Here is a 71,632-nt window from a genome sequence, read left to right as displayed (position 1 = left end):
TGTTGTTTCGACGCTGTATGCAAAGCTGGAGTGTCCTCTCCAGAGCACGAAGCCTGGGTAAAATAATATGGAGGATAGGCTGTTACCCAAGCAGCAAATCCCCCCTCTCCACGTCGCTGAAATGGTCCAGTGGAGAGGCAAGAGCCAATACAACTGGTTCCAGCAACATCGCAGGAGTTGGCAGAGTGACACAAAGTGCCTCCGGGACTCCGGCTCCGGATTTTGCCTCGAGGTTATCTCCTGTATGTCACTTGTTTTGGGGAAGATGAGCGTTCTAGTCCAACCCACCGAGAGGGTGCTAGGTTGAGGGAGGCTGTTCTACATGGGTCCAGGAATGGAGGAAAAAGCTGCAGGCAGAGCCATCTCCTGCTTGACCCTCTGCTTTTTTAAAATGGAGATGTCATGCTTAGCAATGTTGCACCTGTTCCACGCAAAGCATCTGCTCGCCCCCCCCCATTATCCTCAGACTTCTTTTGGAGAGCAAAGCCCCCACGCAACCAGTGTTCCCATTACCCACACACCTGCAAATCCAGCCTTGCTTCCCGCCTTAATTCAATTAAGCATCCATCCCAGCAATAAATAATAATGATTTTTAAAAAATCCTTTTGCCTGTAGCTGAAGGCAAATGACGCCTCTGCAACTCCCAGCAGATGTATTCCGTAATTGTCACTTCCTAGACCCTAACTGCATTATTTCTGATCTGCACGTGTAAATAAATACGCTTCCTCAGGATGATCACATTTCACACCAATTTATTTGAATGACACTAATGAGCTCCTGCCACCTCATCGCAGAGGACCCCGTGGTTGGATTCCTTGCCAGAATTCAATCAGAGGGAAAGAAAGGGGGGGGGGAGAGAAAGAAAGAAAGAAAGAAAGAAAGAAAGAAAGAAAGAAAGAAAGAAAGAAAGAAAGAAAGAAAGAAAGAAAGAAAGAAAGAAAGAAGGAAGGAAGGAAGGAAGGAAGGAAGGAAGGAAGGAAGGAAGGAAGGAAGGAAGGAAGGAAGGAAGGAAGAAAGAAAGAAAGAAAGAAAGAAAGAAAGAAAGAAAGAAAGAAAGAAAGAAAGAAAGAAAGAAAGAAAGAAAGAAAGAAAGAAGGGAGAATTAGAAATGTTGCCTGGAGAAGATACTGAAAAGAAGCAAAGATTTCAGGTATGAAGAAGGCTGTCCTAGAGAATGAAATGCTTTCATCAGGTTTCGGGGAGGGGAGAAACCCAACTTAAATCCAAACAGAACAGAGACAAAGTCCTAAAGTTGGGAAAGCTAAAAAGCAGAATAAACAGAAGAAGAAGAAAAAGAAGAATCCCAGGACCATGGAGCTGGAAGGGGCTCATAAGGTCATCAAGTCCACCCTCCTGCTCAGTGCAGGAATACAAATCAAAGAATATCTAACAGGTGGTTGTCCAATTTTTCTCTTGAATACCTCCAGCATTGGAGTGCTTGCTACCTCCCAAGGTCATGGGTTCGGTTGTCGCACTGCTCTAACAGTTAGGAAGTTTTTCTGGATATTCAACCGAAATGTGGCTTCTTTTAACTTGGGCCCATTGTTGCCTGTCCTGCACTCTGGGATGATCGAGAACAGATCCAGCCCCTCCTCTGTAGGACAGCCTTTCGAGTCTTTGAAAAGGGCTATCATATTATCTCCCCTCCATCTTCTTTTCTCAAAGCTAAACATGCCCAGTTCTTTGAGTCTGTCCTCCCAAGGCTTGGTTTCCAGGCCCCTGATCCTCCTTGTTGCCCTCCCTCTGAACTTGTTCCAGTTTGTAAGTAATCTTCTTGAAGTGGGGTGTCCAGAACTCGACACAAGACTCAAGATAAGGCTGAAGAAGAAGAAGAAGAAGAAGAAGGTGATGATGATGATGATGAAGGAGGAGGAGGAGGAGGGCAGTATCAGCAACAACAACAGAGTTTTGTTGTGTCTCTTTTGATCCACTTTGACACAATTTGAGGTGCTGTCTTTATAACATGTTAACGCTCTCCATTTATTTGAGCTCACAAGAACCTCGTGGTGCAGAGGTTAAACTGCAGTATTGCATCCAAGACTCTGCTCATGACCTGCATTCAATCCTCACAGGTCAGGTCGCCGGTTCAAGGTTGACTCAGCGTTCCATTCTCCTGAGGTTGGCCAAATGAGTACCCAGCTCATGGGAGGGGGCTGGAATACGTAGCCTTCCTAATTAAAAATTGTAAACTGCCCAGAGAGTGTTTTAAGTACTATGGGGTGGTATGTAAGCAGCACACTCTGCTTTTTTGCTTTTTACAGATCACCCGGGCTGCTAGAAAGACGAGCAAGTGGATCTCAGATCAAATCAAGTCTGAACTATCTCTGGAATAAAAATTTTGGAAATCCCCCTTTCAGTTTAGCTTTAGAGACTGGTCTACTCTCCTGGGGAACAACATGAATGGATGGTGGTCATTAGACCACACCTGGTGGGGGATTTCAGCACCATTAAATTCTAGAAGGCTGTAGGTGACCCTCTGCCTTTTACTCGAGGGGAATGGCTGATGGGATGGGTAGAGACGTGCACAAACCAATTTGCCCCAGTTTGCGCAGATGAGGCTGCTCCCCTCCCCTGCCTCCTCAGCTGATCCAGCCACTCCCCAGGACCCGCTTGCTGGCTTGCCTTTCTCCACCTCCTCAGCTGATCTCCCGGTCGTGAGCAAGAGCACAGGCTTCTTGGCCCCGCCCTTTTTGTCTGAGTGACAGATCAACCGAGAGGGTGGGGCCGAGAAGCCTGAGCTCTTGCTCCGGACCGGCAGATCCATTGAAGATTACGGAGGCTGGGTCTGGTGAGGGGCTGATGGAGTCCACACGAGGCAGGGGCCCCTGTGCTTGATGAACTGGGACCAACCAGTTTGTGCCATCTCTACTGATGAGCCTTACAAATGAGACAAGTCAAGGAAGCTTTTCGCTCCCTGCAAATCACCTCTTTTGTTAATGGTGTAAATAGGTAAAGGTTCCCCTTGACATTTAGTCCAGTCATGCCTTTTGGATGGTATAGCTAAATCATGAGATGTTAGCATGGGATCCTTGAGAAAAGAAGACGAGGGGGTGATAGAATAAAAAAAAGGCAAAGGTTCTCCTTGACATTGAGTCCAATCGTGTCCGACTTTAGGGCATGGTGCTCATCCCCGTTTCCAAGCCGCAGAGCCAACGTTTGTCCAAAGACCATTTCCGTGGACACGTGGCCAGCGCGGCTATACACAGAATGCTGTGACCTTCCCACCAAGGAGGTATCTATTTACCGACTTGCATTTTTACATGCTTTTGAACTGCTAGGTTGCCAGGAGCTGGGACAAGCGATAGGAGCTCCCTCCCTCATGTGGATTCGATCTAACGACAGCGGGTCTTCCGACCTTGCAGCACAGAAGCTTCTGCGGTTTAACCCGCAGCGCTACCACGTCCCTTCTAATGGTGTAAATAGCGATATGCAAAACAGCCAGGTGGGGTGATCTCAAAAAAGAGGACAGCAGCCTCAAAGGAAAAGGAGAAAGCGCTGCAATCCAATGTTCATTTCTTCTTTGGAGAGAGCAACCCATGGGGTTGGGGGGGAAGTACAGTACCAGGGAGTTGGAGAAGAGCAACGTGGCCCTGTCGGCAGGGACGAGAGGTCAGTTTAGGGCTCTTGCATATTTCATGCGTTGCCAGAAGGGACGTCAAGGCCTGGTTGGGCTCCTATAAAAGATTGATGCTCCCTTCACAAGCGGACTGTTTCTCCCGTGTACCTCCACGCCAGAAGGTCCCTGCCTTCGTTGCCATCCCAGAACTTCAGCAGCTGCCAGCAGCCGAAGGCTTGGTTCCGGGAACAGCAAACTTGAAGTGACCTTGCTGGTTTTGGGGGTGATTCCCCTCCTCGTGGCGACGTTCGAGAGGCAGCTCACAAGCAATAGCCCCCCCCCCGGGGAAAGATACCTTTTTGGAACCACAGAACCCAGAAAACCTCAACCAGCATGGCCTGTGTGCATTCTGGGAGTTGTAGTCTCCCAAACCAATGATGCCAAACTGTGGGTTAACCTTGGATAGCTCCGTAGGATCTGGCTTGTTTGACTGAAAAGATTTCATTGGGTTTTATTTGGGTTCCCTTCCTGCCCTTCTTTCTCCCCGCACTGGCACTTGAGGAGATGACGACGTGATTAAAAACAAGTAGGAATGCTATATTCCATATTTCTTTATACCATTCTTCAATTTGTAATTCAGTCTTTAATTTCCACTGTCTAGCAATAATCAATCTAGCTGCTGTTATTAAATTAGTTATCAATTCTTTAATCATTTTGTCATATTCCACATTCTCATATATTGATAACAAAGCAATCTCAGCCTTACATTCTATATCTTTTCCACAGATACAACTTAATTCTTTAAAAATTTGTCTCCAGAAACTTTGTACCTTTTCACATTCCCACCACATATGAAAGTATGTACCAACTTCTTTCTCACATTTCCAGCAGACATTCGGATGACTGGTGTTGATTTTGTTTAATTTTACTGGTGTTAAATACCATCTTAAACTAAGTTTAAAAAATTTTTCCTTTATTCTTACTGACATCAATCTTAAAATCCTCATTTTCCATATCCTCCTCCATTCTTCTTCATTTATTCTTTTCCCAATATCTTGTTCCCACACCAATTTCAATCCTTCTTTCTCACTTTCTTCTTCCTCTAAATTAAGCATTAAATATAGCATTAAATGATAAATTAACTTGTAATTTAAAGATGAAGAAAGGAGAGTTGAAAAAGAATAATTTTTATGTAATATGGGGCAAATTTTTGGAATATGTGTTAATAAGGGGAAAAGGGAGAGCTCCAAATCAAGAATCTATGCAGTTCTGGAGAGGAGGACAATAGAAGAAGAAGAATGAGAAGAAGAAGAAAAAGAAGAATATGGCAAGAGGTCCCGTATATGGTGGTGGGGAACACTGTTATTGTGTTGTAAGTGTATATGTTTTATGTATATGATTTTTTTTGTTATAGTTATAAATAAAAAAAAATAAAATGGAAAAAAAACAAGTAGGAAAAAAACCACACAAAATACTGTACCTTCTAATGCTAAAAGTAAACAAGTAAAGATCTTAAAACACAGTTGAGTAGAAACAATGACAGATAGGCGGGGTATTAAATAAATAAATAAATAAATAAATAAATAAATAAATAAATAAATAAATAAATAAATAAATAAATAAATAAATAAAAAAAATAATAAATAAATAAAATAATAAATTTTTTAAAATAATTGTTAAATAACTTGGGGGGTTAGTCCTTGGGCTGCGGAGCCCTGAGGTTGGGAGTTCGAATCCACACACACCCGGGCCTCCTTGACAGGGACGGGACTTGATAATCCAAAGGGTTCCTCCAGCTTTGCCGTTGCAAGATGATGATGATGATGAAATATAGCAATAATGTGTATTGGTAACACAGGATTTATACAACACACAACCTGCTTCTATTTCCATTCCTATGGGCCTCTGTGAAAGCTAGACAGTGAAGAAAGAAGCAGGGGGGAAATTGATCCATTTGAAATGTGGGGCTGGAGGCAAGCTTTGAGGATACTGTGGACTAGTAGACCAGCCCACTGCATGCCTAGGAATGGACCCTAGACAAAGTACCTGAACTGTCTCTAGAGGCAAAAATGTTGAAGCCGAGGTTGTCCTCCTACTTTGGGCCCTTCACGAGAAAGGCAGGGTTCTCTGGAAAAGACGATAATGCTGGGAAAAGTCGAAGGCAGCAGGAAAAGAGGAAGACAGGATACGAGATGGACTGATTCCCTAAAGGAAGCCACAGGCTGAGTCTAGAAGAGCTGAGCAGGGCAACTGAGGACAGGATCTTTTGGAGAGGGCTCATTCATGGGTTGCCACAAGTCAGGGGGACTTGACACTATGTCACAACAACAACAACAGGGAGGGGAGAACCAAGAGGAATTGTTGTGGCAGCTTAAAGACTGCTACCTGTTACATAACAGCACTGATGTTACCTGTCTGTCATGGGTTTGGAGGGAAAGTTCCATCCTATGGGGAGTGGAAGGCGGGACATCAGGAGGAGGGGCTGTACTGTATAAATATGTGATGCCTGTGTGGTGAAGGTAGATGCTGAGACAGACTGTGAGACACTGGGTTGGGACGAAGCAGCAGCTGGGGAAGAAGAAGCTGTTGTGGGAGTCTGTGTGTCTGACAGGGTACTACTGTGGGTCAGAGTACCACCCTGATAGGTTCAGGGGTCTGTTGGTTAGCCAGAACTGATGGGTTCAGGGTCTGTGCTTTAAGTTAAAGGTTCTAGGTGAACCAAACTGTATGCTTGTGTGTGTGAGAATAAGCCACGTTACTTTATTTTATTCACCTGATTGTTTTATTTACCCTGTTTGTATTTAAAATAAACCTTATTCTTTTATTGTTTAAAAATCCATCCCTGGTCTGTGTGACTTATTATAGGGAATGGTTGGTGGCAGCTTAGTAACTGTGTGATAGATCCCAGTAGGTCTGGGTTTGTCACATTGATTGGTGTCCAGCGTGTGGGATACGACTGGTCCAGTTGTCCAGCGGTCCAGCAAAGCCTTGGCAAGTGTGCCCAGAGCAAGGGGGATCTAGTCAGGGACAGTCTGAGGCGCGTAGGTAATCTTCTAGGTGTACCTCACGGGGAGGTGCGCTAGTAGAAGAACGTGCCAACTGGGGAGACTTAGATTAAGGTGCTCTGAGGCAGCCTAGTTTTGGCGGGAAAACGCTGAGGCAAAACTGCGTAGCAACAGCGAGCTAGCTTGCCAGCTGAGAGGCCCAGCAGAGGGGGGTAGGCTCTGACTCGATACTGTTGCAAGTAGTGCTGAAGAACAGCAGCAATCTCTATAGGATAGCTGGTTCTGAGGCAAGCAGGGAAAAAAGTGGTCGTTTTATTTTGAGGCTTGACTTTTTAAAGCAGCCTGTTCTGAGGGGGGGGGTTATGCCCTTGACTCGAAGCCAAGTAGCAGACATGAGTGAAGTGAAAGACCCCCAGATTGACCAAGGTTCTGAGGATGAATTTGGCTCAGTGCAGGGTGACAGCACAGGAGAGCAGGACCCAGAACTCAGGAAAATACTCCTAGCCCAACAGCATGAACTGAGGGTGAGGGAAATGGAGGAAAGGTTAGAGAGAGCGAGAATGGAGAGGGAAGAAAGAATGGAGAGAGAGAGAATGGCGTTTGAATTAAGAAAACTGGAACTGATGAACCAGAACAATAATAATAATAGGGATTCTGAGGGAGGCCAACTGTCTAAGGCTGACCTGAAGAAATTCCCTGTGTACCACAAGGGAGATTGTCCTGAGGTGTTCTTTTCCTTAGTGGAAAGAGCGTTTGTGGACTTCTCAGTGAGGGAAACTGAGAAGATGACCATCATGCGATCTTTAATCAGTGGTAGCCTGGCTGAGGTTTATGCCGAGATGCCTGAGGAATTGATGAAAGATTTTGCAGAGTTTAAAAAACTGGTGTTTGCAAGACATGGGATAAATGCAGAGCAGCTGAGACAAAGGTTCAGGTCCCTCACTAAAAAACCAGAACAGACTTTTACCCAAGTGGGGGCCCAATTGGTGAGGCTGCTTGAGAAATGGCTATCGCAGGAGGGAATAGAGACCTATGAGCAGCTTAAAGACTTGATAGCCCTGGAACAGTTCTATTCAGTCCTGCAGGGGGAATTGAAATTCCAGGTGAGGGAAAGGAAACCGAAATCTGTGGCAGCAGCCGCAGAGATCGCAGATTTTATCTCCCAAATAAGAAAGCCCTTGGGTGAGGGGAAATCTGTAGGTAAACCCAAAGAAACCTACAGCAAGTACTCTCAGGGACCAGGGAAAAGCCAGCAAGGGGGAGGGGCCCATGGTGAAGGGAAGCCCTCAGACATGAAACCAAGACCTCAGATTTTGGAGGGAAAACCAAAACAAGATGAGAGAGAATCAAAATATACCAGAAAATGCTATTTCTGTCAGGGAAAGGGTCATCTAATCTCAGAGTGTGAAAAATTAAAGCAGCTAAAAGGAATGGTGCCTCAGAATTCTAGTGGGACCAAGCCAAAAGCTGTGTTCTGTGTCCAGAAAGAGCAAGGCTCAGTGTCACAGAGGGAGCCTGTTGCCATGGCTACTCAGTCTGGGACAGCTGCCTCTGCTGATCAGGCTGAGGAAAATGGTCCTCTTCTGGAGGTAAAGCGCTGCTTGCTGATAAAAACAGATTCTCAGTTGTTTGAGACAGCAGGGGTGGACGTAGGAATACTTGACCGTCAGTATAGGGGGCTGCGGGACACTTGTTCCCAAGTAACCCTATGCCATCCAGATATCATCCCTAGGGAGTTTATAATCCCAAATGAGAGCATGAAGGTGGCAGGGATTGAGGGGCAGATAATCTCTCTGCCAGTAGCAGAGGTACCTGTCAACTTTCAAGGCTGGAGGGGAGATTGGCGGATAGCGATTTCATCGACTCTGCCAGCAGCCGTGCTCGTGGGAAATGACCTGGCTGAACATGTGAAACGGGTGCTAGTGATTACACGCTCACAAGCCACCACAGGGACAGTTCAGGGGGGTAATGATGAGCCAGAGACGGAAGCAGGTGGGGGGAGTTCAGAAGCTGTGGTGGAAACCCTAACCACAGACAGCAGATTTGGACAGGAGCAGAAGGCAGACGCCACTCTCCAAAAGTGTTTTGAACAGGTGACTGACGCCCAGCTAACACCTGAAACCCCAGTGAGATTTCTAGAGAAAAAGGGGATTTTATATAGAGAAACCCTGAGGAATATCTCAAAAGGGGGAGATGGGATCAGAAGTCAGCTGGTGGTACCTGAAAAGTATCGCCCCATGATCTTACAAAGGGGTCACTCTGACATGTTTGCTGCACACTTAGGGGTGAAAGAGCCCCTTGATTTGATCAAACAAAAGTGGGAGCAGATCACCCAGGATGACCCACAAGACGTTGTGACTTACATAGACACCTTGATGAATGACCTAAAGCGAAATCTAGAGCTGGCAGCAGAAAACCTGCAAGCGCAGAAGGTCAAACAGAAAACATGGTATGACCGCAAAGCTAGAGAGAGGCACTTTGACCCAGGGGAGGAAGTGCTTTGGCTTAGGCCCTGCAGAGAGAATAAACTGCAGCTCAAATGGGCAGGACCATATAGGGTCATTTCCAAGATGTCAGACCTGAACTACCTAATAGAGCAGGAGGAGAACCAAGCAAGGAGGGTGGTTAATGTGAATGCCCTAAAACCCTACTACAGAGGGGAACAAAGGGTTTTATTCGCGATAAAATCAGCTGAGAGTGAGGAAGCGGAATTACCCTTCTGGGAGGGTAGAGGGGAAGTAAAATACAACCCAGAGGAGGTAAAGATCAGTCCTGCACTCACCCAAGACCAGCAGCAAGAACTAAAAACGCTGCTTAGGAAATATCAACAGGTGTTTTCCAACCAGCCGGGGATAGTGAAGGGAGTGATGCATCGGATCCACACAGGGGATGCACCCCCGCAGGCAGTATCCCCATACCGAGTAACGGGACCCTATAGGGACAAGGTGCGGAAGGAGCTGGACGAAATGCTGAGGGAGAACATAATCGTCCCCTCTTCTAGTCCTTGGTCCTCTCCGATAGTCCTTGTGGACAAGCCTGATGGGAGCATTAGGTTTTGTGTTGATTACAGGAAATTAAACCGTGTAACCACTCCTGATGCCTACCCAATGCCCAGGCTAGACAACCTGATTGAAACCATAGGGGGTTGTCGGTTCATCTCATCATTGGACCTGGTAAAGGGATATTGGCAATTAAGAATTGATCCCAGGGATCAAGAAAAGACTGCCTTTTGCAGCCCTTTTGGTCTCTATGAATTTCGAGTCCTGAGCTTTGGTCTCAGAAATGCACCAGCCACATTCCAAAGGCTGATGGACCAGACCTTGGCAGGGCTCAGTGACTTTACAGTGGCCTACATTGATGACATAGGGATCTTCAGTAATACCTGGGAAGATCACCTGATACACCTGGAGTTAGTGCTGCAGAGGTTAAGTGCAGCAGGGCTAACAGTAAAGGCCAGCAAGTGTCAGCTGGGTAGCCCAGAAATAAAATACTTAGGTCACATGGTAGGGGGAGGAATGATAAAACCCCTGGAGGCCAAAATAGAAGCTGTTCGAGATTGGCCTAGACCCACCACCAAGAGAAAAGTCAAATCATTTCTTGGGTTGGTGGGCTACTACAGAAAGTTCATCCCGAGGTTTAGCGAGATTGCGGCTCCGCTGACCGATCTGACGAGGAAGAAGACTGATGACCGCATCCCGTGGACCAGCGACTGTGAGGCGGCGTTCCAGAGGTTGAAGGAGGCGTTAATCAACTATCCTGTCCTGCGTGCTCCAGACTTCGACCGGGAGTTTATCATCTACACCGATGCGTCTAACAGCGGGGTAGGAGCAGTTCTGTGCCAAGAGGATGAGAATGGTGACCAGCATCCAGTGTCCTACCTGAGTAGGAAACTTCAAAAAGGTGAGAGACATTTGGCAACCGTGGAGAAGGAGTGTTTGGCCATAGTCTACGCGATCCAGAAGGCCAAGCCTTACATCTGGGGAAGACATTTTATTCTGTGTACTGACCATTCACCATTGCAATGGTTAAAGACAATGAAAACCCACAATAGCAAACTTATGAGGTGGGCTTTAAACCTACAGGACTATGACTTTGAAGTGAAGGTGGTCAGAGGGTCAGTGAACTGTGTTGCTGACGCCTTATCAAGAAGACCTGAAGACTGAAGACGGCGAAAGAACATGGACTATATGTATATAATGAAAACAAAAGGTTAAAATGTACCTGGTTTTAAATTGGTTTGTATTAATAAAGGTAAATGGATGTAATGTATATGGTAAATGTTTAAATGCCTATTTGAAATGTTTAACTTAGAATGTAAGTAAGTATAATATGGTAGGTATAATTGGTGTTGTGTGTTTTATACAGGTTGTTTTTTGGGAAAAAGCACCTTAGCTTTCCCCCTACAAAACAACTTATAAAGAGGGGAGGTGTTACATAACAGCACTGATGTTACCTGTCTGTCATGGGTTTGGAGGGAAAGTTCCATCCTATGGGGAGTGGAAGGCGGGACATCAGGAGGAGGGGCTGTACTGTATAAATATGTGATGCCTGTGTGGTGAAGGTAGATGCTGAGACAGACTGTGAGACACTGGGTTGGGACGAAGCAGCAGCTGGGGAAGAAGAAGCTGTTGTGGGAGTCTGTGTGTCTGACAGGGTACTACTGTGGGTCAGAGTACCACCCTGATAGGTTCAGGGGTCTGTTGGTTAGCCAGAACTGATGGGTTCAGGGTCTGTGCTTTAAGTTAAAGGTTCTAGGTGAACCAAACTGTATGCTTGTGTGTGTGAGAATAAGCCACGTTACTTTATTTTATTCACCTGATTGTTTTATTTACCCTGTTTGTATTTAAAATAAACCTTATTCTTTTATTGTTTAAAAATCCATCCCTGGTCTGTGTGACTTATTATAGGGAATGGTTGGTGGCAGCTTAGTAACTGTGTGATAGATCCCAGTAGGTCTGGGTTTGTCATCCAAAGGGTTCCTCCAGCTTTGCCGTTGCAAGATGATGATGATGATGAAATATAGCAATAATGTGTATTGGTAACACAGGATTTATACAACACACAACCTGCTTCTATTTCCATTCCTATGGGCCTCTGTGAAAGCTAGACAGTGAAGAAAGAAGCAGGGGGGAAATTGATCCATTTGAAATGTGGGGCTGGAGGCAAGCTTTGAGGATACTGTGGACTAGTAGACCAGCCCACTGCATGCCTAGGAATGGACCCTAGACAAAGTACCTGAACTGTCTCTAGAGGCAAAAATGTTGAAGCCGAGGTTGTCCTCCTACTTTGGGCCCTTCACGAGAAAGGCAGGGTTCTCTGGAAAAGACGATAATGCTGGGAAAAGTCGAAGGCAGCAGGAAAAGAGGAAGACAGGATACGAGATGGACTGATTCCCTAAAGGAAGCCACAGGCTGAGTCTAGAAGAGCTGAGCAGGGCAACTGAGGACAGGATCTTTTGGAGAGGGCTCATTCATGGGTTGCCACAAGTCAGGGGGACTTGACACTATGTCACAACAACAACAACAGGGAGGGGAGAACCAAGAGGAATTGTTGTGGCAGCTTAAAGACTCCGCTCGTGATCTGCCTTTGAACCCAGTGGATTCAGGCAGCCGGTTGGAGATGGACACAGCCTTCCATCCTTCCAAGTTGATAAATGGCGTACTCTTCTTGCTGGGGGAGGTGACAGCAAAGTGTAATTAAATTGTAAATTCACATTGTAAATCATCCAGAGAGTGCTTTAAGCACTCTGAGGCAATATATAAGCAGCACACTTTGCTATTCCCAACATGGCGTCTAAAAGGTTAATATATGCTGTTTCAGTCGAGAAACTGAAGGCCACCTTATGCGCTGGGAGATATTGATTAAGACAGAACAAAGTCTGGAAGACGTTACGTTAACTTTTCAAAACAGATTTATTAATAAGAATGCACAGGAGATAGCAGTCAACCCAACAGAGAAAACACACTGGCATAAATCGAGCGGCTAGCCTGAACCCGAGCAAGCCCATGGAATCAAGGGCTACATGCTGTGTAAATCCCATTGATTCCCTGGATTTCCTCAAACGGGGATGCACGTCTTTTGCAAGCTGTAGAGGATCTGGTCACGGGATCAAGGCTGATCAAGAAGGCCGTATCCTCCGGGTGAAGAACGTGTGTGGACTCCGGCACCGAGAGGACTTCCAGCTGAAGACGAAACCCTAAACTAGGGAAACCGGGGTGGCTGCAGATCCGTTGTCACCCAAGGGCCGACGGGAGGCGGAGAGCAAGGCAGCTGTGAAACGGGCAGAGCCCCCGTTGTAGCTCCTTAAGCTTGGTGAAATCAACGTATCTGATGGACTCTGTCCAGCAAGGAGGAAGGCGGGAAAGAGGACTGGCAGCTGGATGTCACAAAAATTCACACCACCATATTTAATGCTGGGGGAAGAAAAGAAGAAGAAAAAAAACACCAGGTGAGCAACTTCCAGCCTCCGTGGTCACGTGGCCAGCACGACTAGACACGGAATGCTGTTTACCTTCCCACTGAGGTGGTGCCTATTTATCTACTCGCATTTTTGCATTTTTGCATGCTTTCGAACCTCTAGGTTGGCAGGAGCTGGGAGAAGCGACGGGAGCTCACTCCGTCGCGTGGATTCGATCTTACGACTGCAAGTCTTCCGACCATGCAGCACAGAGGCTTCTACGTTTTAACCTGCAGCGCCACCACATTCCAGTTTTTGCCTACATGGACCACTACGTGGTTTAGAGCCTGAGGTTGGGAGTTTGATTCCCCAACGGTGCCTTCTGTGAAGCCTTCATATAAGTCCTACCCCAAAAATAAGCCCCAGTGAAATGAAACCCCATCTTCCACCCTTGTGCAGCAACCAGAAGAAGAGGACATGACTGTCTTTGAATAAATGTAGATGGTTGTACATGAAAATAAAATAAAACATCCCCTGAAAATAAACCCCAATGCATTTTTGGAACAAAAATTAATATAAGACCGCATCTTATTTTTGGGGAAAGACGGTATTATAATTGTTATTGGGGTTTTCAAGGTAGGTGAAATATTTAAGGAGTGGCTGTACTAATTTCGCTCTCCCCCCCCCCATGAGTTTCCATGGCAGAGACGGGGTATTGAACCCACTTCTCCCGAGTCCATCACTGGATCCACTACAATACTGTACCACCTTCTCTCATGTTATATGTCTCTCATATTCCCCTCCTTTTTAAAACAGCCCTCTAGTGGCCATGGGGAGCAACTTCACCTTTTGAGCCCGTTTCAGCCCCCCCCCCCCCCCGGCTCGAGAAATCACTTCCAACCTTGGGCAAAACAAAATCCCCGGGCCCTAAAACAAGGCGGGGATCATCCTCCAGGGATGTGGAGCTCAGACCTTTCCTCCTGTCACCCCACCCTTCCCAACAGTTTGGTTTGGTCTGGGTTTGGGTTTTTTGGCTGTTGAAGACATTCCTTCCAGGCACGCCTTTCCTTCAGACAGCCATTCCTAAGCCATTAGCCTTGCAACGGAGGCCCTCTCTTTGACCCATCACCAAACCCAATTTGGAAAGTGAGGACCGAGCAGAATCATGCTAGCACAAAACAGACGACCTTATATATCTCTCGCAGTAGTTTCCATTACGATGAGGTGCTGATCCACGAGCCTAAAAAGTGCCGGACGTTTTAGCGATGAACGTTGTCTAGGCCTCAAAACTTAGCCTGGATCCTGGCATCTGTGTGGGTGTTTCTAGGGCCAAGACTGATCATCCTGCAACGTAGGCGCCATTGACTTTCCATCCATTGCATGCCAGCTACGCTCAAAACTGCCGAGTTGTTCGATTTCAAAATCGGAATTACCTGACGGGCCATTTAGCACCTGGTGTCATTTCCCAGTGCCAAGATAAGAATTATGCTCCTTCCTGCAGCAGCGTTCTGGGGACAATAAAGAAAGGATTGCTGGAATCGGCGTTTGCATTTACCTCCAGGTGGGAAATAGACACACAAGTTGTATTTGCTGCTCACATTCTTTTTCTTTATGGACATTCTGGGCTCCTGGTCTCGCTCAATGTTTATCCTTGCCTTTGGTCTCTCTCGGAGAACGCTGGTGGATGCTTCACGGGTTGCAAAAACAGAAGGCATGGGATGCTTTGGAAACCACTAATTAGATTCTCTTCCAATGCTTCCTGTGTATTTCTGCTGCCTAAACATTTTGATATTTGCCGGTTGAGTCAATGGGTAACTTCTTTGCTGATGCTTGGATGAGTCCTCTCAATGCAGACGGCCATACAAATCGGGACATACCCAACGTAGAAAAAGGTAGCTACTGGTTTTGCCACCGAAAGGAGCCTCATGATGCAGTGGTTAAACTGCATACTGCAGCCAAAACTCTGCTCACAACCTGAATTCAATGCCAGGTAGCCGGCTCAAGGTTCGCTCAGCCTTCCATCCTTCCCAGGTTGGTAAATTGAGTACCCCGCTTGCTGTGGTGGGGGGGAGGGTCAATGGGCAGCAGGCAGAATTAAATTGTAAAAAATGTCCAGAGAGAGTCATTTAAGCATATATAAGCAGTACATTTTGCTTTTGTTCTGAACAGACCTAAGCCACGTGACTTTGAAAACAGAAATACTGTATGAAGGTATGATGAAAACAGGAAGAGTTGGAAAAAATTGCAAACCTTTCCCACCGCCTCCCAAAACATATATCAGTGTTTGCCCTTTTTTCACCCAGCTGCGATTTCCCCCATATATATATATTTAAGTGGAAACGTTGAGACCTGGAAAAACACTCCAGTGAAATGCTTTCTCTCTCTCTCTTTTGAAATGACTTACCATATTTTCCGTGTACACTACACCCCAAAAAGGAAGCATAACAGCACAGGTTCCATTTAAAGGGTAATATTCTGACCTCTGTTTTCTACTGAGAAAAATGGTTACCAAATTTTACAAAGATTTAAAAGCAGAGACAAAATCTCTCTGCCGTGCATATGAGGGTTCAACTATAATTCATAATCATGCAGTAGAAACACACATTTTATTTATTTAACTGTGCTTTCAATGGTATGCATGTTTTTTTCAAAGACTCCCATTAAAACTATTTTAAGCCATCCTACTTTGTTTGAAAAAAAAAAGTCTACAACTCTCCCCCCCCCCCCCGCCGCCCTTTCCTCTGGCATAATGAAGCCAAAACAAATGAGTCCTTTTGAGGTCTTTGAGACCATTTGCATTTCTCCTTGCCTGCAAACCTTGCAAGAATATATTTATGCAGATAAACAAGATCTTAAATAGACCTAGCGCGCCTTCGAAAAGGCTCAAGTGCTTACCTTTATATTGTTCAATTAAACATCCTGCCAAGAGAAAGGCAAGCTTCTCCCACTGTATTCTGGAAAAGGACGGGGGGGCGGGGGGATATTTTAAAGAAATAAATCCACTTCGGATGCCAATAATGATGTCAGAAGAAAAGATGGGTAAGATGGCAAGTGGTCCATCCACCCCCCCCCCCACCCCCTGCAAAGTCTTCAGGCCATCTCCTCTCTGCATAGCATCCAGAACAGGTATAGTCAATGGGACCCATATTAGCTATTGATCTTCACATGCTTCTTGAGGTATCTGATTGAACAGACTTCATTTGATTTATTTTGATTTACTTCTTGCCCTTTTTACCTGAACTGGTATCTCTACAAGGTGATTAAAAACATTTGGGGGAGGAGGAATACTATAAATAATAAGACTAAAACACAATTAAACAAGTCAGGATCTTAACACACAGAAAGCAATTGACAAGCATCATTATTGTTAAATAGCTCAGGGGTTTAGGTCTCTGGCTGTGGGTTGGGAGTTCGAATCCCCGCTATTCCTCCTTGACAGGGGCTGGACTGGATGATCCCACAGGGTCCCTTTCCAGCTCTGCCGTTCTAAGGTTATTAGACATCAATTCACTTACAGTTTATATTGACCTTAAAAGGGTTTTCAAAGGATGTGATATGTCGAAGGAATGGTTTAGCACTGCCACAAGTGAAGGGAGCACGTACACAAAAGCACTACACGCAAGAAGAACACACCTCTGATCAGATCACACAGAATACGGTTTGGAAAGATAAAACAGTTATACTTTTACATCTACATGATTTTTGTTCCCCCAAAGAGTCTCTGTAAAGGAATAAGGGTGGCTGGGTTGTCTTCGCCAGAGCGGGTGATCTCGCCTTCCAGTCTAGATTGGAGAAGCACAGCTTGGTTTTGTCTCTCTTCCCCCAGGCGAATACCAAGACCTGATTAGGCATCTTTCTCGAGAGACGATGGTCACGTGCTCTGAATGGAGGACATGGAACAGCATATATTGTGGCTGAGAAGGCCAATTCGAGAGGGACCATCCCTTCCACACTGAGGACAAATACAATCTGTCCCCTGTCCAGCTCCCTGGTTTTGCTGCTTTCAGGACGGCCTCTTTGCCTCAGCCTGCTGGACAAGGGTCTTTTCAAATTGGGAAAGACTGTGATGCAACGCCTGCCTCCAGGCTGAAAGCTCAGAGGTCAAGGTTTCCCATCTGTTCAGGTCCATTCCTAAGACCTTCAGATCCCGCTTGCAGATCTCCTTGTATCGCAGCGGTGGTCTCCCTCTGGGGCACTTTCCCTGCACTCATTCTCCATCCAGAAGATCTTTTGGAATCCGACCATCAGCCATTCTCACGACGTGCCCGAGCCAGCATAGATGTTGCTGTTTCAGTAATGTGTACATGCTAAAAATTCCAGCTCGTTCGAGGACTACTCTGTTCAGAACTTTGTCCTGCCAGGTGATGTCAAAAATGCATCGGAGGCAACTCACATGGAACATGTTCAGCTTCCTCTCCTGCCGTGCACAAAGGGTCCAGGACTCGCTGCAGGACAGAAGTGGGCATTATGGTATACAACCAGGCATGGAGAAATGCGCTAGGTTCATACTTTGAAGAGCGGGATGCCTCTTGCCTCGGGTGCCCCTTGGCTGAGATGTGGAATCCCACACATGTGACACCATACACAATTTGTCACACATTTCCTGTCAAGAATGGGCACCCTTTGAAAATGCACACGAGTGCGCTTCCTTCCTTGCAAAAGGTGTGTAGAATAAATAAAGGTAAAGATTCCCCTTGACAATTTTTGTCCAGTCGTGTTCGGCTCTAGGGGGTGGTGCTCATCCCCGTTTCCAAGCCATAGAGCCAGCGTTTTGTCCGAAGACAATCTTCCGTGGTCACATGGCCAGTGCGACTTAGACACGGAACACTGATTACCTTCCCACAGAGGTGGTCCCTATTGATCTACTTGCATTTGCATGCTTTCGAACTGCTAGGTTGGTGGGAGCTGGGACAAGCAACGGGCGCTCACTCCGTTGCGTAGATTCGATCTTACGACTGCTTGGTCTTCTGACCCTGCAGCACAGGCTTCTGCGGTTTAGCCCACAGCGCCACCACGTCCCTGTAGAATAAATAGGCAGAGCCCAAACCAGAACACTGCAACAGAAAATAAATTTGCAATCAAATATGGATAAAGATGAAATAAAAATTCCAGTGGGGGAAAAAGGTGACTCAGGGAGAGGGAGACAGACCGGTCTGCTCAGCCCTGCCCGCCACGTCAAATCTGACTGGCAGGATCAGGCCAAACGACCTCTTATCATTTGACGGTCCGTCCTCTCTCTCTCTCTCTCTCCTCTTTCTCTCTCTCTCTGCCCGGGAATCCTGAAACAGAAAGGATTCCGTTTAAAACCCCATGAAGACAGCCAGCAGTGCCATGCTGAAGAAGCCCACCACAGAGCAGGCATGCAGCTCCCTCTTCTGGTCCATTGACACAGAGATGAAGGCATCCAGGTGGCCCGACACTTGTCAACTCCTCATCTCCAGGGTTGGACTGCCAGCTCAGGTGCTTTACAAGCTGACACCCCAACGGGGGGGGGGGGGGTTGACAAGCCCTGACGTAAAGCTTCTAAAGCTCCTTGCAAACCCAAGAGTGGAAAGGATGTTCGTGAACATCTGCTCGGCTTGGCGTTGACCTCTCGTTCACCTCCATCCGCGCCAGCCCTCGCCTGCTCTGGAGCAAGGGGATTTTTTTTCTTCTTCTTCTTTTGCAACATGTACCAAGACAGCCACCATGGAGGAGAAGCCCTTGATCCCCCTGGGAATGCTATATGAACGACTGCCGTGCAAGAGGAGAAACTTCCAACATTACATTTTAATTCCGCAGAGTCCTTGATTAAATCCATAGCACTGTCGGTAAATATCAGCGTTCGTGGATATCTGTTAGCCTTTGGAACCTACGTGGCCAGGGAGGAAGATGCGGTTTCTGTGGGACTCCAGGGTTCTCAGACATGCCCCTTAAAGAGATGCCCCCGATGCCTGGCTCTGTTCAGAAAAAAGCAAGCAATGCTGTCTTTCACGGCTGAAATCCAGTATAAGCTAGAACGAGCCCCTTGAATCAGAAGAACTTCTGGAGGAGTCGACTCAGCCAAATCCCCACCGGTTCAATGGATCTGTTCCTGTTGCAGGTTACAAGCAGGATTTCAGCCAGTGCATTTCACAGTTTGATCGCTGTCCTCCAAAGGATGAGGATTCCAGTTCCCATCAGCCACAGCCAGAACAGGAATCCTTGGGGAATTCTGGGAACAGCAGTCCAAACATCGTCCAGAGGGTCAAAATGGCCCTTCCCTGATATAACCAAGCGATCCAGCCGAGATGTTTTGCGCTGAGCACTCTCTTCGGGCATAGAAGGAAAGAAGGCAGCTCCCATCGGTCTTCAACTCTGCAGCCTGGGAAGATCAATGCAGCTCTCGAGGGTCCACCCCCCAACCTCTGCCCACCCCTGGCTTTAGGCTTCTAGGAAAAGGGGCAACATTGACTCCTGGGGGCTGTGGGGAATGGAGGAGGAGGAAAAGAATCACCTCCAGATCAATGCTGCCAGGCCCCACTCAGAATAGGGTGTTCTGTTTGGGTCCCGCCATCTCAAACAAGAACCGTGTACAGCTGGGGGAAAGGATTCTGGGGGGGGGGAGAGCCATCCGCAAGAATCCACCCAATCACCTGACTCCCCAGGTGAAAGGAGAGGAGGGCATGATAAACTGTTGGATTTTTTTGCAACCTCGCATGCTGCCTGGAGAAGGTGTGGCTGAGAAGGACCTTTTTGGGCTGGGGTGACTGTCCGTCTATCCCGCGTGAACCAATTCTTTCTTCTCTGCCTCTGAATTCAAAGAGAGCCCCGCCTCTCTGCTCTGTGTCTCTTTCCCTCTCTGTAGTCCATTGGAAACGCGGTTGTCTGGTCAAGTCTGTTGCTGAAAGCCGTCACGTTTGCCAGTTTGCTGGTTGATCTGTTCAATCGTAAGTAAAGAAACATTTTTATTCTTTCTCCTACTAATGTCTCCGGTTGAATCGTTGAGACTGCAAAGGCCTGTCAATGAAAGAAAAGAGGTGAAACTGTTCTGCTCTGTAAATCCCTGTCCTTCTGCTGCACAGCTAAAGGAACTGAATCCAAATTTCAAAACTCTGTAGCAACCATGGGGTTACTGACGCATCATACAGAGAAAGTGGGGGGGGGGATGTTTTTCTCCCTCCAAATTCTTCAGCATCGTGACTTCACTCTGTTTGAAACAGCTGACTTCACAGCAATGGCCCGAAAACGGAGCAGATCACCTTATCTGATTATTATTCTTTCCTCCACTGAAGACTTTGCTTTGCTGAGCCTTGCCCGACTCCTCCGTAGCAGTAACACCTTCCTACCTTTCTTCTATACAGGCTGGCAGGGTCTGCTTGAATTCTCGCTATAAACCAGAGGCATGTGCAGCTGAGACTTAGGGACATACTGAGAAACTGGCAATGCTCCCCCATGTAACCCACCCCCCCTCTCTTTTCCTCCCCACTCACCCCCCCTTACACCATTACTGGCTTCTGTACCGTCTGAGCAAGTCCTTTTGCAAACGTTACCAATTAATTTCGCACGCAGCGGCGTTTTCTGAAGGCGGCGTCTTAAAAAGATCTGCAAAGGAATTCATTAACTTTACAATATCACTGGACAGACTCCAAATGACTTGTTACACCACAAGAGCCTTGCAAATAAATATAGAGCCGCCTTTGATAATTGAAAAAGAGGAGGGGGGCAGGAAACCACCCACACACACACACTGGAAACCTCTGCAGTTTTTTGAAAAAGGTACCAATCGAAAAGAGATATTACGGAGTTTAAAAGGCACGGCATTAATCGGCGGTATGATTCCAGTGATGGATGCCAAATGTGACGCATTAGGCGCCTTCAAATCAATTTGTGGCAGGCAATTATAATTTGCGGGTCAGAAAGAGGCAAAGGGCCACTCACCTCCTTTATGTGTTTAATTCAGAAAAGCTCACCCACCCCACTCCGTGGCTGAAGAAACCGGCCAGGTTTTGATGGGCAAATGCAAATCCTTCTAAATATGGAGAGGGAGAGAGGCTGGTGCCCCTTGATGGGCAGTTGGTTCCGCAGAGCGGGGGCCACCATGGAGAAAGCCCAATTCCTCGTTATCACCTTTCGAGCCTCCCTCTGCGTGGCCGCCTTTGACCCTGTGGGTTAGGAAGAACAAGGGAAACAGGCAGCTGTTTAGTGGGAGAGACCTTCCGGTAAGTATGGAGGTCCTAAACAGTTAAGGGCTTTATAGGTCATAAGCAGCACCTTGAATGGGGCACAGAAACTGACGGGGAGCCAGTGAAGGCGAGCCAAGACTGGAGACATGTGTTCATATCTGCTGGTTCATCTAGTACAGTGGTTGTCCAAGGGGGCCCCCAGATGTTCTTGGTCTCCAGTTCCCAGAAGCCTTTTCACCACTTGCTGCGTTGGCTACGATTTTGGGAGTCGCAATGCAAAAAAATCTGGAGAAACACTGCTCTAGTCTATTGAATCTGGTCACCGCATTTTGGACCTGCTGAAGTTCCCGTACTGTTTCCAAGGGCAGCCCTATGTTGAGAGCATTACAGTAGTCTATCTTTGAGATTCCTGATGTCTGCTGGTTTCGTGAAGCTCTTCAGTCATCCTTGAGAGGAGGTGTTGAGCAGGAAGGGTTCTCTAGATGTCCCACTGGAGTCCAACCTTGGAGCCAAAGCGTGGAATGTTTGTTGTTCTTGAGAGTTCTGCAAAAATCAAAGACGAGGGGGGAAAGACCACGACCATTCCGAGAAGAAAGGAGTCGCTCAGTTGGTGTCAGAGGAACAGGGCAGAAAATCACACCAAATCGGGAAATATCCTGCAAGGCTCCCTGCAAAAGGGAATCGTGCTAGAAAAAGCTGGAGGCAGTAGGAGAAGAGGAAGGCAGAACATAGGATGGATTGACTCAGTAAAGGAAGCTACAGAGTATAATTTAGAATGGGAAAGAAGTTCTAACTGTGTGTGTGTGGAGGGGTAATAAACAGCCATGAAGCTGTGGGTGGCACGTAAGGGCTTTAAAAAAAAACTAAATTGAAGAGAACTGTGTGATTCTTACCCAATGCAATGCAGAAGCAGGTGATACCTTTGTTAGACCATTTTAAAAATCAAACAATCTGCAAGCTTTCATGGATCAAAGTTCACTTCGTCAGGCATGCCCCCGGTGTCTTCCTGACAGTGCAGAGAAACTAAGAGTCCCAAAAGTTCATGGCAGACATGCAGCCTGGCCTTTTTCTAACTTGCCTCTAAGAAACAAGGCCGACCCAACCACCTGCCGTGAAGCTTTTGGGACCCTGATTTCTCTGCCCTCTTGACAAGACACCAGGGCATGGCTGAGGAAGTGGGCCTTGATCCACGAAAGCTAGCGGAGGGTCTCATTTCTCAGTCTAGTGAAGGGATCACCCACTCCTGCGTTGTATTAAAAAGTTAAATACAGTCATGAGAAAGCTGAGGCTGCCCTACTCCGGAGATTCGCGCGGCTCCCTCGCTGGGTATCTTTAAGAATAAACTGAAAACGTGGATGTTTCGGCAGGCCTTCCCTCCAGCCAGTCCCTGATGTTTTCCTTTTCTTTCTTTATTGTGAATCACTTTGTTTCTTTTCCGTCTTGTTGTAGCTTTTTATTGTATAATATATATATATATATATATGTATGTGTATTTATATATTTTATGATGTAAGCCGCCTAGAGTGGTTGTAATTGACTACATAGGCGGGATATAAATAAATAAATAAATAAATAAATAAATAAATAAATAAATAAATAAATAAATAAATGAATGAATGAATGAATGAATGAATGAATGAATGAATGAACGAATGAATGAATGAATGAATGAACGAACGAATGAATGAATGAATGAATGAATACTTTGGGCACCTCGTGAGAAAGGAAGAGTCCTGCTGGAAAAAAAAAACAATGATGCTGGGAAAAGTTGAAGGCAGCAGGAAAAGAGGGAGGCCAAACGTGAAATGGAACGACCCCATCGAGGAAGCCATGGTCCCAGGTGTGCAAGAGCTGAGCAGGATTGTTAAGGACAGGATGATTTTTGAGGACATGCATTCATAAGGCTGCCATAAGCCAGAAGTGACATGCTGGCACACAGCAACATCTGGTAGGCTAAGATATACTTTGTCTAGATACCCCACGGGCAATGGAAATTATCACGGTGCCCATCAACAGGTCACTTCATGTATGTGTGTCCTTATTTATTTGATATTTTCTTTGTTGTTGTTTAGTAGTTAAGTTGTGTCCGACTCACTGTGACCCCCTGGACCAGAGCACTCCAGGCCCTCCTGTCTTCCACTGCCTCCCAGAGTTGGGTCAGATTCATAATTGTTGCTTCGGTGACCCTGTCCAGCCATCTCGTCCTCTGTCATCCCCTTCTCTTCTTGACTTCACACTTTCCCAACATCAGGGTCTTTTCCAGGGAGTCTTCTCTTTTCATGAGATGGCCAAAGGATTGGAGCCTCAGCTTCAGGATCTGTCCTTCCAGGGAGCACTCAGGGTTGATTTCCTTTAGAATTGATAGGTTTGTTCTCCTTGCAATCCAGGGAACTCCCAAGAGCCTCCTCCAGCACCACAATTCAAAGGCATCAATTCTTTGGTGGTCCGCTTTCTTTATGGTCCAGCTCTCGCTTCCAAACATCACTACAGGAAAAACCATAGCTTTGACTATGTGGACTTTTGTCGGCAAGGTGATGTCTCTGCTTTTTAAGATGCTGTTGAGGTTTGTCATCGCTTTACTCCCAAGGAACAGGCGTCTTTTAATTTCATGGCTGCTGTCTCCATCTGCCGTGATCATGGAACCCAAGAAAGTAAAATCTGTCACTGCCTCCATATCTTCCCCTTCTATTTCCCAGGAGGTGATGGGACCAGTGGTCATGATCTTAGTTTTTTTGATGTTGAGATTCAGACCATTTTTGGCACTCTCCTCTTTCACCCTCATTAAGAGGTTCTTTAGGGACGTGGTGGCGCTGTGGGCTAAACCGCAAAAGCCTGTGCTGCAGGGTCAGAAGACCAGCAGTCGTAAGATCGAATCCACGCGACGGAGTGAGCGCCCGTCGCTTGTCCCAGCTCCTCGCCAACCTAGCGGTTCGAAAGCATGTAAATGCGAGTAGATAAATAGGGACCACCTCGGTGGAAAGGTAAACAGCGTTCCGTGTCTAAATCACACTGGCCATGTGACCACGGAAAGATTGTCTTTGGACAAACCGCTGGCTCTATGGCTTGAAGAGCAGGATGAGCGCCGCCCCCTAGAGTCGGACACGACTGGACAAAAATTGTCAAGGGGAACCTTTACCTTTAAGAGGTTCTTTAATTCCTCCTCACTTTCTGCCACCAGAGTGGTATCATCTGCATATCTTCCAGCAATCTTAATTCCGGCTTGGGATTCCTCCAGTCCGGCCTTTCACATGATGTATTCTGCATATAAGTTAAATAAGCTGGGGGACAATATACAGCCTTGTCGTGCTCCTTTCCCAATTCTGAACCAATCATTTCTATAGCCTTAGCTTTAGCCTTAGCCTTAGCCAAGGAAACCTCATATAACAAACTGATGAAGGAAAAACACTTCCAGTAAACTGAATCATCTATGAACACTGTGATTATAAATTAACATAAATTATGGAAAGCATCGGGCATGTACGGGCCCTCTTCAGTGGTACAATATACGGCAGTGCCTCGCCACAGTTTTCCGAGCAAGTATTCCTGGAGAAAAAATATAGGCGGAAAATAATAGTGCAATATATATACAATTTCTGCTGTGGCAGGGCTGTATAACCAGATAAAAAAATATTTTACTCAAGTGGTGCCCCGGATACGACTGTGCAAATAGCTATGAAATACACAGAATGCTTAATTCTGATTTAAAAGTCTCGTTTAAAGCGTCCGTCCTTTCAACCTATCCTGGATGCAAACCCACAGCTTAAGGCAGAAAAAGCACCTCCGTTCCCCCGTTTTCCCAGGTGCACCCCTGTTTTCCTCCCCCTCGTGCCCCCCCACATATGCCCCCCACATATGCCCTTGGTCCCTGCCTGGTTCTCCCATTCTCCCTATGTTGTTGAGGCTGGTCAACTTCCCTCGTTACAAATAGCTCAGCCACTTAGGGTGCTTTCAAGAGACCTCCCTGAAGTGACTTCAGGTGCTGTTTGCTTTCCTCCCCTTGCTATTTTTTCCCCCTCTCTCTATCTATTAGAGAAAGCAATTCCTTCCCAGAAATATCATTTCACCAGATAGCATTCACGGCAAGTGACCCACCAAGAGAAACATCATTTTCAGAAATGTTTCAAGTGATGGTTATCCTTCGCTTACAGGGCTTCAGTGCACGCATAGGAACGCGGTGATCCATGGATGCTTTTTTCTCTTTAAAAAAAAACCCAAACGGACTCTTTCCATCTACAAATCCATGCTGTGTGCGTTTATTCAAGTTACACACCCACAGTTCCCCCCCCAAAGAAAGTGACCTTTAGCAGCTGGCTTGGGGAACCCCAATCTTCACCAAACTTGGAGAGATTGTAGAAGAGAGTCTGGAGAGGCTTCTCTGCAATTTTAGTGTCTTTACGTTCCTGGGGGAACTTTCTGGGGGGGGGCTGTTTGTGGGTGTATAGTTCGGACATCTGAAACCCAATCCTCTCCTAACATGGAGGGACTGCAAAGAAGAGCCAGGAGGAGCTTCTCTGCAATTTTTGTGTCTCTAGGTACCTGGCGGGCTGTTTTATCGCCCAATGAATCAAGAAATTTTAAAAAAACATTAAAAATTCATTGATTCGTATTCGTCGGGGGCATTGATTCAGACAAATACGAATTGACAAATTAGCAATTTTTTGATGAATTCTGCAATTTGTTTTTTTTTAATTTGTATCCATCTCTAGGAAGAACCTTTCCTGCATGATGTCCAAAAGCTGATATGTCAAAGCAGCTGAAATGTACCACCAGGGCCTGTGAAGACGCCTACTGGAAGGCACCAGGCTGAAAATATTGGAAGGCCAGGGAGACTGGCTGGGGGAAGGACCAATGAGTTTGCTCCCCAAACGAGATGAAACAAATAATAAAGAAACACAGACTCTGCAGATAGGCCATCGAAGTGCCCACGTTTCTGGCTGTCGTCCTCTTCACACAGCGGTGCAAAGCGGAAAGGAAAATAATGAAGCCACACACTAGCCCAGAGCGTGGCAACTCTAATGGGATGGTACAGAAATGGAAATAAATTTTTAAAATAATAAATGCCATGTAGGTTTTAAAGATCTAACAGGGAAATGAACTTAAAACAGCCCCCCTGGGCTCTGTTGGCACAAAGGAGAGGCCTTGGCTGAAATCCTGTCGCATCACCTTGCGCCCATACAAGCCGATGATGTCATCAACGATGGGCTTTTATCCCTAATTTAAGTCTCCCTCGGGATCCTGTAACCTCAAGGAAGCCTTTACAAGCCTCAAGACGAGAGTACGGAAAGCCTTTAATATCTGAGGTTAGGGAATATCCTGTATCCAGATCCGGCTGCCACACTTTAAAAGGATCTCAAGAAGCTGGAACATATCTGAGGATGGAGACCAGGGTTGGGAAATCAAGTCCTACATGGGAACAGTTGAGGGAGTTCAGCCTCTTTCTTCTGGAACAGAGAAGGCAGAGGACTGATATGAAACTCCCTGTCAAATATTTGAAGGGCTCTCAGACAGCGGGCGGTTTCTCCTCTCCAAAGGAGAGAACTCGGATTCTGGTTTCAAGAAAGGAGGTTCCATTTGAACACATGGAAGATGCTGGCCTTTCTGAGTGCAGGACACAACAACCCGGAAAGTAGCGACTCTCCTGCATTCGAAGGTTTTAGACAAATGGATGGCTGTTTTCCAGGATTGCTTTAGCTTTGGATTTCCTGCCCTGGCAGAGCGTTGGGCTAAATACCCCTTGGGTCTCTTCCAAGTCCACAATTCTATGACTCTGTTCTTCAGTGTAGAGAAGTAGGAAGAAAACTCACCGGTTCATCTTTTCCCATTGAGACAGGATATCTTGGCATGGATTCTTCAACTCACGTCAGTTCTTCTTTCTAATCTGAGAGCAAGGCAATAGTGCTGGTCTTCTGGGCATTGTCTTCTGTGTTTTGTTCAAAAAGCAGCAAAGCAAAGCATGTACCTTTCTCGTAAACATGCGCATGCGCATACATGCACACACATGTGCGTGCATAACAACCACAACAGGACAGGCTGATCATTTTAAAAAGAAACGACCCATCTGATGCTATGGCTTTTTCAAGCTCATGCAAGAAGGCAATACTTATGCCTTCTTCTTCTAAGAGTGCCAGTTTTTCAGAAATGTACAAAAAGCATCAGAAGCGTCATATGACTCCAGGACTGACCAAAATCATCATCATCACCATCATCATTGCACTGTTATTATGGTGAGAAGGTAGGGAAAAATTGCCTTTTTTCAGTGATCGTGCAAGGATAAAACATGTCAGGATTGATATTTTGACCCGGATGCTTAATCACATCTGCTATGAGGTTTCCATTTTGACACCGCAGGTGAGTCACACCACCGATGCCTCGTCATCCCTGAAGGGAAAGCTCAAGACTGGGAGGCCAGCGGGCCGAGAGGGTTGAGTCATATGTCGCAATGTTGCCGAAAGTTTAGGAACCAAAGTTGGGTGGTTGAAGAAGAGGAGTGTTCCTCTCTGCACCCTTTTGAACTGAGATGATACAAAGGGAAGACATTTGTGAGAAGCTCAGCTGGACGACGTCTGTGAAGATTCTCAGCCCTCCAGGTGGGCTTATCTGGAAGTTGAGTCATGGCACCTGGACCTCTTTCTCATTAGGCTGAAACGTTTTGCTACTCATCCAAGTGGCTTCTACTTGGATGAGCAGCAAAACGTTTCAACCTAATAAGAAAGAAGTCCAGGTGCCATGATTCAACTTCTAGCCAGCTGGACTCTTTCTGTTTAGAGAATAGCAACCACAAGATCGAAATGGTCCTTCTTCTGGAGATGTAAAGGACATTGACTAACGTCCAGCCGTCTCACTGAGTCTAGACAGCCAATGTTGGACATCACTGAGGAGCTGAGGAACCCCCTTAGAACTTCACATCTCCACCTGAAATGAGCAGGCAAGCTGGTCACCAAGATAGCTCTCTGTGTGAACAGACAGGGAGAATGGCTCTGATCCGCTCCTTGGCAAAACGGCTGAGAGAAACAGATGAACAATAAATGATGGCTGTCGTTTCTTTGCCTAGTCCACTCCGGAGTCTCTCCTTCCTCTCTCTGGCTAGGTGGAGTTTGGCCCCTGAATGAGAGAAGCAGGCAAAGAAGGGGACAAATTTCATTACAGGCTGACTCTCGTCTTCCTGTTGGTCTCTTCTTAACCCCAGTCATGGCCCAGAGAGGTGTAGCAATTATGCCCAGCCTGGAGACATTCTGGATTGTGTTGGCTCAAGTCCATGGGGACACCTCTCCAGACTACATCTGTCAAAACAATGACAGCCCTGGAAATGAAATAAGAAAGCACTATCGTTGGGGTGGGGAGTCATTTCTGGGCATAAGAAAGGAAGATGATGGGATAAAACTCATGAGCTTTGACAGTCTGGGCTTCCTGCAGGCACGCCCATGGCTAAATCCGGCGTTGCTCTTGTGTGCACCAGAAGGAGCACCTCCAGTCTCTTTTCCCCCTGTTAACTCTCAGCTGTTAAGACTGCGAATCATCAAGTCCTGGTGATTTCATCTTCTGAGGTAAGTCAAGAGGCCTGAAAACCCAGGCATGGCACATTGAGCTAATGCCCTCGCCATGATTCAGAAGCTGGTAAGAGGATACTTTCCCCGCATTTCAACAGACAGTTGATCAGTCTCAGTGTTGCGTTTTCCCCAAGCTCACACAGACACACAAACAGAGGGAGAGAGAGGGAGAAAGCAAGCATGCACAAGCTGCTTGATGAAAAAGACACAAGCAACCCATCCAGTGCTACAACCTAGGTCACTTATTCCATTTCCAAATAACATACATTTCACAAAAATGTGCATAAATCCACCTTACAAATTCACCCTCACTCCAAGCCCCCTCTCAAAAATTCCCGTGTGCCAAAAGAGGAAAACTCTTCACATTTTATCATTGACCTTGTGAAGAGGAACAAAGTCAGGACGTTGCAACAACTGGCCTTCACCTTTTGCTCTCCTTCTGAGAGCTACGCTTTCTGTTTCAGCAGCAACGGAGACAGCATCAGCAACTGGAATCTGGGACTAAATAAATCAAAGGCGTTTCTAAAAGAGCACCCTTGCAGATCTGTTGAGCATTGAAATGCTCCCGCGTGGTTGTGGGAGCATTCTGATTTCCCATTGTTTGGAGAATGAGGAAAACTCTCAGCATCAGCACAGAGGCCTCATTATTTTGCCATGACAGCAATAAATAATGTTTTTCTGCCCTGAGGTTTCCGAGACTCTTTGAAGTTTCTAGGCAGCTTAGCCAGTGTTTGTATTTTCATCTTTTGAGGAGAATAAACGAGGGTTCAGAAGGTGGGGAGATGGTCTGGATGTGTCATCTTGTTAAATATATCAAGGCCCGCACAAGAGCCAATAGTCCAGCAGAGCTGAGCAAGGAAGGGCACCTTTCTTCCAGAACAGATAAGAAACGAGAAAAGTTCCTCCTTCAGATGCTAATCTTCAGAATCCACAGAGACCATGGACAGAGACACTGTTGGATGAGGGAATCTGAGAGCCGCATTTGAAAAGCAAAGCAAAACATCCTGCTTACTGTATTTTTCCATGTATAAAACTACACTTTTCCTAAAATAATTAGAGGAAAAATTGAGGGTTGTTTTATACACAATAGTATACAATTTTGCAAAGAAAGTGGAGGGGGGAAACACTTTATTCCGAAGTGGAGGGGGAAAGCAGGAATCAAAGGGCTTGGATCCCCGCCTTCCACCTCCACTTTCTTGCAAAGAAAGAAATTTTGAGTTAGAAAAGTGGGGAGCGTCTTATACATGGAAAATATGGTATATAGAATCCTATAGTGCTCTAAGCACTCTCCAGGCAGTTCACAATTTAATTTTGCAGGCTATACATTGCCCCACCTTCTCAGCAAGCTGGGTACTCCTTTTATGGACCTCGGAAGGATGGGAGGTTGTGTCAACCCTGAGCCGGCTACCAAAGCCTTGTCGGGATCAAATTTGTGTCAAGAACAGAGTCTTGACTGCAGTACTGCAGTTTAACCCCTGTGCCATGAGCCTCCTTAAAGGATGTAAGTTTTTCTCCCAACATTTCCAAATCTTGAAATTTTTATGGGGAAAAAAACATTCACATAACTGGTTTTATCCATGTGGAAACTACTGTCTCACTAACTAGTAGGCAGACATCCTGTTAATGGATTCTTTCACAATTTCTCTTTCCTTTGCAAGCTGGTCTTGGTCTCCACATGCTTTAGACCATTAAAAAAGTGCAGACTTTCATTCAGTGCAAGGCCTTTTTCTTCTAGTGAATGGCTGGTAACTCCATTTCACAGCCCAGCAGGAACTATTGCAAGCAATGTAGTTCCTTTTAACTAGTTCCTTTTTCAGCAACCATGATGCACCCAAGTTATTTTTTTAAAAAAAAACATAATGTGTAGTTACATAGTTATTTTTTGTTGGTAAAACGTCATGTTTTCTATTTACTTTCAAGAGTTCGCTTTAAAGTACATTTTAAGATACATATAGAACGGGGCATGAATCCAAACATTTGTGATTTGTCACGATTCATAACTCACCAAGATTGATGAATCACAAATTATGAATCTGTGAATTTTTTTCCCCTGACAAATCGATGAATATCTCCAAGTTTGTTGAAGACTGGGTTTCGGACATTCAAGTTATATGCCCGCAAAGAGCCCCCCCCCCAGGAAAGTTCCCCCGTGGCACCTAGAGACACCAAAATCACAGATAAGCTTCCCCTAGCCCTCCTCTACAAACCCACCACGTTTGGTGAAGATTGGGTTTTGGACATCTGAGTTATATACCCACAAATTGGTTCCCCTCAGGAAAGTACCCTTCAGCCACTGGCTTGCCAGCTGCTAAAGGCCACTTTCCTTGTGTGTCACCTTGAGTGTGTCACCTGGATGTCTGAGACCTAATTGTCACCAAACTTGGAGAAACTGTAGAGGAGAGTCAGTAGAAGCTTCTCTGCAATGTTGGTGTCAATAGATGCCGCGAGGGCATTTTATAGCCTGACGAATCAACAAATCAAAAATCACTTTTAAAAAAATTCATCAATTCATCTTTGTTGGGGGCATTGCTTCTGACAACTGAACTGATGAATTTTTGGTGTTTTTTCAATTCGTTTTTTTAAATTCTAGCCCATCTCTAATCTAGAAACATTTTGACAGCCTTTCATTCTCCCACGTTTTATGGCAATCCATTATCCATCCTCCTAAGTTGTAAGGAAAGGGGCCAGGTTGTGTCTCCTGTCTCCTAGATTTTTGTATTTTAAGCCCTTTAGCAGAAACGGCGACTAAAGGGAGGCGGAGAGCCGATCTCCGCCCCACTACCTGTAGTGACAGCGCAAAGGGGGGCAAATAACCCAGACTGCCCCCAAATTATTGTGCAGGCTGGACAAGGAAAACCGGAACAGCGACACTGTCTTGAGTGAACAAATGTTCCGAGCTCTGTTCTGTTTCGACCTGTCTTTGCAGCCGCTGTCAGGTAGAAGTTTGTCTGGGAAACAAGGTTCAGGGAAAGAAGGTCAAAATGCCAAGTTCATATTCTTTGTTGGAAAAGAGAACGCCCACCGACAGAGTTTCCTGCAAAGGTGGTGGTGGTGGTGATGATGATGATACTCCTGTTCTTTCTTTCTTTCTTTCTTTCTTTCTTTCTTTCTTTCTTTCTTTCTTTCTTTCTTTCTTTCTTTCTTTCTTTCTTTCTTTCTTTCTTTCTTTCTTTCTTTCTTTCTTTCTTTCTTTCTTTCTTTCTTTCTTTCTTTCCTTCCTTCCTTCCTTCCTTCCTTCCTTCCTTCCTTCCTTCCTTCCTTCCTTCCTTCTTTCTTTCTTTCTTTCTTTCTTTCTTTCTTTCTTTCTTTCTTTCTTTCCTTCTTTCTTTCTTAAATTTATACCCCACCCATCTAGACCAAAGTCAACTGTGGGCGGCTTTCCTCTTTTGCATTCTTCTGCACCTCCAACTCCCTGCTTTTGAAACTTTTCAGCACAGCAAACAAGCTTTTTTTGTAAGACCTGGCATGCTGAGCGTGGCCAGGACGGCAGTCCGACTTACCCGGGCAAAGATATTCAATTAGGAAGATCCCTCGGGGCTGGCTGTGCCCTCGGAGCTGGAGAGGCCAAACACGGGCCAAGAAAGAAGCTCAGATTTGGGGCTGATGGAAGCCAGATCCAAGAGGAACCCCCATAAATGGAATAAAAGGGAAGCTGGGCAGCTAAAGCAAAGTAAAATACAAAATACAATTGCAATCAGCAATACCTTTAGAGACTATTAAAACAATCATCATACAACACACGAGCTTTCATGGCTCAAAACACCACTTCGCCGGGATGGAGCAGATGGTGGTGGGGGTATGTAGGCTATTGTATTTCTTTTTAATGGCAGATGGTATATTTCATTTTCCTGTCTTTTTAAAAGGGATTCTGAACTGTGATCGTTTTGTTCTATCGCGTGAGCTCATTTAATAGTGTTCCAATTAGTGTCCTTTCTTGCAGGGGTTTTTAGATGTATCTTTAAAAAAAAAAAGGAAACGACTTTGGTCATGCAAGAAAGAAGGGCAAATTAAAAATTAAATCAATGAATAAGTGATCATCTTGAGGTGGAACGGATAGATATAGGGAGCCACCCTAAGGAGACCAAACAGGCACACCAGGTGCATTTGGGTTTGAAAGACGGCCACCGCAGGGACTTGAACCCCATCCCAGAAGCCAGGGGTGCCCATCACCAGTGCCTTTGGCTTCTTCTCTCTCTTTTTTGAGCAATGAAAACAGGTGAAAAGGAAAAGCTGAGAGAACACAGGAGCATTCTCTCAGGAAAAGCAAAACCGTGAGGAGATGCAATGAAATCTGCTCCATAAATCTTCCACTTCTGACCCCCTGGAAGTCCATTGGTTCTTTGTCTTTGTGACTCACACAGACGGGCTTCTGTGCCTGGACCAAAGACCCAACTGGGACCTTCTGGAGATGGCCATTTGGGCAGGAGCCCCACCCACCCTGGATCGCCCATCTCCGTTAACTGTCTTCTTCTGGAAGCATCCGAAGTAGCATCGTGATGCGCCCAATGACAAGGTTCCCACATCTTAGAAAGCCAAGCATTCTGAAAAAAAGAGAACATCCCACATCTCCTCTGCCTTGCTTCATCGCTTTAAGCTCATGGATCAGTTTCTGGAAGGTCTCTCTGCAAATCTTCTTCCTCCCCTACCCTCCTCGTAGCCGACATGGCTGCTCGCCTTCATGCTGGTTCAGTGAGCAAAAAGCCCTTCTAAGCCCATGGCATGGTGTGATCTCCAGCTACTTAACTGCCAAAGGTATTTCCTGGTAGCCATCATTTCAGCCCACAGAGCTTCCCAATGATGAGCGTTGGAATCAGACTGTCCTTACCTGGCCTCTCCCTGAGCTCACACAGACACACAAACAGAAAGAGAAAGAGGGAACAAGCATGCATGAGCTGCTTGATGAAAAAGACACAAGCAACCCATCCGATGCTACACCATAGGTCACTTACTCCATTTCTCGAGAACACACATTTCACAGAAATGTACATAAATCACCAAGGCCACTTACTGCAGGTTGAGAATTATATGGCGCAGTCTCATTGACGTCAAGAAGCACAACTTTGCTTTGCGGAAATGGTGCCAGCTCCTAGAGGCCACAACATCAAAGAACAGCAAACTTTTCTGGTCACTCATCACCCACTCCCTTACGGAAGACTCTTATAAAAGCTCCCTGCCTATCTCCCCTTCTAATTGGTCAATTTACTATTCGAAAATATTTTCTTCCCAGGACCCAATTCCTATGCCAAAGAATCTTCCCTCTGAGCTCCCCCTCTGGCCACCGGTCTCTAGGGACGAGGTCCTAAAGCTCATTTATGCTCTGAAACGCGGGAAGTCTCCCGGCCCCGACGGAATCTCCAATGACCTCTTAATCAACAACGCCCAATGGTGGGCTGAGCCTCTGGCAAATCTATTCACCCTAATAGACGAACATGGCTCTATTCCAGAGGATTGGCTCACCTCTATCCTGGTTCCTATTTTTAAAAAAGGCGACCCTTCTAACCCGGGCAACTATAGACCGATCAGTTTACTCTCCACCATCGGAAAGCTATATAGTAAACATCTTCTGGTCCATCTCACTTCCTGGTCCGTTTCTATAAATCTTCCAGGACAAGAGCAAATCGGTTTTCACCCGGGTAGTTCAACACTGGACCACGCATTAACTCTCTCGTTCTTAGCAGAGAAGTATGTATATCATTTTAAAGGGAACCTGTTCGTGGCCTTTGTTGATTTGAAAGTGGCCTTCGACTCCGTCAATAGGTCCATTTTGTGGGAAAAAATAGCCGCGTGGGGAATTCCCCCACGTCTTCTCTTTTTAATACGTAAATTACACCACGCTAACTTCTGCCAAGTCCGTTTCAACTATAGTGGCTCCATCTCGGAAAAGATCCCAATTAACAGAGGAGTGAAACAGGGTTGCATCTTAGCTCCGTTCCTATTCAATCTCTTTTTAGCAGATCTACGCTCTCAGCTGCTGCTAGCCGAAAAGTCTGCTCCGATCCTAAATAAGATACCCGTTCCTCTTCTGTTATACGCGGACGACGCGGCTCTCCTTTCTATATCTAGTCTTGGTCTAAGACAACTTCTCTCCCTATTTCAATCTTACTGCTTACGCAATGATCTTGTTATTAACGCTGAGAAAACCAAGATTATGGTCTTTTCAAAATCATGGAAGCCCTTACACTGGAAAATCAACAGTCAACAGATTGAACAGGTGAGATCCTTTAAGTATCTAGGTTTATTATTCCATTTTCAGCTCAAATGGACCATACATAGAGATTCTGCAATCGCATCCACCTCATGTCTTCTTGGTGCGATAACTAAATTCCATTATAACGCCGGGAACCAGTTTGTTCCAGCTGTCACCCGAATCTTTCAGGCAAAACTGATTAACCGCCTACTCTATGGCGCCCCAATTTGGATAAATGCTATGGACAACAAAGCAGATCTACTGGCTGCCTCTTTCTACCGCCGGATTCTAGGGATACCAACTTCAATTAAACTATTGACTATAGCCCTAGAGTTAGGCATGCATCTACCCTCATCGGTAGCGTGGGCACTCACATTCAAATTCTGGCTCCGCCTTTTCTTTAAAACAGACCCAGACTCTCTTCTAGTACATCTACTTAAGGACCATTATCAATCCAAGTGGTTTACGTTATGTGAAACCAAACTTGAATCGATTGGTATACCTTTAAACTCCATCTTTAACAGCAATTTTGATCAGGCGCTCTCTCTTGTTAAAGAGAAACTATGGGAGTCCGAGTATATCCATCTGGTCTCCAGTATCAACCAAATATGCTCTCCTATCCACTATGGTATCTTCCCTACCTTTGGCTCTGGACATTTTTACTTACAGTCCCTGCTGAACCCCCTAACCAGGAGGGCTTTTATGCTAGCGCGGCTGAATATTTTCCCCTCCGAGGTCCTCAAGGGGCGATATGCCCGAGTACCCTTCGAAAAAAGAACTTGTAACCTCTGCGGATTAGAACCCGATTCAGTTTCGCATATTCTGTGTCACTGCCCCAAGTTTAGAGATCTCCGAGACCGAATTCTAGGTCCAATCATCTCAGGCTTCTCTGGTCCCCCCCAGCTTCTGACAGGTTTCCTCCTCCACGACTTTTCTCTAGAAAATACGACTCCAGTAGCTGAGTTCCTCGCTAAGGTGCTCACTCTTCAAACCTCAAAAAAACTAACCTAACTTCTCCTACTACTTTAATTTATTATCGGATTGTATGTTTTAACTGTTTTATGCCAATAAAGGTTGCTTTGCTTTGCTTTGCTTTGTACATAAATCCACCTTACAAATTCACCCTCGCTCCAAGCTCCCTCTCAAAAATTCCCATGTGCCAAAAGACAAGGTGGTGCTTTGACCAGGCATGGACTTCATTAGAAAATTCCCCTCCAGATAGCTGACTGTATTATTTTCTTACCTTGAATGCAGCTGGGAAAGTCCACTAATATATAACTACTTTCCAAAATGCAAAAATTTTGTTAGGCGTCTCTACCCACCCCCAACCCCACCCTTCCCTGTCTAACTCCCCCTGTTAGCTCGCCCCAGTTGTGAGCTCCCACAGCTTCTTTGTGCACCCAAATTCACACGTCCCACCTCCAGCAATTGAGCTGTTAGTTCTCCGTATGTGTGAGCCACTGAGACCGCAATGAAAAATGATAGTTGTCTCGGCGGTTCTTCAAGTGGTCATCTGTGAATCCCACTGCCCGCTCTCCTGCTGTGTCCATCGCTTCTGGCGGGCTGGGACCTAAGGGAAAGACTCAAGAATGTTGGGATGTGCACAATGCAAGTTTCACAGGACTCCTGCCAAAAATGTACAGCTCGAGAAATTCCCAAATAGTCATCTGTTCCACCACAGAAGTGTGTGAGTTCACAGGCGACGGCTTGAAGAGCCAGAGTTCAGAGTTTACCATTGCAACCCTTCGTTTTATCCTGGGTGTGGAAAGAGAGAGGCAAGATGGCTCACCTGTTCTTTTGTCCACTGAAGAGACAATTTGTGCTTCTAGCAGATTCTGCTGCTGATGTGTGAAAAGCAATCTCAGGAAATGAGTGATTCCCGGGCACCTCATAGAAAACACATAGGAAGAAATTGTAGACAAAACTTTTCTTACCGGATTCGCTTCTGTGGCCGGTCATGAAGAGCTGGTGTTGTCTGAAATGGGCTTTTGAATCAGCTGTCAAAAAAGCCGAAAAGGAGACCCACCCAAAGCATTGCATTGGAAGAGGTCACTCACCAGTCAGAGGGGAAGAGGGCCTGCCCTTTGAGCTTCTTGAAGGCTCGGTTACTGTTAGGTCCTGTAATCATGTTGCCGGAATAGATGGGGGGGGGGAGTCAGGATCTGGGTTTCTAGCAGGGTTTACTCCCCATGCCTGTATCCGTGTTGTGTGATCTGTTGGTGTGTTAACAGTGGCTTGAGATTGGGAGGTTGTCTATCAGCAAATATAGGTCTGCTACCAGGGCCTTGAGAGAGTGAAGGGTTCTTCTTGAGGAGGGACTGGAGAACACTTATGGTGTGTGTCAGCGGCCTCAGTTGTGGACTGAAGGGGACAACTGGTGGTGTCTGGTAGAGATGGGGGTATTTGTATTTGTATACGAATATCCCCACGCAGCTAGACCGAATGAGGGTCTGGCCCCTTAGGCTGGACCGTCCACTCACGCGTCCTGCTCATCCTTCGCGCTCGGCTGGCCACTCAGCTGCTGTCCAGAGAGACTCCTCTTCCCGCCTCCCGCCTGGAGTGGCCAGCCAAGCCGGAAGAAAGTGGTGTTCCAGGCGCCATTGGAAGGATGGGTGGGACCGGCCACAGCAGGATGCGTGAGTGGATGGTCTGGCCCCTTCATGAGGTCCAGCTGCATGGGAATATTCATATACAAATACCCCCATCTCTAGCGTTCAGTCACGATCCCTTCTGAGTCTCTCCTGCCGTAGGTTACTTCTAGGTATCCATCTTGCTTTGTTGATTTGTTCCTTAATCATATTGGGTGGGGATTATTGTCTGAGGAATGCATTCTGTAGATGCTTCAGTTTGGCGTCTCTATCTTGTGAGTCCAGGCAGATGCGATTGTATCTGAGGGCTTATTTGTAATTGATTTTGTTGTGCGTTCAGGATGGAAGCTGGAAGCACGTGAGGCATATTGATCCGTGGGCTTTTGGTACAACACAGTGCTAAGATATCCATGTTGTAGCTTTACCGTGGTGTCTGGAAAATGCACGTGTTGCGTGTTCCACATGAGGCTGATGTTTGGATGAAAGCTGTTGAAACCCTGGTGGAATTTCTGTAGGGATTTGTTTCTATGGGTCTAGATCAGAAAAATATCCTCGTCATACCTCAGACAGGAGGGTGGTTTTTGCAACAGGTAAGAAAGCGTTGCTCTAGATCTGCTGTGAATATTTTGTGAGTGCTCGTTGCAGTCCTGTTGACCGGGAGGTCACTTTTCTCGCCAAAGGTGAAACAGATGCACGTGAGTGCAAAGTCACCGGGGGAAGGCTTTTTCCTTAATTTGAATGGCTATTCTTGATAGCTCTGTTGACATTTTAAACTTCCTGAGGCAAAACCTGGTTTGTGTGGGAAGGGGCAGGACATTGATCCCAGAAGGCTATGAAGCATGAGGTTCAAAGAGGAAATGGAATGCTAAGGTTGGGAGGGTCCAATGCTTAGGGTGGGGATGATGGGTGTAACGTGAGCTCCCAAATTTATTTCCACACATCCTAGAAGTAATTGCCTTGGTTTTCATCACACTGCAGTGTCTTGGGGTAGCCTAAACATGTTTCAGATAAATGCCATCATCATCATCATCATGATCATCATCAGTCAGTCAGTCAGTCAGTCAGAATGTGTTGTAAAGCACACATCCTACCTGTGATCAGCTAGAATGTCTTATGCCATTGGAGAAGATGGGGAGTGTATTTGTGTATGGCCTTCCATTATTTTCCATTCCTTTCCTTTCCTTTCCTTTCCTTTCCATTCCTCTCTCTCTCTCTCTCTCTCTCTCTCTCTCTCTCTCTCTCTCTCTCTCTCTCTCTCTGTGTGTGTGTGTGTGTGTGTGTGTGTGTGTGTGTGTGTGTGTGTTTGTGTGTGATGTATCAATAAGTCACATCAGACTAACAGAAGCCCTAAGGCATCGACAAAGGTCCGCCTAGTCAAAGCTATGGTTTTTCCAGTAGCGATGTATGGAAGTGAGAGCTGGACCATAAAGCAGACCGCCGAAGAATTGATGCCTTTGAATTGTGGTGCTGGAGGAGACTCTTGAGAGTCCCCTGGACTGCAAGGAGAACAAACCTATCCGTTTTGAAGGAAATCAGCCCTGAGTGTTCACTGGAAGGACAGATCCTGAAGCTGAGGCTCCAATCCTTTGGCCATCTCATGAGAAGAGAAGTCTCCCTGGAAAAGACCCTGATGTTAGGAAAGAGTGAGGGCAAGAGGAGAAGGGGACGACAGAGATGGTTGGACAGGGTCATTGAAGCGACCAACATGGATTTGACACAACTACAGGAGGCAGTGAAAGAGAGGAGGGCCTGGCGTGCTCTGGTCCATGGGGTCATGAACAGTCGGACACGACTAAATGACTAAACAACAACAAGGCACCTGACTGATGAGACTGGTTTTACCAGTGGCTCTTGAGTTTCCCTGGCCGAGTGGATATAGGAACCTGGATCTCCCAAATCCTGCTCCCTCAGTTTTATACACTGCAGCACACTGAGTGCATGATTACTCTTGAGCCAGCCTTGGGTAGTTGGTACCATCTAGCTCAGTGGTCTCCAACCCTGGGCCTCCAGATGTTTTTGGACTACAACTCCCAAAAGCCTTCACTACCACTTCTGCTGGCCAGGATTTCTGGGAGTTGAAGCCCCAGAACATTTGGAGGCCCAAGATTGGAGACCACTGATCTAGCGAAAAAAGGAAGACCTCCAATCTATTACCCTGTTATAAAATACAGTATATATCTCTTAGAAGACCCCAACTTCAGTACAGAATTATTGAATCATAGAATCATGACGTTGGAAGGGGCCTCTAAGACCATCCAGTCCAACCCCCTGCTCACGGTAGGAATCCCAGTCAAAGCAGATCTGCCAGGGGGTTGTCTGAATTTCTCTTGAAGGCCTCCAGCCTTCAGGAGGCCTTCAAGGCCAGCTCCCCTCGAGGTAATTGAGTCTACTGTCATTGCTCTAACAGTTAGGAAGTTTTTCTGGATATTCAACCTAAACCTGGCTTCCTCTAACTTGAGCCTATGGCTGTGTGTGTTGCACTCTGGGATGATTGAGAACGGATCCTGCCCCCTCTTCTGTATGACAGCCTTTCAAATATTTGAAAAGTGTTATCCTATCTCCCCTCTGTCTTCTTTTCTCAAGGCTAAACATGCCCAATTCTTCCAGCCTTTCCTCCTAGGGTTTGGTTTCCAGCCCCCTGATCCTCCTTGTCGCCCTCCTCTGAACTTGTTCCAATTGGTCAGCATCCTTCTTCTATGTGTTTCATGCTGCACAATAAAAAACCTCTCCCACCTCCAAATTCTGCCATCCTGTCCGTAGGATATAAAACTAGGGGACATTTTACCACTTTGTAGGGTAGAGGCATAAAAAGCAGCATTCGAGGGACACTGAGCAAAACTAGCAGGTGCAGTCCCAACCGGCGTGGTGGGTCCGCATGACCCTTTTTCTCTCCAAGGGTCCAGAGTGAGGGCGGGAAGACCGGCCCTCCTTCTGATGGCTACGGTGGAATAAAGGTCAATTCAGAAGGAGGGCAGTTCTTCAGACCCTCACTCTTGGCGTCTGAAGAGGTGGAGCACACGTCAGCAGTCAGAAACAAAGTCAGCGCTGTCGCCCAGCCCACAGAAGGTTGGAGATCCTCTAAAAGTGACTGTTTTTGAAATGCAATTCGCAGAACGTCACCCAGCCACACCAGGAAACAGGACTGGGTGTTAAGTCAAAATATCTAAATTTTCAAAGGTCTAAAAATACGGTAAGGATTAGAAATGTGGGTGAAGGGGGTGCTTTTTGGAGATCTTTTTCTCCCCGCTTGCCAGAATGTTGGGGATGAAAAAAGAGTTGCTTCTGTCTCTCAGTTCATCTCTATGATTATCCAACATTCATCAGGTGTCCCTGTCGTTGGGTGTAAAGTATTCCCCGCTTTTCATGAAGCTGAGAGCACGAGGGCCCCCCCTTTTTTCACCCCAAGGACCCTTCCTTCTTTTGGGGTCTCAACGGAGTAACAGAATCAGCCAGACAAACCAGCGTACAGGTTTCCTCATTTTTATTTTGCAGCTCCATCCATGTCTGTTTGGGGGTGTTGTTTTTTTGCTTCTAGTCGCTATTCTTGGTCTTCAACTTGCCTACTTTTGTGACGTCCTCCTTTCTACTATTCTGTTTGTTTTGTGCCATCTGTGGGTCTAGAGGGGCTCCTGAATTTTGCTTACAGGGTCGTCATCCATACCTTCCCCTCCAGACAGTTGCAGGAGAGCGCTGCTTAGGTCTTCTTCAGAGGGACGCCAGGAGGCCTCCTGTGACTTCTCTGCTTCTGGAAACGGATCCGAACCCCCCTCCGTTTGCTGTTCCTGAGATGCAAGCAGTCTGCCTGTTTTCAAATTGACCCAGCTGCCATCCTCGATGGGGGAGTACAGTAACTCATTTTCATCCTCCACATCTGGATAACTTACGCTGAGTAACATGGCCTCGCTCAAGCGTACACTCAGAACGTTCTCAGCCTCGTCATCCGGTTGAGATGCTCCTCCGGGAGGCTCTCCAGGACTGCCCGTTACTGGCTGGGTTTCTTCCAGTTCGGGGGCCTCAGCATCTGCACTGGCTTCGCTCAACTCCTTCTCCGCAAGTCTGAAGGCCTCTTCCTCTTCTCCACCACCGACTTTCCTCCGCACCGTCGCGCTCTGAGCTGTTGGGAGCACAACCTGGCTGGTCTGCTGAGTGTGACTGACCAATATTTTGCCGGTCCTCCGGTTCATCCAGATTCCATCTTCCAGAGAAATGACGCTGTACGTCTGCTGAGCTGCGTCTTCCCCTTCCACGTAGCAGGACGTGCTCTCCACGGTCGATTTGCTTTCTGATTCTCCTGGGCTCTGGACTTCATTGCTGGTTGGCCCACCGACCACGGCGTCCTCCTCAGGCCATTGTCCCTCTCCTCTTTCTTCCGCTCTGCAAGCGGGCAACTCAACCTCTTCAGCCATCCCAGCGACAGCCGCATCGCTTTCACTCCCCTCGGGCGACAAGGGCACATCAGTGAGCTGAAAGCCTGTGGCGCTTCCATCGTCGCACAGCCTACCTGACACTCCATCTCTGGCTGGTAAGTCGCTCCCTGCCGGGGGCTCTCTGTTCTCGCCCTTCATGGCCAAGTAGCGCTGCAGAAAACTCTCATCCGTCTGCTGGCTGCTGCTCTTTCTGACCTTCCGCATTTTGGCGGCGCAGTACTGAAGCCAGCTTTTGTCCGTCTGTTGAATCTGGTTCCTTACCACTTTGCCGGTTCTTCTGCTTACCCAGGTGTCTTCTGGAACAGAGCCGCCATCTTGTTTCTCCTGCACCTTCTGAGGAAACGGGGGTTCTTGGGCGAACTCTGTTTGCTCCCCTTGAGGACCAGCTGTGACCTCAGACTCCACCTCAACACCCGTCTTAGATCCAGGCCGTAGTGACGGCTGGCTTTGCTCCGGAGAAGCAAGATCGATGGGCTGGGATTCTCGCCTCTGGAGCTCTGGACTGCCCATCCGGGATCTGTCACCTTCTGTTTTCTGGATGCCAATAGAAGAACCTTTCTGGTCGACGGTGGGCTGTATTCCTGCGTCATCTGTTTGTTGACTATAGTCAAGCAGTTTTCTCTTGAAGCTCTCGGTGCTGTCTGTCTGCTGTGCTTGGTCAGCTTTGGGAACTTGTCCTTTTTGACGAGACTCCGTCTTTTCTTCCTCCCTTGGCTGGATCTCTGGCTGGGACGATCTGGCGTCCAGCTGCTTGCTGCTCCGGCGAGACGTTTGGTCCACGGCATCCTGTGGGATGCTGTGCCGCGATTCCTGGACAACCGCCTGTTCCACCTCCGTATCTCCAGAATCGTCCACCTCGGTCGTGTCTGTCTCCATGTTACCGAACGACTCCTGGCTTGATGAACGCAGGATCTCTGACAGAGTTTTGAGCTCCCAAATGACACTGGTCTGCTGAGCTTTGTTTCTCATTTCTTTGCCCGTTCTTTGGCTGATCCACGGGAGGTCCTCTTCAGCGTCCAGGCCTTTCTGGATCAAAAGGATGGGCTCATTCATGGAGCGCTGGCTGCTCCGGCGAGATTCCTGCTGTTGGCCACCACGTTTAGAGGCCTTCTCCTCCCGCGGATGGCTCCCACGTCGCACCTCTGGCCCGACCGCCTCCTCTGGGGCTGTGGTTTCCCCAGAAGAAGTAACTTCTTCCTCAGTGTTGGTCATATCGGTCTCCTCCCCTTTGCTCCTCTCAGAGTCTTCGCTCGAAGGGTGGAGGATTTCGGAGAGGACCTTCCGCTCCCAAATGAGGCTGGTTTGCTGACTCCGGCACTTCATGATTTTCCCCGTCCGTGTGCTCACCCACGTGACATCTTTCGTCTCCGTTTCGTTGATGGACAGGGTCCGGGAAGACTTCTGGCTGAGCGGGGGCAGCTGGCGAGTGTCCTGGCCGGGCACCCTCTGGATGCTTCGGCGAGATGTCTTCCTGAGGGAAGTGGTGCTGCTTTTGATGCTGCTGGAAACGTTGGGGGTTTGGCTTTGCTCCCTCAGCTCCTTGCTTTGGAAGATGCTGGTCCTGCTTTCCGTCCGCAGGGTTTGCTCCGGCACATCCTTGCCCACGATGGGCTTCTTCGTGGCTTCCTGTTCCATGAAGGGGCCGCTGTCTCCCCCTTCCTGAGGGATATTGCCATCATCATTGCTTTCAGGGTTGCCTTTCTGTAACCCTCTAGGACTCAGTAGTTGCTCACTCGCTTCATGGCTTCCTAAAAGGAGTCCAGGCTCCGGGTCATCATCCATCGTTCCTTCCCGCTGCTACACCTTAACGTTACTTTAAGGCACGGATCGTCACCCGGCTCAGTACCTGAGCCAATGGGGAAGGTCTTCTAGCCCTCTGGCTTGGTTCCTTTTCTTTTGGGCCCGATCCACCTCTCTTTAAATACAGCCGGAGAGAATCCTTTTGTAAAGAGTTCACTTCTAAAGTTCTTTCTTCTTTCTCTTTCTTGTCATCAGGGCTGCCGGAGGTACCTGGGTTGTCTCATGGCCTGGAGGGGAAGATGGATATTTTCTGAGACTTTTCTACCGACAGCCAGCTGGAATCATGGCCCTTTGGTTGAAATCGTAGCCCTCAGCACTCTGGACGTTCCCCCTCTGCCCTGCGGTGGTCGTGATGATCTTACTCCCAACTGCCTGGCATTCTAGAAGCTTCCTCAGACTGTCTGTGACATCGCCGTGTATTCTGAAGCAGTCTTTTGCTTGAGAATAATAAAGAAAAAAAGAGAAAGAAATAACACAATGTGCCTCAGACTTTGCTTGCAACTAGGTCCACCACGGGAAATGTGGAACCGTGAAACACAAGGGTGGCAGCGGCCACCATGGGAGTGGTGCCATTTTGTACTTTCAAAATATTGAGGTCTGACCCCCTGGTGTTTGTTCTTGCTTGGAGGGAATTGCAAGTGGAGCGGGGGGGGGGGTGCTTTTGCTGCTATCCATAGCAGGTGAAACTTCCTCTGGACTCTAACTATGTACTGCAGAGTTTTGAAATTTTGGTTAAAAGCCTCTAACTGCGCAGCAGAAGTGTACTGTAGGTGCTCACACAGAAAAATAGCTTCAAGTTCCCCCAAAGTAGACCACCCCTTTTCTCTCATCAACTGGCACTTACCATTCATGAACTCACTCTGAGACATTGGTAAGAGAAAGAATAAAAAAGGTTTTATTCACTTATAATTGAACAGGTCAAACAGCGAATGGAACAAGCATGACTGCTTACAGCCGTGGGCCTCAACAGACTCACTGCCTGCTTCCGGCAGCCCTCTGCAGACTGCATTCGGCTACTAACTGGTAACTACAGTAGACTTAAAAAAAGAAAGGGGGTCTATTTAAGCAGAGAGGCAGGGCTCTCTTTGAAACCAGAGGCAGGAAAGGAACAATTGGTTACTGTTGGATTGATTGACAGTCAACCCAGCCTAGAAAAGCCCCTCCTACCCAAACCTACTAAAGGCAGCATGCGAGGTTGAAATCATTCTAACATTATGGAGCTGAGTTTCTGTTTCTTGCCCAACCATTCAAGACTCTTCAAGAATTCCAGGGAATGGCTATGCCTTCCTATGGTATCAAAAAGCAAAAGAAAACAAACTATTTAAGAACCATCTGATAAGGAAAGCTTTAAATCTGAGTATGGACCAAGATCCGGGAAGAAAACTACCAAAAAGTTCCTGAATGGGTGTCACCCATGGAAGCATTCACAGAACCATCATTAATGGAAAAGAAGAAACTCTTGTGATATAGGGATTTGTTAAAAGAGGACTTAAGTATGAAATCAAGGGAAGAACAAAGGACAATACTTGATTGGTGGACAAAAACACAAATAGATTCCAGATATGCAAGAGATGAAGCAGTAAGCTTTTTTAAGGAACAGACACCACTGGGTAAGATACTTCTGAATGTAAAGGATAAACGGATTAAAACGTGGTATAATGATATACTAGAATTAAAAACACAAAATGAAATAGTTAAAGAATGTATGATGAAATGGGCCCAAAATGTGGGCCACAATATTAACTTAAAGTCATGGTCACAAATATGGGAAGGTAATATTGAGCTAACAAAAGCAATTAATTACAAAGAAAATATGTATAAGATGTTTGATAGATGCCATATGACACCTTAAAAATTATTGAAAATATATCAAAGTACCTCTAACAAATGTCGGAAATGCAAATCAAAAGAAGGTAGTTTTTATGATGTGTAGTGGACTTGTAAGGAAGCTAAACGCTTTTGGAAGATAGTCCATGAGTTTTTACCAAAATAATAATAATATCATCCTCTGCAACTCCATATGAACCTGAATAGTTTTGGTTGAATATACCAGACGTGATAGAAAAAGAAAAAAGATATTTGATCATATATGTAACTACAGCAGCAAGAATTTTATATGCCAAATAATGGGGGGAAAGAAGAGATTTCTGACCACCAGAAGTTAGATTGATTGCAGCCGCATCCAGAGTCCCACACCTTCCCTGCTGTTATTTGACATGGTATCAAGTGCGTTTCAGATCCGGGGTCCCTTCAAAATGTGTTTATTTGTTCAAACACATCTCTGCTAAACAGCCTGTAAGTGCATGTGTCTGTGTGTGGCGTCGGGGGGTGGGGGAGAGCATGTATTTATACATCTATGTTTTGCATCAAAACAGATATCATGAAGTGTCTCCACTCAGACTGGGACAACCAGCATGGATTGCCTACATGGTGCGGCCGGACAGTGGGGTGCGGCTTCTCCTTCTTTATTCATATCAGAGCACTGCAAAATTTAAAATGGTTTCTGACCCAGCCAGTTTCCAAAGTACATGAAATATGGGGTAAAGTTAAAAGGCTGAGAGATCATTAGACTGTTTTTCATCAGAGGCAGGCTATTTCCATAGCATTCTCTCAGCCATTTGCTAGATCGTTATTTGTACATGTGATGGGACATAAATTGCATGCACATAAGGGCTGCATCAATCGAATTTTGACGCAGTCAGGGGGAAAAAATGTCCTGTATCCACGTAGCCCCATTTTATTTTATTATTCTTTGATCTTCCTACTTTGCTTTGAAGTCTATGAAATGACTTCCAGATGGTCCAGCCAGAATTTTGTCCTGATGGGAGACACTCTTGGGCATTCATACCTTGAGCAAGATGTGTTGCTTTTGGTCTCCATAGGTTTAGCCTCGCCTCTTCTGGTTTAATGTTTACAGCTTTACAGAGGTGTGCAGAAAACATTTCCTGGATTTTAGCCATTGTCTCTTGCCAGATCGCTGGAGACCCGATGCTAGCTAAATAACACACTTTTCCAGTGGAGGTAGGTTTCAGATAGCCAGTAATAATCCTGCAGGATTCATTAAGAACTACCTGCATTTGTTCGGCATGTGCTGATTTGTACCATCCGGCACCAGCATACGCTGCTATGGAATAGCACAGAGACAAAGCTGTTGTTCTTATTCTTTGTGGGTGTGCACCCCAGTCTGACCCAGCCAGTTTCCTAAGTATGTTATATCTGTTATATAAGTGTGAGGCTGAAGTAGCAGAAGTCCTCTCTTAACAAAAAGATGGAGGAGAGACATGAGAGCCGTCTTCCAATCTGTGAAGGGTTGCCACAGGGAAGAGGGCATCGATTGATTCTCCATTGAGCCTGAGGGGGAGGAATTTCCTGATGGTGAGAATCAGGAAGCAGTGGAACAGCTCACCTCCCAATGTGGTGGGTGCCCCATCGCTGGAGGTTTTCAAGAAAAGATGGGACAGCCATCCATCCGGGATGGGATGAGGTCTCCTGCCTTGGGCAGGGGGTCAGACTAGAAGACCTCCGAGGTCCCTTCTGACCCTACGACGATTCTATGTAGCACCAGGAGACAGGCCCCATTGATCAATGGACTAGGCCACACCAGGAAAAACTCGCCGCTTAAACCTATCCATCTTCCTCGAGGTTGCATGAGAGACGTTCATGCTGAATAGGATCCTCAGCTGCTCTCTTGTCAGGGAATATGGAGTTCCCTAAAGGGTCTGTAAATGTTCATTTACAACATTTATATCCCACCTTTCCAATAAAAGATTGCACTAAAGGTGGCTTACAAACTTTTTAGAAGAACAAAAAGAGATAAAACCAGATTTAGCCGAACTTTTTAAAAATATAAGCATGTAAGTCTGCCCCACTCTAAACGGCATTAAAATCAAAGAAAATACATTAAAGAAAATACATTATCACCTGGTGAGAAATGCTTGCACCCTTGTTACTTAGTGGAGTAACCAGACAACCACAAATACAAGCAGCTCTCCTTTATTAAAAAGCACTTTTTTGCAAAAGCGGGTCTCCTAACTGGGCAGACACACCCATCAATCCCGGTCGCATGACGTTGTTGTTGTTTAGTCGTTTAGTCGTGTCCGACTCTTTGTGACCCCCATGGACCAGAGCAGGCCAGGCCCTCCTGTCTTCCACTGCCTCCCGGAGTTGGGTCAAATTCATGTTGGTCGCTTCGATGACCCTGTCCAACCATCTCGTCCTCATGATATTTATCCCCTATTCCGGGCTGCAGGGTCCCTCCTTTGTTTCCCCATTGGTCAGATACTCCAAGGTGCGCCTAAACCGTCCACAGGAAGTCCCGCCTCTGTTTACCTCTCCCATTCCTCTCTTTACCTGGACCCCAGACTCTTATTTATCTCTATCCTTATTTGGTGGATGTTCCCTTTTCCTAACCTCCCTGTGGTCATTCTAACTGACCCATTAAGTAATGGGTCCTTCTTTCCTTGGCCTTACTCCCTCCCTCTTCTTATCACTACAATAGGGCACCCCCCCTTATTTGTACTTTCGTCTTATAATTTCTCATGACTTCTCTAAATTCCTTGTGCTGCCTAAATAATTAACGGAGAGAATATTCCATCATCCTGTCCTTGCACTGACTTGCAAAAGCAGCATTTCCTTTCCTCCTCTTCTCTCAGTCCTCACCAGGGTGACCGATTAAAACAACAGGGCAGGGCAGGAAAAGCATCGTATGCTATTCTGCTGTTCTAAAAAAGATATTCTGGCCCATTCACAATATTCGTTCTTCATCAAACACCGAAGAGAATATCTTAAAAACAAACCACCTATTGATCCATAGCTCCTGAATGCCAGCCCCACACTATGCAAAAGGAGCTAAGGTTCTCCTCCCCCCCCCCCTTTTAGGGCACACACACACAATTTGTGTTGAAATTGCATCAACAGGATGAAAAAGGCAGGAGAAAAATACAGTAAATTATCTGTTTATTCTGCAATTTGCTTGCAATCGCTCTCTCCGCGGGCGAGATGAAGGCTCCACTCCTCTCTCATCTCTCACTTCCAGTGCTTTGGTCATATATTACTCGGCAGGTTCTTTGTGTTTTCATCTCTGAGGACAAAAAAAAGAGAGGCTGTTCTCTGGCTTGAGGGAAGGGACTTCCGAAGACATGGCCGGATGCTCTAAGAGCATTTTTTCCCCCCTCATCACAGAGATCCGTTGGAATGGAGTGGCGCTTGCATACCAAATAAAGGAAGATAAAACTGTCCTGGCTGGACCGGGGAAACCCGCTTTCAGGGATCCATGCACCCTACTTTCTGGTTTGTGAGAATATCTGAAACTTTCCCACGTTGCCTGCTACTTTCTGTTGGGTTCTCTCATCCAACTTAGAGCCAATGTGAAAGTTGGTCGTGTATGATTTTTGAACGAAAACTCTCAAATTCTTCCCAGCCAGGTGAAGCGGGCAGCAGCTCATGGCGCCCTGAGGCTGAAACACAACTTGGATAGTCTTTGAGACCTCTTTTATCATTTTTCCTGTATCAAAGAATACCTGTGTAGGCTTCTCTAGAGCAGCTGCTTTTGGTTGCTGGACAGACATTTACTTCCTGTTGAGCCAGAAGGTTTGGGGAAATGGAGACCCAAGTTCTAATCCAGACGAACAGGATGAGCTGGATAAATATATATGCCAGATAGTGTGAGGGTATGTGTGTGTCTCCTTTCAAGGTGTTTGGAAGGTTTCAATCTAATTTGCCAGCAGGGGAGTTCTGAAACAAAAATAGAAGAGAAGGCAGAGCATCGGAAGGAAGGAAACCAAAATATTTCAGAGGGGTGTTTGTGTGTTTGTAGGAGGGCACCAAGGAAGAGAACAGATTTTGCTGAGTTGGAGAAGGTCAGCAAAAAGGTATCCCCCATCTTGAGGATTTTTAAGAGCGAATGTACGCCTTGGTTTTGAAACACCTGCCTCTGTGAGTCTTGCACTGTGTTTCAGAGACAGTGAGATGCATGCATAGCCATACATCCTTTTAAAAATGCAAATAGCTGAAAAACGTGTATAATTTTAAAAGAAGTATGCTTTAAGAAGTATGAAAGGGACGTGGTGGCGCTGCGGGTTAAGCCACAGAAGCCTCTGTGCTGCAAGGTCAGAAGAACAGCTGTCGTAAGATCGAATCCACGTGGCGGAGGGAGCTCCTGCCGCTTGTCCCAGCTCCTGCCAACCTAGCCATTCGAAAGCATGTAAAAATGTGAGGAGATAAATAGGTACCATCTCGGTGGGAAGGTCACGGTGTTCCGTGTCTAGTCGTGTTGGCCACATGACCACGGAAACTGTCTTCAGACAAATGCTGGCTCTACGGCTTGGAGATGGGGATGAGCATCGCGCCCTAGAGTCAGACACGACTGGACTCAATGTCAAGGGGAACCTTTACCTTTACCTAGATGAATATCTAGCCATTCTCCATGGGGGCCATAAGGCTCCCTGGGGGTCCCTGGCACATTCAAAGGAGGCTACAGACTGGAAGCAAGTTTTCACACACCACCTTATAAGGTTTGCGATGTTATTTATATGATCCTGATTTGGCCTGTATTGCTTTCATATTGTGTTCATGGCCGTGGCCAAGGAGAAGAAAAAACGTTGAGAAGGGCTGGTTTAGAGAATGGGGGAAATGCATACAAAATGGCACGCATTCAGGGAAACGCTTTGAAACAGCCGAGTGTTTAACCCACAGCGCCACCACATCCCCTTGTACATTGATAAAGGTAAAGGTTCCCCTTGACAATTTTTGTCCAGTCGTGTTCGACTTGATAGTGCAGTGTAAATAAGTGGTTGTAATCTGTGAAGATGCTCAGTCCTCCAGGTGAGGTTACCTGGAAGTTGAGTCACGGCAACTTTCTTGTCAGGCTGAAACGTTTGGCTGCTCATCCAAGGGGCTTCTTCATTCTGAGAAGAGTTGGCAGGAGACCCCGGAGATATCAGGAATCAGATCTGGGGTCTCCTACCAACTGTCCTCAGACGGAAGAAGCTCCTTGGATGAGTAGTGAAATATTTCAACCTAACAAGAAAAAGGTCCGGTTGCCAGGACTCAGCTTCTGGATAAGCGGCTGTAATGTTTGCCCCTTGGGGCTGTTTTCATATTCCATTGCAATCATTGTGGCATATAAATAAATAAGTAAATAAACAGTAATTGCTTGTAATCTCCACAGCCCCATTCACCCACTACTTTCCCGGTTCTTTGGAACATGCTTAGAGAGAAAGGCGTCGCTCTTCGTTGCTCTATCATCACATTCTTCCCATTGGGAGTGACTTGTCTGCACTTGCTCATGTGTAGCAACCAAATGATACATGGGCACTTTTCGCTTGCGCTGAGATATCACATGCCAGCAGGGACCTTCTCCTGTGCAGACACGTCCCTTTCTCTGTGGCAAGAACAATGACAGGGAGGAGAGGGGCTAAGGTGTTAGGGAGCGTCCAGTGAGTAACAGCTGAAGAGAGCTCGTAGAATCCTAGAATCATGGAGCTGGAAGGGGCCCCTTGGAGGCCATCAAGTCCAACCTCCTGCTCAAGGCAGGAACCCAAATCAAAGCAGATCTGACAATGGGTTGTTTAAGTTTCTCTTGAAGGCGTCTATTGTTGGGCCATCTGCCACCTCTTGAGATAATAGGTTCCTTTTTCGTACCGCTCTAACAGTTGATAGGTTTTTCCTGATAGCCTCCATCTGGCTTCTTGTTGCTTGAGCCCATTATTGTGTATCCTGCACTCTGGGTTGACTGAGAACAGCTCCTGCCCCTCCTCTGTAGGATAGCCTTTCATATGTTTGAAAAATGCTATCCTATCTCCCCTCATTTTCCCCCCTCATGGATAAAGATGCCCAAGTCACCCTTATAGGGGAGGCTCTAACCAGCCATGGATGCCCATCTCTCAAACGTCCCACATCTGCAGAGACTTCTGTGGCCAGAGTGCATACATCCTCCCATTGCTGATAGGCTGGGATTTTCCTTCAGGAGATAGATTCTACTTTGCAAAGACAAATTTGGTTTGGCATTATTGACTTGAAATCAATACTTTGGCCATCTCATGAGAAGAGAAGACTCCCCGGAAAAGACCCTGATGTTGGGAAAGTGTGAAGGCAAGAGGAGAAGGAGACGACAGAGGATGAGATGGATGGACAGGGTCATTGAAGGGACCAACTCCCGGAGGCCGTGGAAGACAGGAGGGCCTGGCATGCTCTAGTCCATGGGGTCACGAAGAGTCGTACACGACTTAACGACTAAACAACAACAACTTGAAATCATTTCTGCTCAGACCAATTTATATACAAATATAATGTTGTTTGATTGGCATTGAAAAATGAATAGACCTGATGCATGTATACCTAATATGAATAGATTGGATAACTGTATACTCTGTGTCCTCCTATCTTCAAAACCCTTTTCCCATCCCTTACACTTCCTTTTACCTTTTGTATTCCCTACCCTATTCCCAGTAGTTTAAAAAATAAAAAAATTATTTTAAAAAAGATCATCTTAATGAAGTGCTTTGAGCAGTTAGTTCGGAAATATATTATCTCCTGCCTTCCTGATCCCTTTGATGGGCTTCAGTTTGCTTATAAAGAAAATAGATCAACCGAGGATGCGATCAATACTGTGCTTTATCCCACTTGGAAACACAAGGGAATTATGTAAGAATGCTGTTCGCGGACTTTAGCTCTGCTTTTAACACCATTATACCCCACAGATTAATAGACAAACTTAAAGATCTTGATTTTCCAGATTCTATCTGTCTGTGGATTTTGGATTTTTTAACAAATCGTCCACGAAGGGTTAAACTGAATGACTACATCTCTACTGACAAGATACTCAGCACCGGCACTCCACAAGGCTGTGTCCTTAGTCCACTACTGTTCTCCATTTATTCATCGGATTGCACCAATAACCATCCCAGTAATAGGATTATCAAATTTGCAGACGATACTACACTAGTAGGACTTATCTCTGGGGATGATGAGTCTGCGTATCGGGACGAGGTATTACAGCTATCCCGCTGGGGCAAAAAAAACAATCTTTTATTTAACATCCAAAAAACCAAGGAATTCATAGTGGACTATAGGAAAAAAAGAGCAGACATTCAGCCACTGTATATAGATTGAGTTTGTGTGGAACAGGTGGTTGGATGTAAGTTTCTTGGGACTATCATAACAAATGACCTGACTTGGAGTGCAAACACCGCTGCGTTAATCAGGAAGGCACAACAACGGTTGTATTTCCTAACGACTCTTAGAAAGCAGCAATTGACTGAGAGTTTGTTAACTACCTTCTATCGGAGTTCGATTGAGAGCATATTATCCTGCTGTCTCTGTGTATGGTTCACGAGCTGCACAGTGGCAGAGAAAAAGGCAATTCAAGGGGTGATCAAGACGGCCCAAAACATCATTGGCTGTTCACTCCCCTCTTTGGAAGAATTGTATAAGAACAGATGTAAGAGGAAGATATCTAACATACTGAAAGACTCCTCTCATCCGGGATATCAGCTCTTTAAACTATTACCATCAGGAAGGAGATTCAGGGTATTGAAAGCAAGGACAAGCAGATTCAAGAACAGTTTTTACCCAAGTGCAGTATTGAGTTTAAATGCGGGGCCATAGGTTTTTGGTGGAATTTTAATTGCTGAGAGAAAACGGGGTATCTATATTTGGATGGTGAAAGTTGTGTATATTTTAACTTTTTTTTTGTAGTGTTGTCCAGTTTTACCTTGGGGAAGAGCACCTCATTTCGTTGCACCCACTTGTGAGCGCAATGACAAATAAATTTCTTATGTCTTATGTCTTATGTCTTATGTCTTATCTTTTTAGGCAGGCTTTTACAATCACGATTGAGTTCCGGAATGCTTTTTTTCCCCCTTTATTCAATTGTGTTTTAATGAGCAAATAAGTTCATTGTGTTTTTTAAAACATTTAAGTTATTATGCTTTTCATTCTGTTCTTTTAATACTGTGAGCCACTTTGGGTCACCTTATTAGGAGAAAAAACAGCCTATAGGTAAAACAAACAAATAAACAAAATAAATAGGGCCCTGCCCCTTATCTCGCCGTACAGCCTAAATGTATTACATGGCACACAAGGAAGAGAGATGAGGGGGGATGAGGAAACAATAAAGCTCCATATGTATGTGTGTGTATATATATAATGTAATGATCAGCTGGATGGGAATGTTTCAAGGCTGCCTGCTGGAAAAGCTTCAACTGGGATGGTGACCAGTCTCTCCTACCTGAGACACAGAGCTTTCCTTCTTCCTTTCAACCCTCGGTGATGGCAGTAGTGGCAGCACATCAGGTGGAAAGTCTCTGCCCCGGAAGATGATCAGCTCTCATGCTTGAGGTAAGGTTCTTGCACCTAAATTTTTGCTAAAGGCAAACCAGCAACAATAAAGTCTCTACAAGTTGCCCATAGCAGTGGTCCCCCAACCTTGGGCCTCCAGATGCTCTTGGACTTCAACTCCCACAAATCCTGGCCAGCAGAGGTGGTGGTGAAGGCTTCTGGGAGTTGTAGTCCAAGAACACCTGGAGGCCCAAGGTTGGGGACCACAGGTCACACACGTCCTTTTAATTATTATTTTTTAAAATGGATCCCAAGTCAACCCACCTCCAAATATTACGTTGCTGTTTCCTCAGTCTTTACAACAATTCTGTTTATCAGTCTCCTTGTCACATAAATTTCCTTTCAAGGAACTGGAAAATGCCACTGTTAGCAACTGTTCAAATCAGGCTCCTATTAACTGGATATTGTGCTTCATTTCACCATATAAATTTCCATTAATTCTTCTGCACAATTTCTCCAACACAGATTTCCTCTCTCTCTCTCTCTCTCTCTCTCTCTCTCTCTCTCTCTCTCTCTCTCTCTCTCTCTCTCTCTCTCACACACACACACACACACACACACACACACACACACACACACACACACACACACACACACACACACACACACACACACACACACACACACACACACACACACACACACACACACACACACACCAAATGGTGACCCATCACAATTTCAGGGGATGAGCAAACGATGCTCCTCCTTCGTCTTTGATCTTTACGTAAGCGGAGCAGGTTAAACTTCTGCCTCATTACAGTATTTATTTCCCGAGACTTTGCAAAATAATTATTCTTCAGCTTACCCATCAGTTTCTCATAAAACATATAATTATGCCTTAAGGAAGCCAGTTAGCAGCTGAAAATGCTTTTACTATAATCATAAAAGGGATAGTGAGAGGTAATTTGTAAAGTGCAAATAACAGTTAAAAGAACAGGCAGCAGTGACTGAAATATTGAACCTTCTGTGTGTTTTACTAAGTTAAACTAGTTCTTATATTACGAGCTCTGCTTACAAAAGATGGTGTTCCTTTTGTCTCTTAGCTCTCTCTCGGCAAATATTTTTTAAGGACAATCCAACAGCATTTACTTCCTCTGCCTCTCTGGCGCCCCATGAGAGCGCGACTACACTGTGGAAATAAATCGGGTGCTGAATCAGGGTTCTTGAAGTTGGCTTAATGTCTTCGAGTCAGTGTGTGACAACTTTTATTCTGGTTAGAAAGCTGTGGAGCCCTTCAAAAAATATATGGCACCAGTTCGAATATATCAGTAATTTCTCAAGTATAAGTCTGTGTTAAAAATGTTGGCCATCACTTTGCCCAGACTTCTTTCCAGGATGGGGTGTTAGCAATTGGCCATTTCTTCATAGTTGTGTAGTTTTTCTGTAGACATGATTTTTGTCTTCTTAATGTTCAGTTGCAGTCCTGCTTTTGTACTTTCTTCTATCACTAAAAAATAATTTCAATTCATTGCTGCCTTCCACCAGGAATATGGTGTCATCTGCAAATCTGCTTTTGGCTACAGTGACACATGCCTTCGTTACATTCCGTCTGGATTATTGTAATGCGCTCTATGTGGGGCTGCCTTTGAATACAGTTCGGAAACTTCAGATGGTGCAAAACTCTGCAGCCAGACGACTGACTGGGGCCAGCTAACAGGGAGCACATAACGCTCCTGTCACAAGAACTGCACTGGCTACCAGTCCGATTCCGTGCCCAATTCAAAGTGCTGGTTATTACCTATAAAGCCCTATACAGCTTGGGTTTTGGCTACCTGAAGGACCGTATCTCCCTATATGCGCCTTCTCGGCAATTAAGATCAGCAGAGGAGACCCGCCTCTCGGTCCCATGGCCAGCACAACCCCATCTGACGGGGACCCGGGAGAGGAGGGCCTTCTCGGTGGCAGCTCCCGGCTATGGGACGCCCTCCCTCGGGATATCAGGACGGCCCCTTTCCTGTTATCCTTCCGAAAAAAAGCTGAAGACCCATCTCTTCAGGCAGGCCTTTAACAATTATAACTGAATCCCTGAGCCCCATTTAAGCAGATCATTTTAATCTTTTTCATGTTTTCAGGTCTTCATATTTTCATATTTTAATTTTATTTTGAATCATTTTTGTTTAATTTGACTTTGAATATTTAACTTACTCTGTTTTTAAACTGGGTGAATTTTAATGTTGTGACGGAGAAATGTGGCATATAAATAAAACTACTACTACTAATATTAGTTTGTTTATTTTATTTTATTAGATTTCTACCCCGCCCATCTAGACCAAAGGTCTACTCTTAGTGTTGATGTTTCTTCCACCAATTTTCACTCCTCCTTCAACTCAATCCTGTCCAGTTTTCTGTATGACTTTCTGCACAGATAAAGGGATAAAATACACCCTTGTCTAGGGGTCACCTTTGCCCATAGGAAACCATTCTGTATCTCCACACATTAGGACAATTAAGTGCGGAGGTACACCCCCTTTTTTCAGAACAACCCATAGTTTCTCGTGACCTACACAGCCAGCAAAAGCCTGTAAAGCACAGATTGATCTTCTGAAATTCTTTGGTGCTCTCCTCCAGCAGCCAGTGGATATTTGTAGTATGATCTCAACTATCTCTTCCTTTTCAGAATCCAGCTTGGACATCAGGCATTTCTTGCTCCATATAAGGTAAAAGCCTTTCTTGCAATACCTTGAGCATCATTTTACTTACACGGGAAAATAAAGCAATGGTCTTATAGTTACTGTACTTGGCAACAGCTTTCTTGGGGATTGGAATATATATTGAACATTTCCTGTCTGTGGACCATTGTTTTGTTTCCGTATTGTTGATATATTCTTGTTAGGATTTTGACAGATTCAGTCTTTGTGGCTTGAAATAGTTCTATCCGTATCCCATCTAGCAATAGTACTTTATTTTTCCCAGTGCTTTCAGAGCAGCTTTCACTTCACTTTCTAGAACTGCAGGATTCCTCTTTAAGGGATTCTGTCCTCCTTCTGTCTCTTCTGTATGGGTCTTCAGTATACTGTCTCACCTTCTCAACGCTATTTGTACCTGTCCTTTGCTCTTCCCTAGTAGCTGATTGAGTGCTTTCCAACCGGGGAGACCCTATCAACACTTTAAGGTGTGCATCCAAGAGGGGGTCTTTAACCATGTGGACTTTCAGGTGTGCACATCTGTTTTGGCCTGCCTTATTTCTCTGAAACACCCTCCACACCTGGCCCATGTGCGATTGCTCAAGGAAAGGTGGGTTTCTTCTCAGCATTAACTCTCGGTGAATCTCTGCTTTCGTTAAGATTGCCAAAGCCGACAAATTTATTTTTCCATCTCACTTCAGGTTGCCTTGTTCCATTGTGGACCTTGAGCAGTGGCAAAGCCAGGCGGCCCCAGCCAGCCCAGTCCAAATAGGTACGAGCCCAAAGGGAGTCGGCAGCTAATCGATTTGGGTTCTTTCTTCCAGGTCCTTTAAAGCAAGCATTTTAGCTGTGGGCTGGATTTGAACCTGCCCCCCGTATTGATGCCGGCCTCTTCCTTCTTCTGGCTCCAGGCAGTAAAATATCTAGCCCTCTGCCACCCCCACTTGGCGAGGCCATAGATTGAGCGGTTTCGGAATTGCTTATAATTTCGTTTGGGATATTAAAGGTATGTGTATATATTGTTTAAGCACCACAATTTGGCCCTTGTGTTTTATGAGCCATGCCCGCTCTAAGTGAATTTTTGATTGGATAAACATATTAGTATCCGGGTGGAAATTGTGTAAAAAAAAAAAACACCACCCAAAAACTGCAAGGATCGACACATTTGTGTTCCAAAAGGATGCTTAAAGAAGAGGCGGTATAAATGCCACTCTTCTGAAGCAGGAGAAAGCTCCACCCTACCGGAATCATAGGATCACAGAACCATGGAGTTGGAAGGGGTCTACAAGGCCATGGGGTCCAGCCGCCCTGCTCAAGGTAGGAATTCCAAATGAAAGCAGATCTGACGGAGGGTCTCCTGAAGGCCCCCCAGCGTTGGAGCGCTCCCCACCTCCCTGAGGTCCTGGGTTCCATTGTCGTACTGCTCTAACAGTGAAGGAGTTTTTCCTCATATTCAGCCAAAATCTGACTTCCTGCAGCTTGAGCCCATTATTGCATTATTTCTGCCTTTCTGTCCCAGGACTGGGAATCACATATGGGAGAGGTCTCCCTTGCCTGCAGGACACCAGTTATGGGATGCCTTGTGAGCTGGACTCACTACCTTTCTGTTAAGACCTGGTGGTCCACAAAACTATTTTGCACCCAGGAAGACTGCTTAGGGTCCGATGTTTTCACTTTACTGGTGTGTCTTTGGCTCTAATTCCTGAACTGCTTCGAAGTATTCTTTAGAGTACTGCAGGAAAGTATTTAAATGATTTTAGATTCTTTCAAAGTGATTTTATGAAGCCCCACTCTGTTCAATATGTTAAGAAAGGCAGGATAGAAACAATTTAATTAAATAAACAGAGAACGTGAAAGGGGGCTGCTTTTGGTCTGAGAGGACAGTCTTAGTCAACGCTTTCCAGGCTGTTTGTGAGCCTCCGATGGCATTATCAGCATTCCAGAAACTTCCTACCAAAGGGAGCAGACAGAGGCACCTAGCAAAAAGGCATGCCTTTGGAAAATGCATAGAAAAATGTACATGGATGCAACACTGCTAAAACACATTTGATCCAATTGACTTAAATCAAGTACATGATTTCCAAAATGTGCATGCATTTTGGGGAAAACATATTAAAAGGAGATGCAGTTTCATCTGCAACCTCTTTTGAGCTTCCGTCTGACTTCAGCTGCAATCCTCACCACCATTAAGCTGATCGGAAGAGTGTGGCAAGGTACCCCAGTGTCATGCAGAAGATGGGAGGGTTCTTTGAATGAGCAGTTAAGAGCCTTCCACTTTACAAAAGACCTGCCCCCCCCAGTTGCTGCTGTGGACTGGTCCCATTGACTGTGGGTTTTTTGGCATTCTCTTCAGCCTACTGACTTTGGGTCCTCTCCTGATGAGCACCTGCATGCTTAAACTACACCACTGGGTCCTGCATCTCTCCTCCTGCAAGCCCTTCGAAAGTAACTCTAAATCCCTGACACGCACCATGTGGCTGTAACAGGAGTTGGATCAGCCATATTGTTGGCTCAGAAGGGAGGCGTCCTGGCATTGCCTCCGTTTCAGCCCCCCCCCCCCCGGGTTTAAAGCATCCTTGCAAATGATTAAACAGCCTTCTGCCTTCGTTAGCATCAGATGATGTCCAGGTATGCAAAGAGGCAGCCTTTGAGCAGGGGAGACGGACAACAAGGGTTTCCTACAATATAGTGGTTGTGGGTTTGTTGGATTCTTTGCGAGCACACACTTGTTCCTTCTCATCTGCACATCAAACGGCACCCTTCGATGGTCCTGCCCCATGATCTGTGTAAATAAATAGGAAGGAGAGAGTGCCCTTCGTGGGTTCCATGTTGAGAATCACACACACGCACACACACACTCTCATTCCGAAGGGATGTGAAGAGGAGAGACAGGTTTACGGTCCTCGCCTTGACCCTTACAGATTTCTACAGTGGACCCTTGACTTACAGACAGCTTGACTTACAGACTTTTTGAGTTACAGACTTCTCTGGCCGCAAAATTTAGGTTTGACTTGCAGCCTGAGAATTGACTTACAGACCAGAAAAAAACCAAAATGGAACAAAAACGGCCTGTTACGGGATTAATCAGTTTTCAGTGCACTGTAGGTCAATGGAGACTTGACTTACAGACTTTTTGACTTGAGAACTGCCTTCCAATACGGATTAAGTTCTCAAGTCAAGACCCCACTGTATCCTCATCTCTTCTGCCCCAGAAAGTGTACAAAGTGCTAGCACACGAGCAACCGGGATTATTTGCAGAAAAGAATTAAGACACTGGGCAAGAATTATATGGCAGCTTAGCCCCCCCCCCCCATCTGCTGAGAAAGAAGGCCACACTTCTTCATGAAAATAGATGAATGTGGAAGAAAGGCTACCTGTTAAGACACCTGACGGGCATGTAATTTGCAAGGGGTTAGGGTGGATTGATTTTCTCATAGAGGAACAGCACTGTGCAGCCTAGGATGGAATGGGAAACCCATCCTGAAAAATCCTCTGCTTCTCCAAGTGGTGCAGAATGCGGCGGCCAGACTCCTAAGTGGAGCTCGAAGATACCATCACATTTCTCCTATTCTGGCCGCGCTGCATTGGCTGCCCATTCGGTTCCGCGTTGACTTCAAAGTTCTGACGCTTACGTTTAAAGCCCTAAACGGTTTAGGGCCTCGATACTTGGCGGAACGCTTACTCCCACCCAGTTCTACCCGTGTCACCCGAGCGAGTCAGGAGGTGAGGCTGAGGAGCCTGACGCCGAGGGAGGCCTGGAAGGAAAAGACAAGAAACCGGGCCTTCTCGGCGGTGGCTCCTCGCCTCTGGAACAACTTACCTCCTGACATTCGCGCCGCTCCCTCGCTGGGTATTTTCAAGAAACAACTGAAAACATGGATGTTTAGGCAGGCCTTCCCCCTTTCTACCTAACACTTTCTTTTTCTGTTATAATATATCCCGTTTCTCGCCATCTTTGGGAAAAAAAATTTTTTTTAAATTCTATCTTAATTTATGTAAATTATTATTTGTGATGTGGTTTGTTATATGTTTCTTTTTTAAATGCATGTTGTAAGCTGCCTAGAGTGGTCACAATTGACTAGATAGGCGGGGTATAAATGAAATAAATAATAATAATAATAATAATTCTCTTCGGTCTTGTTTCAAGTTGGCACCCATTCCCACAGATCTCAGGAAGAAGCCAACTTCCGAGGCCAGCAGTGGGCAAGCCAGCTCTCTTGTCCAACCACTAAACATCCCCACAGTTTTCCTGACCCCTTGAATTGGACTTTAGAAAAGCTTGAACTAGCAGCTTTTGTTGGTCCAAAGGACCACTCATCTGTAGCGCTGTCACACGCAAATGTACGTCGGTTTCCCCCCTAAGCCTGGGGTGAGCAGTTTTTGGTGGCTGGAAGTCAGCAAATCATACGGAGTGAGAAATGATGGGGGAGAAGGTGGATTGACTTCTCTTCTTACCTCTCTTAACCTCCACCCCAATATTCGCCCTTCATGCTGCAAGCTGTCCTCGGCTGCTGTTGCATCTGTCTCCTCATGTGCAAGTGAACGCGGCAAACTGACTCAGGATCTTTTATTGCAAGAGAAGAGGACCGGCTTCCTCTGACTTCCACAGAGGACCAGGGAAAACGGATCATTGATAGGTGACGTTTATTGTGGGGTGGAGCACGACAAATGGCACATCATTCCCCCCCCCTCCGATTCAACAGACCCTTCGTAGCCCAATCCACCCCTCACCGAAAGTGGACAGTCTTGGTCAGGTCCTCAGTTCTCTGCTGCAAATATTGCGTTCAGAACGAAATCGTTCAAGGGTGTTTCTGTGTTTGGGTATGTGAAAGAAAACCATCAAGGTTGAGGGGGGAATTGTTACTTGCCTTTCCTGAATGAACAGATTCCTAACTTTTCCTGTGCATATTAATTCTACAGGTAGTTTGTTTGAGCAAGTAATCCAACTTAGGATGCGACTACACCCTTACTTGCTTGCTTCTTTTAAAGGCTTGTTGTCCTAATGCTAAGCCATCTAGGTGACCAAAGGGGGTGGTGGAAATGAGCAACCAGAAGAGAGAGAGGAGGAAGTTTTCATTTCAGCCTTCCTTCCAGCTTCTTAAGGTAGCTCTGCTCTACTTTGATGGCCCAGCTTTGCAGGAGGCATAGTTAAAGCAATGCTGCCTTAAAACGTCCCACTCCCCGCTTTGATCACCTAGCTCCCCCACAGCGCTGGATTAGCAAGCCTTTAAAAGAAAAAAGAAGGAAAGAAAGAGAACTGGAAGGGAAGATGAAAGCACACACAGACACCTCCTGTGGGGAGAAGAGGATTGAAACAGCAGCCAATTGCCTGCTGCTGTAGCCGACTGGAATGGCTTTAAACACAATGGCTACAAAGCCCTCTACATTGGTTCAAGTTATCACACCACCTAAACCAATGGGAAGGCATTCAATTCCAAAAAAAAGTAGAAGCCCCACCAGCAGAGGAACACGCTAAGGATTTCTTGATAGTGGTGCAGATTCTGGGTTCATTGGCATTGACTTTTACATCCCACAAATCAGACCCCCCACCCACCCCACCCTGTCCTAGAGCATTTCCCGCATTTCATGTCAGTGTAGTTTCCCCCTCACTCTGTTTGAAGCTAACAGGCTACAGTAGATGTCTACTCAAAAGTATATCCTGTTTGCAATGGGACGGGTTCTTCTGTAAATGCATGTAGGATTGCAGGCCAAATCTCTGTTCGGAACGGTGCAGTTGTTTGTCCAGGTCTGATCGCTGTTTTTCATTGAATCTGGACCTTCTTCCTCCTCATCAGGAAGATAGGGTGTTTGGGGTTTTTTTAACTTTAATATTTAATGGAATATTTTCTTTCACTTTAATATTTAATGGAATTTTTTTGTCCCCCCCCCCCCCTTTGGCTCTTTTACATTCTCTCTCTCTCTCTCTCTCTATCCTTTCTTTCTTTCTTTTTTCTTTCTAGTATTGCATTGCTCACTCACTCCGGCGCACAAGATCAGGGGAGAATTTGGCCAGTAGAGATTCTCAGCATAACGACCTAATATTCTTTCTCCTTAACCCACAATTCCCGGCTAAAACCACTTCCATGACTCACTAGTGAAGTGGACTGCCAAATCAGTTGGAGCGGCTGAGGTGAGTTTGTAAGGTGCCATAAGGCTCCCCATTGGTTTTGCTGCTCAGCTTCAAGACCTTCTATTTTAGAAATGACAGCACGGAGAAGGGGGTCAGTTCTTATGCAGGCAGTGTTAGAATTATGCAAAGTTTATTTCTAATTATTCCGTTCCTCCCCTCCGCCCCCGCCCCATCATGTCATTTTTACCTTCAAGCTACAGAGTTCCTTTCTCCTTTCTCTCCCCCGCCATAGGTGTAACCGTGAAGGCTAATTCTGCAGTATTCATGATGGTTGGCAGGGCTTTGACGGAACGAAGGGGACGTCTTTTGGAAGCTGGACGGCGTTTGCTTGGCTGCGCCCCAGACCGGCTGCCCTTTTAGCATCAGGGGCAGGAATCTGGGAAATATGGACACCCCACCTTTAAAAAAGAAAAAGAAAAAAAAGCAAGCTTACGGGCCGGCCAGAATCGTGGTAATGGCACGCCAGACTAAAAAAAAAAAAAAATAGCAAAAAACCTTCCAGACACGATGGCACTACAGTCCCCATAAGCCCCAGCCAGTGTGGCTACTGGAATTTTCCCCCTTATTCATTTGTTCATTCATTCATTTGTTCGATCGTTCATCCATTTGTTCATTTCATGTGTATACCGGCCATCTGGCCGAAGGCCACTCTGAACACTTTGCAACATATAAAACCATATGATCCTAATAGCATAGGATCAAATAACTGCAGAGCTGGAAGGGACCCAAGGGTCATCCACTCCAGCCAGTGCAGAAAATCCATAGCTACGGCAATCCTGATAGGTGGCTTCAAGGCGCAACTCTGCTTAAACATCTCCAGTGAAGGAAAGCCCACCACACTCTGAGGCCGTTGATTCCCGTTCTGGAATGCCTCTTGCTGTTAAAAAGTTATTCCTAAAGTTTAGCCGAAGGCTCCTTGGAATTGAACCCATTACTTCTGGTTCTGTCCTCCTGGGTGTAAAAAGCAAACCTGCTCCTTCAGGAAGAACCACCAGGGTCCACATCCCTCATCGATGGCAAAGGCCTTCCACAGCCTTCCAACCTGGGAAATTCTCAACAGAAATGTTCACCGAGGAAAGCAACAGATTACGGCCTCATTTCCTTACCTAGGTTTCGTTGTTCTGTGCTGTCACATTACCTCCAACCTAGGGTGCCCTCATGAATGAGTGACCTCTGAAAGGTCCAGAAGACCTTAATAGCTCTTGCCAACTCAAGTTCCTTTCGGGAATCCGTCCATCTTGTATGTGGTCTTCCTCTTTCCCTGATGGAAAAGACCTGAGCTAAAGAATGGTGCCATTCCCCCAAATCATGTCATGTCACGTGAGCTGGTGGCCCCAGAGGCAGCGGGAAAAGAAGAAGAACAAACGCAAGATGCACAGACTCTGTAAAGGAAGCCACAAGTTTGAGTCTGCAATTGAGGAGCAGGGCTGTTGAGATCAGAACACTTTGGAGGTCCACTCATTCACAGGGAGGCCATAAGTCGGAGGCGACTCCACAGTACATCACAAAAACCTTGGGATGACACATGACACCAAATGGCGGGTTCTGGGGAAAGTGCGCACAGACATCCACACAATTCCATACAATCTTTGAAAGGGTTGCCTTTGGTTAAGCAGATGTCCAGTCCATCAGAAATTGGAAAATAAAGCAGCCTCACAACTTCTGTCTGTCTGTCTGTCTGTCAATGACATTTCCTGGCTTCCTAAGAAAATAAGACCCATACTCCCCCTCCCTTGGACCTGTTTTCCTTCCTTCCTTCCTTCCTTCCTTCCTTCCTTCCTTCCTTCCTTCCTTCCTTCTTTCCTTCCTTCCTTCCTTCCTTCCTTCCTTCCTTCCTTCCTTCCTTCCTTCCTTCCTTCCTTTCTCTTTCTTTCTTTCTTTCTTTCTTTCTTTCTTTCTTTCTTTCTTTCTTTCTTTCTTTCTTTCTTTCTTTCTTTCTTTCTTTCTTTCTATCTATCTATCTATCTATCTATCTATCTATCTATCTATCTATCTATCTATCTATCTGTCTGTCTGTCTGTCTGTCTATCTATCTATCTATCTATCTATCTATCTATCTATCTATCTATCTATCTATCTATCTATCTATCTATCTATCTATCTATCTATCTATCTATCTATCTATCTATCTATCTATCTAAGATTCTCTCCCTGTGGCTTCTCACAGGCACAAAGCATTGAATTATTTTAGGTGCTACTCTGCTTGTTTGTTTTTTAAAAACGCTTGTCTTGTTTATCTGCAAAAAAAAAGCGCACTTTCTCCCTTGAGATTTTAAGACTTCATGTGGAGAAGAGACGGGTGGGAATGATCTGTGCATTAAAGTCTATTTCCGGTCCCTCCAAAGGCCGCGTTTTGCCCTGACCCCATAAATTCGGCTCAGAGTGAAGAGCAGGGCCGCTGAGAAATGCCACCCGTTCTGATGAGATGTCCCTCGGTCGTCATTTTGTTTTATCCCTGAGGTTAAACGTCTAAGCGTTCTCCACACAGAGAAACGATGGCAGGCCAGCTTCGCAAGCGATATTCTACCCCTTTTCTGGACAATCAAGAAAAGAAGGGCCCAAGAAAGGACAGGCAGTATATATATGTCACTGGTGGAAGTCCAGCAGAAATGCCATGAAAATTTCTATGAAAGTGACACTCCAAAGGCGTTTTTTTGGGGGGTTCTTTCTCTTCCCAAACCGAAAGATCTGAGGAGCTTAAAAGGAAAGGAAAGAAAAGGAGGCACCAGAAAAACCCAGAGAAAATTCTCAGTGGGGTTCTACTTCCTTCCTTTTTTAGAACTGCAGGTATCACGAATGGAGCAGGACCTCCAGTCCAGCGGAGATCAATGCATGCGTTGGATTGACTCATTGCAATGCTTTCTACGTGGGGCTGTTCTCTAGTCCAGCTTCCGGGATCTCATGGTGGCCTCACCAGATGCCCCTGGGAGCCCATGAGACAAGGAGATCCCGGTCTCCTGATCCCCCTTCCCTGGAGGTCCCTTCCTTCCAAGCCTGGAGACTTTTTTTAAAAAAATTCACTTTTAAAAAGCACATTTTTGCAGTCAGGGGAAAAGGGGGGATGGCGGTGCAGAAGTGGGTAGAGCCAACCAAGGTCCAGAGATAGGCAGGTGTAGCCCCCTCTGTGTTGGGGGGGTTACTGCCCCACTTTAGACTGTTGACTGTTCAAAGTGATGGTTTTAACCAATAAAGCCCTAAATGGCCGGAGTCCAAGCTCCCTCAAGGACTGTGTCTCCCATTATGAGCCAGCTCACATGTGAAGATCATCAGGAGAGGCCTTTCGCTCAGCCTCGTCGCCCTCACAGGCACTTATGGTTGAGGACACAGGAAGAAAGCCTTCTCCCAGAGACTCTGGAACTCCCTCCCACTGGAGGCCGGCCTGGCCCCATCTTTGCTGTCCTTCCGCAAGCAGGCAAAGACCTTTCTTTTCAGGCAAGCTTTCCTTGGTGATCTATTGCTTTAAATGTGATTTGGTGCTGATATTTGTTTACCATTGTTCATAAAATATTTGTTTAATTCTTTTCAAATATTTGTACACTTTTTTTTGCTCTTAAATATTGTCCTTTTAATGATGCAAGCTGCCTTGTGTCTTTTTTCAGGAGAAAGGTGTGGCAAAAACATTTTAAATGTTGATCTCTTGCCATTCCTTCACCACAGGCTTTTCAAATACAGGAAGAGATGTAGGTTTTCACACAAATACGCAGAATTTGGAGAAGGCGAACAAGATTCGCCCAGCGTATCTGCAGATTCCGACTTTCCCTTATAAACAGGATGGCCTTCTCTCCACTGCCAAGGTTCTTGCATCAGCTGCCATTTATGATGCCCTTCTCAGGCATCACCTTCCTCTGAACGTTGCCGGGACACCCTAGGAAGACAAAGTTAAATATTGACTCGAAAAGTCAGCTTCTCCCTGGCAAGACGCAGCCTGTTCTTGTGACCTCGGCAGAAGAAATCCATCAGCCGTGAAGGAGAAGTGGAAGGTGAGCCAACACGAGCTTCGAGGGCTATTTAGAGACAAAAGCGCAGTGACTCCCTGACAACACCGAACAACGGCACAACTTGACCTCTGAGTGTGAGTAATCCAGACAATGGCAAGGCAGGGACCAGAAATGATCTCTACCATGAAACACAGAGCAGAGGACGTGATAGAAACACCCCAAATGGGAGGGAAGTCACCCGCAGTCAATGTGGGCCAAATCTCAGGAGGAGAATTTGGACAGGGATATCTCCTGAAAACCCAATTAAGAAGATTAGACTGTTGGTTCCTAAGTGGGATGTGTCGTTCAAACCACCATACAGTGGTGCCTCGCTAGACGATGATAATCTGTTCCACTGAAATCGCTGTTTAGCGAAATCATCGTCTAGCGAAAATCATATCCCCATTGGAATGCATTGAAACCTGTTTAATGTGTTCCAATGGGGAAGAATCGTCGTTGTCTAGCGAAGATCGCTTTGCGAACCGCCGATCAGCTGTTTAAATCGCTGTCTTGTGAAGCTTAGGTCCCAAAAACACCTGTTTTGCGAGCATGGAGGGAGCTATCAAAATCGTCGTCTAGCAAAAATCGGTTTGCGAAGCAGGGACCAAACATTGTCCAGCGAAATTCCCCCATAGGAATCACTGTTTTGCGAATCGCTATGGCAATTGCAAAAAGTCAATGTCTAGCGAAAAAACTGTCATGCGGGGTAACTGTCTAGCGAGGCACCACTGTATATATATATATCCTGGGGAACATTAATGTGAGGTGACATGAGCCCTGATGGTTCAACACTTCACTCAACAACTTAATTAATGCAGCCCGGCTAATTGGCAAACCGTGTGCGCTTGTGCCGGGTGCAATTGTGCTCATTTTTTTTTTTGCTCATTACGGAGAGATCTGACAATCCTGTTTGCCGACAGGATTGCACATAATTTGTGTCCGTCTCCCTGTCCTTTTATCTCAACAGAAAAGCAGGAGGAAGTCAAAAGCTTCCCCACCGGGAGCCTCTTCAGAGGGGGTGCCGGCCGGGGGGCGGGGCACAAGGGGGCTCGCTTCCCGTTTTATGTCCACAGGAATTGCAGCTCCTTCAAAAAAATTTAAAGATGTTTCATTTTTTTTATGTGAAAGCTGCCTGTTCTGGGAAAGCAGAATGCGTCCCTGGTGGGGGGGGGGATCCTGAATGGCCAGACTGGCACTCCAGTCCAGGGCTGGATCCAGCTTCTAGGGCCTGAGGGGTCACCACCCTTGATCTACACCGTTGCATCCTTTCATCAGCATCAGCATACAAATCTCAATGGATCTTGAGATCCTATTTGAGGCCATCATAACCATATTCTGTTTCTTCGTCGCTCCGAAATGTGACAGCGTGTTGGGGAACTGTCAGGGAAAGGGAGAGAAAGATGCCGATGTTGATGTTTTCAGATGCTTGTTTTCCTGTCGCAACAGCGTTGTTATGTTTATATTCCTTGGACCCCATCTTGTGTATGCAATTAAGCATGGCAGCCAACACGTTCTGAAATAATTGAAATGCCACGATGCCGCACAGCAGCCACGTTGAGGATAGGTCCCCTTTGCTAAGGAAGTTCAGCTGGAAGGGGAGGGAAAGCAGGAGGCTGAGCCTTCAGGCGTGGGGCGTGTTGACGACCCGCTGCTTTGCCCAGCCTGCTTACACCCACAGCCTGCAAGGATATTGTCCGTGACACACATTTATCATTCTTCCTTAAATGTGTCAAATGTCAGCCAAGATGGCAGTTGCTTTTTGTAGCGCAAGCTTGCGTTTTGTTATTTATAAAAGTCAAGATAATCATGGCTGGAATCTTGTTCCCCAAATTATACTGTGTAAGGCTGATGACCTATCTCCTGAGAAATCTATATGTAAGACAGGAAGCAACAGTTAGAACTGGATATGGAACAACTGATTGGTTCAAAATTGGGAAAGGAGTACGACAAGGCTGTATTTTGTCCCTCTGCTGATTTAACTTATATGCAGAATACATCATGCAAAAGGCAGGACTGGATGAAATATCAACAACCTCCGATATGCAGATGATACCAATCTGATGGCAGAAAGTGAGGAGGAATTAAAGAGCCTCTTAAAGAGGGTGAAAGAGGAGAGCACAAAAAATGGTCTGAAACTCAACATCAAAAAAACTAAGATCATGGCCACTGGTCCCATCACCTCCTGGCAAATACATCATAGGCATCCTTCAGTCTCAAGAGACTATGGTAACATGCTCTGAATCGAGGAGTGTCCTCTCCAGAGCATGAAGCCCGGGTAAGGCAATATGGAGGATAGGCTGTTACCCAAGCAGCAGATCCCCCCTCTCCACATTGCTGAAATGATCCAATGGAAAGGCAAGAGCCAATACAACTGGTTCCAGCAATGTCGCAGGAGTTGGCAGAACGACACATGCTGCCTTCGGGACTCCAGCTCCGGATTTTGCCTCGAGGTTAACTCCTGAAGCCTTTTCCATGAATGGATATAGCCACAAGGCAGTGGAGGTTTGAAATCGGAGTTTTCCTTCTCCTAGATGGGCTGCCTTCCATGGCTGACGAGCCCCACCTACCCAGCCTGCTCTTTAATAGTGCAAAAGTATGATCTGATCCTTAAAACTTTCCTGACTCCCCGGCTTATGCAAATCTAATTGGCTTTCCTATTTACCATATTAAGGCCAGATACAAAATTTGAGAATTTCACGCGCCGTTAGGCGCGTGGTCCTGGGAAACGCTCTTATAAAGCAGGAAGTCCCACCCCTAGGCCCCACCCCCAGGCCATGTGCTCAGGAGACAAAAGGAAATCCCAGGAAAAAAAAACTCAGCATGGCATCCATGCAAACAGACCTGGCCTTCGCCCTCAGCCCAGCTTCCTAGGGAAAAGGGTCCTGGGTCCTGGGAAACGCTCTTATAAAGCAGGAAGTCCCACCCCTAGGCCCCACCCCCAGGCCATGTGCTCAGGAGACAAAAGGAAATCCCAGGAAAAAAAAACTCAGCATGGCATCCATGCAAACAGACCTGGCCTTCGCCCTCAGCCCAGCTTCCTAGGGAAAAGGGTCCTGGGTCCTGGGAAACGCTCTTATAAAGCAGGAAGTCCCACCCCTAGGCCCCACCCCCAGGCCATGTGCTCAGGAGACAAAAGGAAATCCCAGGAAAAAAAAACTCAGCATGGCATCCATGCAAACAGACCTGGCCTTCGCCCTCAGCCCAGCTTCCTAGGGAAAAGGGTCCTGGGTCCTGGGAAACGCTCTTATAAAGCAGGAAGTCCCACCCCTAGGCCCCACCCCCAGGCCATGTGCTCAGGAGACAAAAGGAAATCCCAGGAAAAAAAAACTCAGCATGGCATCCATGCAAACAGACCTGGCCTTCGCCCTCAGCCCAGCTTCCTAGGGAAAAGGGTCCTGGGTCCTGGGAAACGCTCTTATAAAGCAGGAAGTCCCACCCCTAGGCCCCACCCCCAGGCCATGTGCTCAGGAGACAAAAGGAAATCCCAGGAAAAAAAAACTCAGCATGGCATCCATGCAAACAGACCTGGCCTTCGCCCTCAGCCCAGCTTCCTAGGGAAAAGGGTCCTGGGTCCTGGGAAACGCTCTTATAAAGCAGGAAGTCCCACCCCTAGGCCCCACCCCCAGGCCATGTGCTCAGGAGACAAAAGGAAATCCCAGGAAAAAAAAAACTCAGCATGGCATCCATGCAAACAGACCTGGCCTTCGCCCTCAGCCCAGCTTCCTAGGGAAAAGGGTCCTGGGTCCTGGGAAACGCTCTTATAAAGCAGGAAGTCCCACCCCTAGGCCCCACCCCCAGGCCATGTGCTCAGGAGACAAAAGGAAATCCCAGGAAAAAAAAAACTCAGCATGGCATCCATGCAAACAGACCTGGCCTTCGCCCTCAGCCCAGCTTCCTAGGGAAAAGGGTCCTGGGAAATGCTCTTATAAAGCAGGAAGTCCCACCCCTAGGCCCCACCCCCAGGCCATGTGCTCAGGAGACAAAAGGAAATCCCAGGAAAAAAAAAACTCAGCATGGCATCCATGCAAACAGACCTGGCCTTCGCCCTCAGCCCAGCTTCCTAGGGAAAAGGGTCCTGGGAAATAGAAGGGGAAGATATGGAGGCAGTGACAGATTTTACCTTCTTGGGCTCCATGATCACTGCAGATGGAAACAGCAGCCACAAAATTAAAAGACGCCTGCTTCTTGGGAGGAAAGCAATGACAAACCTTGACAGCATCTTAAAAAGCAGAGACATCACCTTGCCAACAAAGATCCACATAATCAAAGCTATGGTTTTTCCTGTAGCGATGTATGGAAGTGAGAGCTGGACCATAAAGAAGGCAGACCGCCGAAGAATTGATGCCTTTGAATTGTGGTGCTGGAGGAGACTCTTGAGAGTCCCCTGGACTGCAAAGAGAACAAACCTATCCGTTCTGAAGGGGATCAACCCTGAGTGCTCACTGGAAGGACAGATCCTGAAGCTGAGGCTCCAATCCTTTGGCCATTTCTTGAGAAGAGAAGACTCCCTGAAAAGCACCCTGATGTTGGGAAAGCATGAAGGCAAGAGGAGAAGGGGACGACAGAGGACGAGATGGTTGGACAGTGTCTGCGAAGCGACCAACATGAATCTGACCCAACTCCGGGAGGCAGTGGAAGACAGGAGGGCCTGGTGTGCTCTGGTCTGTGGGGTCACGAAGAGTCGGACACGACTTAACGACTAAATAATAACAACAAAGGCTGATGATGTCATCAGCTGTGGTGATTTTTTTCAGAAATACATTTGCAATTGGGCCTCCCCACACTGTGAAGATAAAAAGGCTTCTCAGGAGTTCTTTTCACCGTGGGGAAGCCTTGGGGCTGCAGAATACAAGGGAGGTCTTTGATTTCCTGAAAATTGCTACAGCTGGTAAAGTCACCCCACCATCAG

The 71,632-nt window shown here is 46.2% G+C and overlaps 1 protein-coding gene and 1 long non-coding RNA gene across 2 annotated transcripts; one reads left to right on the top strand and one right to left on the bottom strand.

Annotated features, from left to right (window-relative positions):
* Positions 1 to 40,821: 40,821 nt before the first annotated feature.
* LOC144586329 (uncharacterized) lies at positions 40,822 to 53,999 on the bottom strand. Its single transcript, XM_078384401.1, has 2 exons — positions 53,880 to 53,999; positions 40,822 to 44,088 (listed from the first exon to the last, which is right to left on the bottom strand). Exon 2 carries the CDS (start codon positions 43,631 to 43,633, stop codon positions 41,042 to 41,044), a length of 2,592 nt encoding a protein of 863 aa, XP_078240527.1. The 5' UTR covers positions 43,634 to 44,088; positions 53,880 to 53,999; the 3' UTR covers positions 40,822 to 41,041.
* Positions 54,000 to 62,296: 8,297 nt separating this feature from the next.
* On the top strand, positions 62,297 to 63,682 carry LOC144587845 (uncharacterized). The gene is made up of 2 exons (XR_013543023.1): positions 62,297 to 62,746; positions 62,979 to 63,682. It is a non-coding gene; the product is annotated as an uncharacterized LOC144587845 (long non-coding RNA).
* The last annotated feature ends 7,950 nt before the right edge of the window (positions 63,683 to 71,632 follow it).

Source organism: Pogona vitticeps, chromosome 1 (assembly GCF_051106095.1).
Source record: "Pogona vitticeps strain Pit_001003342236 chromosome 1, PviZW2.1, whole genome shotgun sequence".
NCBI classification, from domain to species: Eukaryota; Metazoa; Chordata; class Lepidosauria; order Squamata; family Agamidae; genus Pogona; species Pogona vitticeps.
The sequence above is the reverse complement of the archived record's forward strand: the minus strand, read 5'-3'. Positions and strand labels throughout refer to the sequence as shown.

Bases quoted from the DNA above. Each gene is read 5' to 3' on its own strand.
- LOC144586329 (XM_078384401.1), bottom strand. From the start codon at position 43,633: ATGGATGATGACCCGGAGCCTGGACTCCTTTTAGGAAGCCATGAAGCG.